This window comes from Papio anubis, chromosome 8 (genome assembly GCF_008728515.1).
Source record: "Papio anubis isolate 15944 chromosome 8, Panubis1.0, whole genome shotgun sequence".
Lineage (NCBI taxonomy): Eukaryota > Metazoa > Chordata > Mammalia > Primates > Cercopithecidae > Papio > Papio anubis.
The window spans coordinates 87,185,366-87,257,454 of record NC_044983.1 but is presented as its reverse complement, the minus strand read 5'-3'; the positions used below and the strand labels follow the sequence as shown (position 1 = coordinate 87,257,454).

Genomic DNA, 72,089 nt, shown 5'->3' with positions numbered 1-72,089 from the left:
GACTCTATTTCCAAATAATGTCACATTCACAGGTACCAGGGTAAGAACTTCAACATGTCTTTTGCAGGGCACAATTCAACGCATAACATTCCACTACTTACCATTTCTGTTGCTCTTTCTCCAATTCCTAGAAATCCAATTTTCCTCTGATAACATTTTCTTTCATCCTGAAAACCTTCTAGCATCTTTTGTATAGTAACAATACTGGTAAGAAGTTCTTTTAATTCCACTTAATGTGCAAATGTCTTTAATTTTACAGATATAGAAATATGAATTGACATTTTTTTATTTCTACACTTTTAAGACGTTTTACTATCTTATGGCCTCATGTTTTCTATCAATAAATCCTGGGGCATTTGGATTGCTTCTTTTTTCTCTACCTGCTTTTGAGATTTTCAAAATTCCTTTCTTTATTTTTGTTTTTTAGCAGTTTGACACTAGTGTGTTCATGTGTGATTTTCTTTGAACCCATCCTATCTGGGATTTGTTGAGTTTCTTAAATCTTTACATCTATACCTTTTAGTAAATCTGGGACAATTTCACCATGATTTTTCCAAATACATTTCTTGCCCCAATTTTTTTCTCCTTTTCACATGAAATCCCACTTATATTTAAATTATACCTTTTGATATTGTCCCAGATTCCATAGGCTTTGTATATTTTTTCAATCTTTTTCTCCATTCTTGGATAATTTCTATTTATTTTCAGTTTTACTCACTCTTCCCTCTGTCATTGTCTTTCTGTTATTGATCCCACACAGTGAGTTTTTCTAAATGAGATTTTTTTTGTTTTATAATTTCCACCTATCTGTATTTCAGTCTCCATTTCTCAGCTGTGTTCCTATCTTTTCATTGATTTTGATTAGTTTTCCATTACCTCACTGAGCATAGTTGTAAGAACTGCTTGTCTTATAGCTCTAATATTGGGATCATCTCAAGGTTTGATTTTTCTCTTGAAAATCCATCATATTCTTCTTTTCTTTCTCTTTTAAAGTTGCTTTTTTCTTTTGTTTTTTTTTTAATTTTTAAAATTTTAATTTTTGTGGGCACATAGTGGGTGTATATATTTATGGGATACATGAGATATTTTGATACAGGCATGTAATGCATAATAATCACATCAAATGGCTTATCCATCCCTTCAAGCACTTATCCTTTCTGTTATAAACAATCCAGTTAAAGTCTTTTAGTTATTTTAAAATATACAATTAAGTTATTGTTGATTATAGTTACCCTGTTGTGCTATCAGATACAAGGTCTTATTCATCTTTCTGTTATTTTTTCGTATCTATTAACCATCCCACCTCCACCCCACAATATCCTTTACAGTCTCTGGTACCATACTTCTATTTTCTAGCTTCATGAGTTCAATTGTTTTGATTTTTAGATCCCACAAATAAGTGAAAACATGTGATGTTTGTCTTTCTGTGCCTGGCTTATTTCACTTGATGTAATGATCTCTAGCTTCATCCATGTCGTTGCAAATGACAGAATCTTGCTCTTTTTTATGGCTTAATAGTACTCTATTGTGTAAAAGTACCACATTTTCTTTATCCACTCATCTGCTGATGGACACTTAGGTTGCTTTGAAATCTTGGCTATTGTGTGTAGTGCTGCAATAAAAATGTGGGTACAGATTTCTCTCTGACATCCTGATTTTCTTTCTTTGGAGTATATACCCAGCAGTGGGATTTCAGCATTGTATGGTAGCTCTATTTCTTGTTTTTTGAGGAACCTCCAAACTGTTCTTCATAATGGTTGTACCAATTTATATTCCCACCAACAGTGTGCAAATGGTTCCCTTTTCTCCACATCCTTGCCAGCATTTGTTATTGCCTGTCTTTTGGATAAGATGATATCTCACTGTAGTTTTGATTTACATTCCTCTAATGATCAATGATGTTGAGCACATCTTTTTTTCTCCTTCTTTCTCCTCTCTCTTTTTGTATGTCAATGGTAGCATAAATAACATTGTAATTGTTACACAGACCACAGAACCTATTATCAGTATCCGGAGAATGTTGAAATTTTTTGTTTGTTCTGTTAGATACTCAACCTGGAAGGGATAACCACAATCCTCTTTAAGATACTGGGAGCCATAGCAGTAATGAGTGAGAGACCATGGTGCTCATATGAGTGGCTGCAATGCCCCACAAAGAACTTTGGTACAAGTCATATATACATACCTTGTCCAATATGACAATGACTCCAAGGGAAGTCAATCTAAAGACAGATGTTGGAATGCCTGTTGGAATAGCAGCAACATCTGAAAGGAAAGGACTTTATGATCCATGAGCATATATAATCTGAGGACTGGCAGTGGGGTGGTGGGAATTTTCAGAAACTCAAAGTACCTATAGCAACATCTTATGACAAAGCCCAGTCAAACCTGATTTGTTACTGTTACCATGACTCATTAAAATATGTAAGCTGATGACATCTGATGAAACTTGGGTTGTTCCAGTGGTTGCATCGTATTCTCATTTTAATGTGATTTTAGTTCCATTACACCCTTTTAAATAGTTCATAACTTCACTGTCATGATTCTTACTTCAAATTTTCTTTAAATTCTTACTACAGGTGGCTGATAAAGATAACATTTATTTGACCAAGGCAGACTCATATATTTCGTTATAATTTATTAATCTATGCTGTATCTGTCCTAAAAATTAAATAATTGCATAATTCTGAAAAGTATTTGAATCTTCTAGGAGGACAAAAATCAGAAGAGGTCCATAGAGATAATTTCATTTAATCTCTAGCCTAAAGTAAGCCTTCCCAAGATAGTATCTGATATCCACCTGTCACTAAAGTGAAAAGCCAAGAGTCTCTTCTAAGAAGACTCCCAAGACCTTGCACCTTGATAAAGATGCCCTTTGTCTTTCCTCAGTACCTCCTAATTTATAATGTAATGATGATCACATTCTATGATAATAATTCCATTATCATTTTTTCCCCATTTTTTGTCCACTTTGGGAGAAAAACCATGTCTAATTGTTTTCCCTCTCATACTTAGCATAGTGCTTGGAATATAGAAGGTACTCAATAAATGACCATTGATTTAAAGACCACAGTTAATATCTGATTATTACCAGATAGTCTGTCAAATGGGAGAAAGCAAGAATCCATGGAAAGTCTTTTAAATTTAATGTAAGAATGGTAAAAATTTTCCTTTCTTTCTTTCTACTAGCATAAACAATAGTCAGTTTTATTTCTTACACTACTTCAGAAGTTATTAGGCCTTGTGAAAAGTTGGACTGATTTATCAGATCAGTGATTAATGGTCTAAATCAATAATTTCTATTTTTATGCAGAGTTCAATGAGTTCTGAGAGCATATAAGCCTTTAACTATTAATACAGGTATTACTCATATTTCTTAACTCATTTTTAAGAGGTGGAGGAAAGGAAAGAGAAAGTTTAAAGGGAAGGTATGCACCATGACTTGCCTTCATAAAAAGTTCATCCAAAGAAGAAGACATTTTATTGACAACTTCTTGGTTCTATCTTGTGAATAAAATCTGCATTTAGAGACAAAGGTAGGATACTGAAATTCCAAAGCAGATTTAGCTCTATATTGAGCAAATGAGTTCTATGGTATGCACAGCTGTGCAAGAACACCATGAGAGATGAATCATGTTCTTTATCTGGAGGAGTTTCCAATCTGTATAGAGACAACAAAGGCACATGAAGAGCTTGAAAAATACAAAAGACGACGTAAGTCAGGAATCAGTGGTGTAGTGTGACCCAAAGGTTTCTAATGAATTTATCCAAGAAAAAAAATTCTATGACCTCTGTTGTCCTGAGAGAGGTGAAATTTCAAGGGGTTGGTCACAGAGAGTGTTTATAGCAGAATGAGGTACAGTTCTGGCATATGACTGGACCTCTGCTGTGTCTGGTGCGTGGTTAAAGGCAGCTGTCATCACAGGCTCAGTGTTCCTGTAGGCTCTATGCAGCTCTCATCCACTGCTGAGCATGCTTCTCCTGGGGCAAGATTCAGTCTCAAACCTTGGAAAGATGCATTTATTTAGGGAAAGCACCCTAGTAGAGAGCATTTATGGTCTTTCTATTACCATTACTCTGTTGTTACTTTTAAAAGGGCATTTAGGAAGGAGTGAGGTCATTGAGCCACTTCCCTAAACAAGGAATAGGCTTATTTTAGAAATTTTTGTACCTTTTCATTTAGGCCTGAGTTTATGCTTTTCTGGCTCCTTTGATTTAAGTTCTTAAATAATCGAAAAGGAACCACTTAGGGGACACAGAGTGAGTTAATCTTCATCTGCATATTTGATACACACTTGCTTACTCTCTTCCCTTCACTCCCTTCTCCTTAGCTTTCTTAATCCTACTCAACTAAATCATCACATTACTGTAGTTCTTACTATCCCTGACTTAATAAGGTACATTGCATTGCACTCATGGTATTTAAAAATGTGATTAAAACATACTGTAGCAGATGTGGCAGAAGGAATAGTATTTCTAAGGCTGTTGGAAGACACTGGAAGTCTCCCAAAGAATTATTTAATAAATTCTGCTGCTCATGAAATGAGAACGAGATTATTACTGATGTATTCATTCAAAACAAAAAGCTAACAAGAGGAGGAAAAAAAGAGAAGATTATTTGGTTAGAGAAAAAAATGACAACAAAAAGAAAAGGATTTTAAGACATAATTTTAAAATGAGCTGATAGAGTCTAAAGAACATCTGGGTAGCCTACAGTAAACAGTTACACTCTGATTTTTAAAAAAAGCAAAATGAAAAAGATGGAAAGTTAAAAATGACTTTTCAAATAGCGACTGTTGGTGAGTGGATCAATGAGACCACTAGAGGAAACTGTGCAAAGGTTGCTTTTGTGTAAATAAGACAAATACTAGAGGTGTTAAAATTGTTTTGTTCCTAAAGTTCCCAAGGGAAGATCTTACTTAGTAAATAGTGAAGATATACAGAACCTTTAGGTTTTTAATAGCAATTCTGCTTGTGGTCAATTTGATTCTGGGTTCTTCTTCTAGCGAAACGATACAACACATGATACAACTTTTGGATATATAGAGTTTTACATGTTTTGGTATTTTCCCTTCCTATTGATTTTTTAACTTTTATTCAGGGATGGAAAGAATCCAGTTATTTGGTTCTTTCTTATAGTAGCAATTGCTTGGTTAAGATAAGAAATATTGGCTAAAATATTGGGAGTGATTTCAATAAGTAATAAAACAATTATACCATCTCTTTTTATTGGTATTTCTGAACTTTTAACATTCAAGGGTAATTATTCTAACAGTCATGAGAATAGTTTAGACAACATCTGCAGTTTTTGCCAACAAATTCTGACTATAATAAAGTTATTGGAATTATTCTTCTGATGGTTTTATGTATATTTTTGAAATTCTTTTTAATTCTCATTTGTATTCTTCTTATTCTCTATTATATCAGAGTTTTCAGATGTCCACTGAGGACTACTTCACATTATGTATTTGGCAAATGGGTAAAATGTTGATGTGTATGCTTTTGCATATCAGAATGCAAAGGCCTGTGTGGCCAGGTTGTCTGTTGTCTAGAAAACCGGGCTCCAGTTGATAGCCTAATCATTCTTCCGTGTCTCTTCTTCCTATAGATACATCACATGCACTCACATGTAGATATTCCTCATCCATTTCTTGTTTTAGTATCTTAAAAATATTGTTTTCTTTGACCATCCCTTGCATCTCTGGCCTGACAGAAAATGCAAACAAAACAAACAACAAACGAAATCCCACAAAACTCCAATAATCTTAAATTTGCCCACCTGGTCAAAACTTCCTCCCACTCATGTACACAATTTCTAGGCATGGCTTATATTGTAATATGTGTCTAATAAAGTTAAGATTGAAGAGGGCTCAGAAAAATGTTTATAAAACTTGCAGAAATATACAGATCTAGAACAAGTCAGTTGAGAATAGCTCTACAAAGTAAGAGGTACAACTTTAAAGAAAAAAACAGCCCCTTATTTGGATCAATAAAAACAGTGTATTTAGGCTGTTGGTCAGAGCTTCCATCCTCTTTGGGTGGGATGATGCAGTGGGTTTGGTGAAGAAACCTCATTCTATCTTTGCAAGAAATTTATAGGTAAAGTAGAGTAAAAGAGGGAATCTGAGTTAGTAGGAACCCTTTACAGACAATCTATATTTGATGCTAGATTTAAAAATGAAAACAATTCACTTACATGCACAAATCTTTATTCTAAGAAAGCTCATAGTGTACCAGGGAAAAGTTTTGCTGGCCTGGAACCCTAAATTGATCTCTCCCACTATACAGATCACTTCCAAATTGCTGGTCCATGGAGAAGTATCATCATTCGAAAATGATATAAACAAGATAAAAGCACAGGATCTATACAAAAATACTACAAGTAAAAATAAAGAAAAGAACAGGAAAACAAATAACAAAGAACATTCACGTGAAAAATGTTACTAAGAAGTGTATAAAAATTGAGACCAAACATATTGCCTTGACTTAAAAAAAACAAATAAAATATAAATCTTTTACAAGTATGATTTCAGAGTAGAAATCTGGGCCCATAGAAAAGATATAATGATGACCAAAGGAGATAAATAGAAAGAACTATAATTCATATTTGAAGGAGAACAAAATATACCATTCTAGTTACAAAGACCATTTTGTAAGTGGCACTGCTGAAACTAGGCACTGCTGAAAATGCAGTAGGTGGAGTAAAGTAAAGTATGTGGAGGATGGGATGGAGAAATTTATTCAAGATGAAGTGGCAATGAACAAAGGATTAAAAATAGAAATATACTGAGCACAAAGAAAATTCAGGACACAAAAGAAATAGGTGACTTTGAAGAAGAGAATAAAAAATAGAGAAGAAATATTTTAATATTGTATTTTATTTTCTATTGCTATATAATGACAAACTCCACAAATTTAGCAACTCGAAACAAGAGTCGTCTATTATCTTACAGTTTCTGCAGTTTAGAAATCCAGCCTTCGCAGCAACGTGGATCGAGACAGAGGCCATAATCCTCAGCGAACTAACACAGGACAGAAAACCAAATACTGTATGTTCTCGCTTATAAGTGGGAGCTAAACACTGAGCACACATGGACATAAACATGGGAACAATGGACTCTGTGGACCACTAGGGAAGGGAGAGAAGGAAGAGAACATGGATTGAAAAACTACCTGTTGTGTACTATGTTCACTACCTGGGTGCAGTATACCCATGTAACAAGCCTGCACACGTACCCCTGTATCTAAAATAAAAGCGAAGAAGGAGAAGGAGAAGAAGGAGAAGAAGGAGAGGAAGAAGAGGAAGAAGAAGAATAAGAGGAAGAAGGAGAAGAAGAAGGAGGAGAAGAGGAGGAGGGAAGAAGGGGAAGAAACAGGGGAAGGGGAAGGGGAAAGGGAAGGAGAAGGAGGAGAAAGAAATCCAGTGTGGTTCAGCTGGGCTCTCTGATTAGGGTTTCAGAAGTCTGAAATGAGAGATGACCAACTATGCTCTCATTTGAAGGATTTGGAGAAGAATCACCTTCTAAGCTGATTCAGATTGTTGGTTAAATTGCATTTGTTGAGTTGTCGGTCTGCTGTCCTTATTTTCTGCTGCTAGCTGTAGGTCACTGATATTGTTCAGTGGCTGCCTGCATTCTGTTCCTTGCCATGTGGCCTGTCTGTCCCCAAAGCCAGCAACGACCTACCAAATTCTTATGCTTCTATTCTCTCTGACTTTGTGTTCAGCCATCAACTGGAGAAGACTCTCTGCTTTTAAAAGGGCTTGAGAGATTGGATTTGGTCCACCCAAATAAGCTACTTATTGTAAGATCAACTGTGCCTTACAGAAAAACATAATCACAGGAAAGATAATTTCTCATTATCAAACGTTACCGAGCTTAAAGTGTGGAATATTTGGAATTATTTTTAGAATCCTGCCTACTGAAAGAATATAACTATAAAAAAATTCCTCCTGAATACTGAATGTTCTCAAAACAAAGAAATGATAAATGTTTGAGATGATACTGAATGTTCTCAAAGAAATGATAAGTGTTTGAGATGATAGATAGAATATTTGCCCTGATCTGATCACTATATATTATATGAAGTTTCACTATATACCCCATAAATATGTACAATTATTATATGTCAAATACAAAATTAAAAATAAATTTTAAAATTCTTCCAAGATAAAGGAAGAATTAAATCTGTAGTTTGACAGAGCACATTATCTTTAAAAATAGACACAGAATGATAAAGAATGAGAAAAAAATTATCTCTGCCTATAGCTAAAAGAAAGATCAACTCACCCAGAAGCGTAAAAATTCACATCAGCCCCAGACTTCTCCAGAGCGACATTAAATGCCAGAATGGAGTTTAGTATTGCCTGTGAAGTTCTCGGGGAAAGAAAGTGTAAATAAATAAAACTATATTTTTGCTTATGTATGCAAACCATATCCAACAAAACTACTATTTAAGCATAAACACAGATAAACATTTTAAAATATGACAGTAAATAAGTAATATACTTTCAGTTAAATTTCCTTGAAAAAAGTATTAGACAAGGGACTTTGACCAGCCAAGTAATGAACAGAGATACTCCAAAAAAGATCTTATATTCACATAATGTTAACTGTTACAGCAAATATACTCCCCCAAATGTCAATGACTTAACACATAAAAGTTATTTACTCCTGATATCATTGTCCACATTGTGACAGGAACTTCAGCTCCTTCCATGCTGTAGCACTGACTAACAAAGAGAGAGGGCAGAGGATCACGTGATGTTTAATGCCGAGGCCAGGAAATGACGTATGTCTCATTAGTTAGAACCTAACCTGGTGGCCTCAACCTAATACAAAGGAATACTGGTAGACATAATCTTCCTGTGTGTTCAAGAAGACAAAATGGAATTGATGCTCATCTAGCAATAGGACTAGATCCCAAAAATCTTCTCTTCTCATCACAATATATGTTTCAATCTTCTTCCCTCACAAAGAATATATCCATTCCCTAAGGAGGATAATCTCAAATTCCATCCATCCACTACACCCAGTTCAAAGTCAGGGTGATACATCATCTTCTTATCGTCTCATCAGGTTCAGTTGTGGCTCCTTGTGCTCTAAATACAAATAAAGAATTAAATTCTAAATTATTAAATAAAAATACAGACATCTAAATAGATAAAAATATATTTTAAGGACATATGTCATCTTCTTCCCTACACTGAGTACATAGTGGTGGTTGGGTCCCATCATGGCCTTCTGTTAAGACGTGGTGTGTGGAAGGGAGCCTCAACCTAAGTATGGAGTCTTGAACCACCTGTGCCTTACAGTTGGTCCAGTGATCATTTTCTCAGTGCCTTGTTAACATAATTGGGATGGATATCCTTAGAAGTAGGCAGTTCCTTCACATTGCTTCCAGGACTAGTGGAATAAGAGCTGCAATATCAGGAAAAAAAAAAGTTGAGGCCCCTGAAATGGCCCCTTTTCCACAGTCAATATGTTTAATAAAAATGCCATATTCTGAGTGTAATGGCTTCAAGACTCAACTAAAGCATTATCTTGGTGAGGATATCCTGCAGATCTGGGAAAAGCCCTTTAAGAATGTGGTGTATACACTGAAACAATAGTCATCATATGTTACTTCTGTGATTGTAGAATCCTGAAAACCTGACTGCAGAACATTAAGTGACTAAGTGACCAGAACTGCTTATCATGTCCCAGGTATTGTCAGGCCAACAAATCATAAGATAAAAGTGGGTACAGCAGCAATCCACTGCACAACAGAAATGGTACATTTGAGATTAAGCCCAAGCAGGCATGGAGGGCACACGTAAGTCACACACCCAGGAGTCCCTGAGAGTGTCTGAGTTATTGTAATAGAATCCTGCAGAATGTTCCTTCAGACCAAGGAATCCACTTTATGGTGAAGAAAATGCCACAATAGACACGTGATCAGATGATTCATCAGTCCTACTAAATACACATACATCATAAACCCTTATGCTGTCAACCTGATAAAACATTGCAATGACTTCATGAAGGCTCAGCTAAGGCGTAAGAATGGCCATGACACCCTGTGATTGGGGGTGCTGTCTTTCAAGATGTGTTATATATGTTGAAGCCACAGCTATTATATGATGGTGTACCTCTGATAAACAGAAAACATGGACCTGGAACCCAAGGGGAGGAAGTCAGAGTGGCCTCTGTCATTCAGTAGCCTTCATGGTGACTTTGTGCTTCATACCTCCCACAACTTTACTACTTACTAGACTAAAAATTCTTGTTCCTGGATGGATTCCTTCTACTAGGGACAAAGCAATGATTTTAGTAAACCTAAAGTTATAGCCACTGCATGGTCATTTTGAGACCCTCATGCCAGTTGATCAGCAAGCAGAGAAAGGACTTTGAGAATCAGGAACAGACAGGTGTGCCTCTAATAATGGCAGCAGGGTGGAGTATGTCTGGAACTCAGGAGATTCACTGAGACGTCTCTTGCTGTTTCCATATTTAGCAAAAACCATAAATGGCTAATTGCAGCAACTGTGACCTGACAAGGGCTTGACAATTAGGGGCTAAGACCCCTCAGGCATGATGGTCTGGGCTATGCAATTAGGCAAACAACCAAGACCAGTGGAAATGCATGCTGAAGGAGAAGGAATATATATAGAAGGAGTAGTGGGAAGCAACAAACTGTAATAACATGAGCTACAGTTTAACCCACTAGACTTTCTAAATTTTTATTAACTTGTTTGTTTTTGTTTTAGAAATTGTGACAAGCTATCTGTTTAAATAAAGAGGTACAAGGGATGGACTAAGCAGATAAGTTACTGCCTCATTCATATCCCTTGGACCTACCACTTTGGCATACTCCAGCCTGCTTCCAATCACCAATATATTTATTTCTGTGCCTAAAGGCTTTTTAGGCTTTTTCTAGAGCTGAAAAAGATGTTCTGCTTGAGTATGCAACAGTCTGGCAATGTCCAGGGCTCTACTACCCCTGAGCACAGCTGTCAACCAATGTTTGGAGGGCATTGGTATATCACTAACCTAACATCTTTACTTCTTGTGTGGTGTATTAAGACAGGATTCTTCAGAGAAACAGAACCATGCACACATATGCACGAGAAAGAGAGAGAGAAAGTGAAAGAGAGAGAGAGGAAGATTTTACAGAATTTGCTTATGTGATTGTAGGGGCTGACAAGTATTAAATTTGTAAGGCAGGTCAGCAGGCTGGAAGTTCAGGTAAGAGCTGATGTTGCAGTCTTGAATCTGAAATCTGCAGGACAGTCCAGTAGGTTGGAAATTCAGGCAGGTTTTCCATGCTGTAGTCTTCTGCTTTGGTGACTACTGATTGTAGACTTCACAGCAACATCTAGACTAGTGTTTAACTAGACACCTGGGCTCCATAGCCTAGCCAAGTTGACATAAAATGAGCCATCACACATGGCTTATGTTTTACACTATTTCACAGCATTTTCCCACAGGATTTAGTTATCCACTGTGGTGACTTAATAAACTATTGTCTTTCTTCTCTTCCTTTTATCACTAGACCACTCCAATAAGCCTCTCAATAATGGTATTTTCTGTACCTCCAAAACAAACTCTGTGCATTTGAATTCTTGGAGAATTATTTATTAAATTTTGAAATACTTGTAGGAGTCAGGCCTTTTGTAATAGAGAAGACACATAAATTATATAATTTATTGGATCCTTCTCACAAACTGTTATAGGTTTCAACTATTATGAATATTATTTTATAGGCAACTGAAGAGTCCTGTGAACACAGAGAATACTGGAGGCTCACCCAAGTTGGCAGGCGGGGAGATGGGGTGGGGGGGAATGTGAAAAACCACACATCTGATCCCATCTAGAGGTCCCCATGTTCCTCCCATGAGTCTGGGAAGGAAGTTTAGAAACTGGCAGATACTTTGATGTGGTTTTGAAGGAGCCCAGGCAGCAAATTGGCACCAGTATCCTGGCACTCCCAGCAATTCCCTGGCATCATGGGCTGGTGCTGACAGGGCTGCTGCAGGCTGTGTTGATGCTTACTTGAGACAAACAACAAAACCTTTATTTGTCTTGCTACCCTGGGGAGGGAAGGCAGGCTGGTGAGGCACTACCTCATTTCAATTTTCTTTTGTTTTGTCTTGAAACTAGGGTACTAAGTGTAGGATACAGAAAGGAATGGCAAAGAAATATGGGTTATAAACCAACTGACATGTTAAAACCATTTTTAAGAGTTAATGTGTCTAAATGCATAAATAAGTATGAGAGAACTCAGGTGCTGTGAAAATCAAGGTAAACAAATAGATAATGATGTTAAGGAAGTTAGGTCTTCCTGTTTTCTCATATTCCAATGTGATGACACTAGTGCAGAGACTTTGGTCAATGGGATCACCCTTTAGACAATGGGATCACCCTGACATACCCATTTATTTTCCTGTGTGTAGAAAAATGATGAACATTTATTTAACTCTAATTAAATACCACACATTGTGCTAAAGACCTTACCGTTGTTGACTCAGTTAAGCCTCTCGATACCCCTATAACATATATTATTTTATATCAATTTTACAGAAGAGAAAACTGAGGTTTATAAGTACTAGGAAAACTGGTGCAAAACTTATACTGCCTATTATTGGAATAGTCCGATTTGAACTCAGGTCCATCAAAGCTCTTAATTCCTTAGGACTTAATTGTGCATTTATGAATGAGAATATGATACAGCTACTGGGACTCCACTGGCCAAAGAGAAATAAGAAATCATCCAATATGGATAGTTTCTAAGCAAGGTATAACTCAGGCATTCGAAAGAGTTGAGCTCTCATGGGCAGGGATTTTTCTTTGGGAGTGAATTTAATCTTAACATTATGAAAGACCATATGGACCTCTGACAGTTGTATGCACTAAATCTACTAATCACAACCTCTGAGCATTTTATGCCAAAGCACTCCCTTTATCTGCACAACAGCACAAATTTTCAGTGACATTATTTTAGTTGATATTATGCATCTGAAAGAAGGGTTAATTCATCTTAAGTAGTTATTCTGCTTTGGGAGGCCGAGGCCAGTGGATCACGAGGTCAGGAGTTTGAGAACAGCCTGGCCAACATAGTGAAACCCTATCGCTACTAAAAATACAAAAAAATTAGCTGGGCGTTGTGGTAGGCACCTGAAATCCCAGCTACTTGGGAGGTTGAGGCAGGAGAATCGCTTGAACCCAGATCACACTACTGCACTCCAGTTCAGGCAACAGTACGAGATTCTGTCTCGGAAAAAAGTAGTTATTCTGGTACAATTTTGAACAATTCAAGGAAGAGGAAAATGGGGAAGTTGAACAGCTTTTCCCAGACAAGCCATAGTGAACCCTTTAGAATCAGACACCACCATTTGTTGTCAGCCATAACTAGGCCGCATTAAGTATTCTACATTTCATAATATGTGTGATCCTGTTCTTTTATCTAGGTAGCTATGAATTATTGTAGGTATAATCTAATCGACTGTTACAGAAATATGTATTTCTACCTTCATTTTCATTTTATTTATTTATTTATTTTTGAGACAGAGTTTCACTCTTCTTGCCCAGCCTGCAGTAAAATGGCGTGATCTTGGCTCACTGCAGGCTCTGCCTCCTGGGTTCAAGTGATTCTCCTGCCTCAGCCCCCCAAGTAGCAGTGATTACAGGCATGCACCACCACTCCTGGCTAATATTATATTTATAGTAGAGACAAGGTTTCACCATGTTGGTCAGACTGGTCTTGAACTCCTGACCTCAGGTGATCCACCCATCTTGGCCTCCCAAAGTGCTGGAATTACAGGCATGAGCCACCACGCCCAGTGAAATAGTGAAATACGTATTTCTACTTTTAAATCCTTCACTTAGCAACTGAAGAGACTCTCGATTGTTGTAAAAGAAAATCAAAAGAATAAACAGTGGGTTTTGCCAAAGGTATTCATGTGGAAAAATACTGTTCTACTTCTCCTGAATATTCTGTGTGTCTATGGCCAAGGCTAGTACTGAGCCAGCTTTAGGAAGCTTGGTGAGTCTCATGGCCTTCAGATCCATCCCTTGCCCCTGACTGCCCAGGAAGTGCAGGCCAGTTGTTTGGCTTCAGTGCACTGTTGGTGCCATATTTGTTTTGGTATCTCTGAGATAGTAACTACAGTGAATGTGGGAATAAATGTCAAGTTGTTAATATTTTTGTTTCAGCTCACATGCAAAGATCTTTTACAAGTGCTAATAGCTGTCAACCATTTACTCTTTATACAATTAGAATAAGAGTATTTTTTTTAATGAAAAAAAAAACTAGACAGGACACCATTCTTTTGTGGTGTATGGCTTATTTTATACAGTGCAAGGGAAATCAAGGAAATTGTGTTGGCCAGCAGTAAACAGAAAATAAATTATCACATCTTCGCAAAATAACCATTATCTGGAGCAAAAAGTTGTTTTGATCTGCTCCTATCCTAAATCTGCATAGCATTAACCATCAGAAATGCAAGGGACCCACAATACTTTTAAGTAGACATAAAACCCCTTTACAGTTAACTGATGTAATTTTTAATAAACTTTTTCTTTTGAAATGATTTCAAACTTACAGGAAGTTTAGAATAAAATGAAGTTCTGTTTACCCTTTTCTTAGAATCACCTAATGTTAACATTTTGCTATACTTACTATTTTTCTGTCTCCATCTCACACCCCCATTGTGTGTGTATGTGTGTATATGTATGTATATTTGTGTGTATCTGTATTTCTTTTCTGAACCATTTGAGAACAAGTTGAGAATATCACTCTCCTTTACTCTTAAATACTTCAGTGTATGCATCCTAAGAACAAGGAGATTTGTTTATATAATCTTAGCACATTGATGAAAATGGGGAAATTTAACATTAGTACAATACCATGATCAAATCTGAAGACCTTATTTTAAAAATGTCAATTGTCATAATATCCTTTATGGTGATTTTTTTTTTGTCTCAGGATCCAATCCCAGGGTGCTCATTGTATTTAGCTTTTGTGTTTTTTAATAGTGTATGCCATTTATTTTGTAGTCTGTTCCTCAATTTGCATTTGTCTGATGTTTCCCCATGAGTAGATTCCACGTTATGCATTTTGGGCTGAAATGACGCATAGATTATGTTGGGTCTTCCTCAGAGCCTCACATCAGTAGGCACTTTGTCCTGCTATCTACTAGGCTTCTCTACTGTAACATTGCTATTTTTCCTATGTTTGCAAACAACAAATATGACTTTTTAACAACAAGAGGCATTTTGTTTTAAAAGTTGTTTCTATTCTAGGGTAGATGTTGTAGAAATACAGAACAAAGCAACTTGAGCCAAGGACTGAGGAAAGTACCTAGGTTCTTCTCTTTGGGCTTTGAGAGATATAAAGTGAAATCTGTTTTTGTTCCTAGTAGAGATCAAGTAACTCAACACCTGTTTTCCTTACTAGGAGAAACACCTGATGAAATTTAAGTTTCCTCAAGAAAATGTCATTGTTTCCCATTTAAGTAAATCAGGAGTGTACCAACTTTGTTTTACAGTTGAGCAAGCCGGGAACAATTGGGTGGGGACCAAAGAACACAGTTGAAAACTTCCAATTTCTTATTTATTTCATTTCATTTGAATTGACATAGTAAAATACTGTAGGATGCATATGTCTGTCATTTTCTCTTCTAATTCCATTATGAAAGCAACTTCAATAGAGAATCACCCCCAGTAACCTTGAAATAAAGATTCTTATAAAGCAATAGAAGATACAAGAAACATTGGAAATCAGGACTGAGATTCCCAAATTTAATGGATTAATGTTTCTTCTATCATTTCAGAAGCATAATCAACAAGTATTTCCTAATAAACTCAGATAACATCAAATATCACATATTATTAATCCCAGTAGTATCAAAAAAGAAATAGTGTTTCATGTAAATGTCTCAGTCAACAGGATCTGTAGGCTCTATGAAGTCTCTATTCCATTAAGCTGTAATATGGTTTTACTGCTGGACACCACTGGCTAAAGTTATATGTTCTGAGGTTAAATCTTACTATTAAATGCTCAAATTGTTCCTCACTTTTGTCTTGTATCTTCAAAAACAAAACAAAACAAAACAAAAAACAAAAAACCGTACTGTTTGGGGGAATAGTTCTATCCAAAGGGAGCGGCATTTGTACTTTCCCATTTTCTTAGAGAATAATTTACAGTCTTTCTATAATCACCTTTTCTATGGTGACACTGGTTGAGAGGCCAATTTTCAGTCTTATGAAGTATTCTTACCCCAAAGCTTTTTACCTTAGATGGATATATTTCAAAGAAAAGTTTTATAAATGTAAAAGGAAATGTAATAAAAAGGTAAACAGTCAAAAATTAGAAATAGTGGGTATTTTTAAAGCATAAGAGAAGGACTGAAAAGCAATATTTTGAGACTGAAAAATAAAATTTTATGAGAGTTCTATTTTCCCTCTATGTGTATACGGGAGAGAGGAAAAGAGAAAGAGATCTTTGAAAATTTTTTATATCTATGTTTCAAAGTTATTCAGCTGAATAATTAAGATCTGGCTTGTCTTCCTTCTCCACTAGGACATGGTCATATTTAAGATTAATAACCTTTAGTGGATCCTTTAATGGTCTTTAAGAAAAATTGTTGTATAAGTAAGGAATTAGCATACATTAAACTAAAATATATAAGGTCATAATCTACTTACAGTTTTCAAGTTGTGTGGCATTTGCTCAGGATGGTGGGAACAAACAGAGCAAGGGGCACCTACTCCTGGGAATTTGAGACTGTTCACTAAACTTTATTCAAGCTTTAGGCACAAATCAATATCATCAGAGTTCAATGCCTGGATCAATGCAGTATAACATCCAGTGACAGCAATAATTACTAAGCACTTGCTGCTGATGTGAAAGGAAAGCAGAATCCATTTTATTTAGCATAAGCAGTTTTTGAACATTCACATTTGGGTTTAGTTACTTTGCAAAATGAACAAAAATTGAACAGCAGCAATATTATGCGGCTTACATTAAGCGTCAACATTCTGTGCTATAGTCTAAGTAATTTGTGAATTTCATTTATTTCTCTCTAATACTATATTCAAATTGCATTACCTTCCCAGGACTGTTAACATACTCTTGATGGATTGATTTTTTTTTTAAATTGCTATCACTTCCAAATAGACTCTCTTAGTGTTTTGTAGGCATTTCAATGAATCTTTCATCTTGATAACAATCTGTTTTAGATGAAATTACATTATGTCCTATGTTTACTCAAATCTGAAGAAGGGCTTTATCACAAAACTGGAAATTAGGGAGAAATAATCTCTCTCTTGAGAAGCAGATTAGTATTATGACCAGTGATAGGTACCCAGGGACATTTTAGTTCCTTCTATTATCTTAGCCTTGCTCATTGAGTCTTGAATTTTTTTTTGATTCAAACATATTCTTATATAAAACATACTCCCATAAGTAACATCTTGGAGAAAAAACAGTACATACCAGCCTGGTATGTCAGAGATAGTTACTCTTCCCACTATTACCTTGAAGAGGAATATCTAAATCGCCAAGGGCACTGGTATAAAAATGACATTCCAGATAGTCTGATATAAATGTTTCCTAAATTGTCTTTGAAAACTTAAATCATTAAATGATTAGTTTTGCTATTGTTTTTTAGTAAAGCTTGGGATATTATCAGAGGAATAACTACAAATATAAAGATTAGTCCATTCTAATCTTCAACCACAGTTGAGCTCACAACATTCATCAACCACAACTCTTGGCCTTAGTCAGCTCTCTTTTTTTCATTTCTTTGAAGAGGTTATATTGGCAGGACTTGATTAGATAGAGCTGATGCCCTGGTTTGTAGTTTAGGTGACTAAATAGAACCTGAAAAACAGAGAAATAGAGAAGCATGTTTAAAGTAAATGATGATGCATTACTTTGAACCTTGTTGAGTTTGAAGTTTCTATAGGATATTTAGGAGGAAATGTCTAGCAGGCAGTTGTACATGTCCACTCCTGTTGATTTATGTCAAGAACTGTCTTCTCTGGAAAACTTTCAATGATCTCCCAAGGTGAGTTGGTTACTCCTTTATTGTGCTCTCACAATATTTTGTTTCTCTATTATTGCTCTAATCACCCTGTATTATCTTTTCTGCTTATGGTTCTGCCTCCACCACTAGCTGTAAGGTTCCTGAAGGCAGATAATGTGTCCTGTTTATTTTTGAAATCTATAAAATCAAGTATAATGCTTAACACACAGTAGGCACCAAATACATTTGGCAAGTGAATACATGAACATTAAAGCTTCGAAGGTTTGTTTTTAAATTCTGTAGATGCAAAAAGGCCATTGCCACGACGACTCCAGGTCAGTTAAGAGATTCAAAGCACCTGACGTAGATAAGAATTATCATAAATCTCTGTACTCCTAGACTTTTATTTTTTCACCTAAAACACATTAATCTCAAGTGACAGAGCCACTTTCACATTAGCACTCATTTGCATGTAGCACTACTTGTGTTATCAAGGCCGCTGGCAACTAGCAAAAGTCATTTATGCCATTTGCAGCTTATGTTCAGAGGGGATTTTGAATCTTTGTAATCCATTTGGCTGTAGAAAGTTTTTATATTTCGAAAACTAAATTCTGAGAATAGCAAGAGCAGGAATAATATGGTTTGAAGCTAACAGGAAGCATTGGATAAAAATAAAGGTGACCATAGCCTTTTGGAAGATGAGAAAGTTGAAGGCAGAAAAGATCAGGGAGCTTAACCTGGGAGTTTTTAAAAGTTATTCTATAAAAGGATTGTGGAGAAGATAGACTCATAATAAATCTAGGGTGATTTATGTCTGGGGGAGCAGTGTGAATGGTTCTGTAAATCAGTGTTCCATCTGAAAACAGAAAGTGCACTAAAGGAGATTTTAATGAGGATTTCTTTACAACAGGTTGAGTGTGAATATAGCATTACCACAAGGGAAAATGCAGGAGCTTGGAGACAGGTACAACATTCCTAGGCCTGAAGAAATGAGCGAGAGGAGTCAGTTGCCTGAACTTGGAAGGATAGAGACCTTTAGTCAACGGGCATGCCCAGCCCAAGACAACATTGCAGACAGATAGCAAAAGGAACAAATATCCCACCCTTACTCTTCTTCCTTGTCCTCTGCCCCCGTCTCCTAATCATGTTCCCCATTGATGGTCTTCAACTCGAAGCCAGAAGTCAAAGGAACCCAGGTGATATGGTCCTTATAGGTCAGTTTTTTCCTGGCTGAGGACAGATGGAAAGGGTGCAGAGCAGATCTAGAAGGATAAAAGGAAAATAATCATTTATCACAGTGGACAGAAGCAAATGATAATCTCTACCATTTCCAATAAGTTGCCAACTTTATAAACATTTGTATTTACTTTGCTTTCTATTATAACACTTGTCTGCAAAATATACCTTTCTTGGCAGAAATTCAGCCCTCCGAGTTGTGAAAGGAAATTCAGTTCACCAAATCATGAACAAGTCATTTCATTAAGTCTTAGTCACAGATACCCCAACTTTCCAGAGTTGAGTGGTTCTCATTGCACTACCCCTGATGCCAAAGGATTGCTCAGGATATTTTATGGTGTGTGTTAAGCTGCAGCAGCAGTATGTTCCAACACTCTGGCTGAACTTACACTGAGTAAGCCTGGATTTAAAGTTCTGCGAGAGGCATATATGTAGGTGTTTCATAGCCACTGTCTTCCAGCAGTCACAACTGTGCAGAATTGGCAGTTGTTCCTCAGTTCTGGGGGATTCTTAGGATTGTTCTAGTGTAGCAGTTGGCTCTGATAAAGACATTTTCAAGGAAATGTGTAAACCATTCCCTTGTGAACACACATTGGGGTGGTTGACATGGGAAAGATTTACTAATTTGCTGATTGCTCTTGGACATTAGCCAGTTGCCAGATAGAACTCAACTGCTAAGTTCTTGTTTCAGTTTTTACCTGAAGGATTTGCAAAAATCTCTGCTTGTTTGATCCTACCTACATAATCCCATTATTCCAAATATAACTACCTGTAAATTTGGGATATCATATCTCATAGGATTGTTCTGGAGATTAAACACATTAATGCATGTGGCACACTTAGCAGAGTGCCTAAGAGGTAGCTATTTTTTATTTTATTAATTTAGTATTACTATTATTGTTATTAGCTAAATGCTAGTCTCATTACAGATCTGTTACCCATATCTCTTTATTTCAGAAATTCTCCCTTGACTTAGATAAGAAACCCCTGATTTATCCATCTTAGTCCTGCATATACCAGTATTTAACTCAGAAATTAAAGGCAGGCAGTCCATGAACTGGTACATGATTACTTGTGGCCAGGAGGCAGGATCATTATAGACCTGCATTTACTTCTCAGGTATCCAAAAGCTCAGTACTGACTATTCCAGAGCCCAAGTAGGTAAGAGACATTACATTCCAGAAAACATGGCTAAGCCTTAAATCCAGGGTGGTCAGGTACTTCCTGAATGACTGTTCCATCCAAGATGTACCTGGTTTCAGTTCATGGGTACATGGGGAAATGGGTGGCGGGATAGGAAGTGCAGAATCTTTCAGCCATTATTGTGCTGGAGCTGGAAATAAGATTGTGGTAATTTGGTTTTCCAGAGAAATGTGGGATGCTGGCACTTGCTAGTGAGGGACATGCGTGAGACAAAATTAAGGATTAGAGCCAGGCTTTGAGGATTAGGGAGCCAGTATCCTCATAGACCATTTGCCTAAGTCTTCTGCTGTCATGCTGGATACTACTGATGGAATTTTTTTTGGAGGGATGAGGTTGGGGCACTACTGTGCTCAAGAACATAGTCTTGTAATTCTTTTTTTTTTTTTTTAATTTATTTAATATTATTATACTTTAAGTTGTAGGGTACATGTGCATAACGTGCAGGTTTGTTACATATGTATACTTGTGCCATGTTGCTGTGCTGCACCCACCAACTCGTCATTTACATCAGGTATAACTCCCAATGCAATCCCTCCCCCCTCCCCCCTCCCCATGATAGGCCCCGGTGTGTGATGTTCCCCTTCCTGAGTCCAAGTAATCTCATTGTTCAGTTCCCACCTATGAGTGAGAACATGCGGTGTTTGGTTTTCTGTTCTTGTGATAGTTTGCTAAGAATGATAGTTTCCAGCTGCATCCATGTCCCTACAAAGGACACAAACTCATCCTTTTTTATGGCTGCATAGTATTCCATGGTGTATATGTGCCACATTTTCTTAATCCAATCTGTCACTGATGGACATTTGGGTTGATTCCAAGTCTTTGCTATTGTGAATAGTGCTGCAATAAACATACGTGTGCTTGTATCTTTATAGCAGCATAATTTATAATCCTTTGGGTATATACCCAGTAATGGGATGGCTGGGTCATATGGTACTGGAGGCCTGAACACAATGAGCTACTATACTTTGCGGCCACCCTCTCCTATATGCTAACCAGTGGAGCTGGACCCATGTCTTTGACCCATTGGTGGCATGAGGGGAACTTAAGCAATATTTTGGGTTTTAGGTTTTTTGTTTGTTTGTTTGTTTGGTAATTGTTGACTAATGTTTCCAACACTCAGATGTTCCCTAGGAAGAGCTTCTCAGTGTGAAAACTAATTGTTGCCTCTTCACAGTCATGAACAAACTCTTCCCTATCTTAGTAGGGTTACTAGATTCTTGCCTGCAGAATGAGTTATTGGAAAGAACAACATGGAGATGAAAAGGTATAGTTTCTATTTAGCAGTTATCTTCTCACCTCTTAAAATGTGTCTTTACTTAGATCCAAAGGCAGTCAAAATAGTGAAAATTGTTTTAAAATGTGACTAATTTTGTTCTAATATATGTATGCATGGATAAACATACATGCTGGTTCTTCTTGAGGTAACAATGAAAAATTATCTTTCCCTTGAGTTATTCTAATGCAATGAAAGGTGAAACTTTTACTGTTTGATGATGTAAATAGTCTTTTCAAATCACTCCCAGAGAAAAAGTTTATTAGCTCTTCATTGAGGCCTTTAAAGATTGCTAGTTTTCTTTGTTTATATCTCTCAGGGCATTAGCTTCTAACACGATGGTATTTTCTCTACCCTAGATATATAAAAAACTTTGAAGCATGGTGCATTCACGTTTTCACTCAAACATATATAAGATTTATCTGTATTTATTTGTTTCCATTTTTCCAAATAGATGGAAAGTCTATAGTTGTGAGAATAGGAAATGTGTGATTCTATTGAAGCACTCCTCACATTCCGCCTACTTTTTCTGTTTGGTTTTAGAAATAACTCATAATTTTATCTTAGCCAATAACATCCATATTAACTTCTGTATATTGTGGTTAGCTTAAAAGGATAATATTTAAGCTTATATTATTGAGTAATCAAGATGGGTTGGTACCATATTAGGAAAAATGGAGATAAATTTTTCAAACAGCTTCATGATATTCTGGACAGCAAAGTTGCCATCATTTGCTACGGCTGCCAAAGAGCTTTGTGGTGTTTTCTTTTACGGCCTCTTGGTTTTAAAAAATAAGAACTGAGTTTCAGAAAGGTGAAATGATTTTTTTTTATGGTCACAGAACTCGATAGTGGTTTTGGGAAGGGTGATTCACAATCTCCCAAGTTTTAGTTCACTGTTTCCTCTGCGTGACCATACCATTATCAGGAACTAAGGAGTTCTAGAACTTGAGTGGTGTTTACTAGGGAGGAAAAACCTTAAGGTTTAAGGTCTTTGAAATCAGAATAAATGAATGAAAATTTTCAGAATTTTGGAGGTTTGATTAAATTATTTGGTGATGATTGAAAATATAGGTCTATTATTATAATTGAGGACAAGAGAAAGAAAGCAATTGCAATTAATCTGAATATAATTAATTACTTTTTCTTGTGAGAAAGTGGTGTCTCTGTGGCTAGGTTGTAACTTCTTAAAAGAAAATCCGAGCGTGGTGGCTCACGCCTGTAATTCCAGCTCTTTGGGAGGTTGAGGCAGGCGGATCACTTGAGGTCAGGAGTTCAAGACCAGCCTCGCCAATATAGTGAAACCTCCTTTCTACTAAAAATACAAAAATTAGCCAGGTGTGGTGGTACATGCCTGTAATCCCAGCTACTCGGGAGGCTGAGGCAGGAGAATTGCTTGAACCCAGGAGGCAGAGGTTGCAGTGAGCCGAGATTGTGCCACTGCACTCCAGCCTGTGTGAAAGAGCGAGACTCTGTCTCAAAAGAAAAAAAGGAAGAAGGAGGGAAAGAAGAAAGGAAGGAAGGAAGGAAGGAAGGAAGGAAGGAAGAGGGAAGGACGGAAGGAGGGAAGGAGGGAGGAAGGAAATAACTATTTTATACTACTTGGCATCTTGTTAAGCACCCAGAAAAGTTCTATACATATTGTAGGGTGTGTACAAATATGTGATTGATGAATCAGGAAGAACTGAAAAGTAAAGAACTAATGTCAGTGTGCTTTGCCCAGTAAACAATCCACAGACTCCTATAACGGCTTTGGGAGGGTCCTGTCGATCTGAAGCCAAATAGCATTACTATATTCTGAGATGTATATGTGTGTATGTATGCGTGTGTAGGGGTGTGTGTGTGTGTGTGTGTGTGTTAAACTAACATTTATTGAGAGTTTACAAGATTCACCCTCTGTTAGGTATTAGAATTGTGTTATTTTATTTAATTCTTATTACACTCCTAAGAAATACATTCTAAAACAAACCGCCCCCCCCCCCAGAAAAAAAATGTGCATGGATATGCCCTGCTCTAGGAAAGAGACACAGATACCCATTACACCAACATGGTGAGAATCTGGCCTTACCAGAAAATCCAGAAGTTTCCTGCCTCTGCCCCAAATAAATTTGAAACAAATTGTCCAATTTATAATGATCTAAAATGTTACAAATGACAGGAAAGCTTTCAAACTTCTCTAAAATATAAAACCAATAAAGACATACATTTTTAAAAATTGACAAAATTATACATATTTGTCATGTACAGCGTGATGTTTTAGAATATATATACACATTGTAGAATGGCTAAATTGGGCTAACATATGTACTATCTCATATAGTTATCAATTTTGTGGTGAGAATGTAAAATCTACTCTCTTAGAATTTTTACAAATACAATATATTGTTATTAAGTGTAGTCATCATGCTGTACAGTAGATTTCTTGAATTTATTTCTCCTGTTTAACTGCAATTCTGCATCTTTTGACCTACATCTTCCCAACAACCTCTTTTGCCACTGTCTCAGCCTCTGCTAACTAGTGTTCTATTCTAGACTTCCATAAGTTCAACTTTTTAGTTAACAACATTAGAAAATAAGCTCACACATATACGAGTTGATGCAAATTCGGGAGTGATGGTAACTAAAAGAAACATGAGGTATGGTTTCTTAAGATCCTGAAAAAAGTCAAGCACACTGAGAAGAAATGTATGGCCCTTGACTGGTGCCTGTAAAACTCTTATCTTGAGCACCTCAGCAACTATAACAATAATAAAAGCAACCTAGACACTAAGGTCAGCTAGTTGGTTTTTAAAAATATGAGTGCCATACATAGCAAAGAAATTCAATTACAATAAAAATATTTATACCCAAACACATTCCACAGAAAATGTTTATTTAGTAAATGTGTTTTTCACTAAATGACCTCTCATATTACTGCATGGAACAAAATATGTGCAATTTTCTCTTAATGACATCAAAATGGGACCTAACCATCTGCCTCATAGGATTTTCTATCAGTCATTTTTTATAATGAATGAAAAGTAATTTAAATGTCCTATATGACAATGTTTATGATGTGGAAAGTAGTAGAATCTTTACATTCCGTGAATTTTGTCCACACATGTGAATGTCCTTGTTCACACATGTGCAGCCTAAAGTGGATGAAAGGATACTCTTGATGGCTTTTTCTTGCACTCCAATCTGCGTCTTGTTTGGTTAAGCACTATCAAAAATGCTCTTATTAAGAGTATTGAGAAACAGTTCTTTCTTTCACAAAAGAATCACCACATTCTTTTTTACCTGAAACTCATTCATCGCCATATGGACCAGAGCCCTGGGGACTTAACGAGCCTAGTGTAAAACAAACTTTGTACAAACAGTGTTACATAGCAAGATGGCATTTGCTCTAAGAGCATGGAATAAGAACCATGAATCAGAAAGCACATTGTTTTTTCGATTATTTCAAAAGAACAAATACCTAAAAGAAGAAACTATCCCCCTAGAATTAAGTGTTAAGCAACAAGCACCATGCTGGTCATAGCACACAGTAGGCCATCAGCAAATACATGTTGCATTGAATTTGTTGCCTGAACTAAGATAAATGTTGGTGAAATGTGAAGGCTAATTAAACAAGCTCACTTTTGAAATACGGCCTCTTAGTCTTTACACAAGTTCATAATTGACTTAGCAGAATCCAAAATTACTATTTTAAAAATAACAAAATTATATTCATTTATTTATATAAATAGTTTTTCAAACAGGAATGTGTCCATCAGCAGCAATATTAATCTGGATTTTATTAACTCAATGCCATGATTTCATTTTAACTCTCACCTCCACAACCAGTAATTAAGTACTTGGTGCTTTTCTCTATCTCTCTAGGCACTGGGATTTCCTTCAATACTGTAATGGCCCTGTGAACTCTCTAATGACTCATTGCCAATAGGGTCCATACAGTAACTTTAATTGCCTCCACATCTCCTTCTCTCTACAAAAATGGAATTCATAAACGCAGGTGTGGAAACATAATTAAGCACATAATGTTTTCCATCTCTTCCTAACAACTGCTTTACTTCATTCAAATTTCAGCTTGTAAAGCTTTACTCTCAATGGAGCAACCCACAGGAGAACCTCACAGATGCTAAAAACACATACGCACTATAAATTAATCTTTGCCACTTGAGAGCATTGAAGAAAAAGAAAAGAACTTACATAGTCCAATGTAATGTATTAGACATCTAGTGACATGGCTTTATGTTTAAGTTCATCTCAAAGTATACATACAGATACCAATTACCAACAGCAACAATGGAAAACTGATTCTTTCTGATTCATGTAGGCAAATAGTAAATAGAGTTTACTCTGTCGTTTGGGAAAATGGCCACGGTGTATTAAATAAATAGGACTGTATAACCAACCTATCTGAGAAATGATGCATTGTGAATTTTTATCCATCCTGTTATTTAGGCTGTGAAAAACATTCACATAAAATACCATATTTTACAAGATAGATCAATTTATAAAGCACTCTCATGTACTTTATTTTCCTTAGTACTTACTACAACCCGTAAAGTAAGGATTATCATAATACCATGCCTGAAATTTGAGATGACAGGTCTAGTATCATTCCCTTGTTGAGTCATGAGGTCATAAATTATTTATTCATTTATTTATACAATTAATACTTTTTGGGCATTAGAATTCATATCTTCTGATACTAGTATTTTAATGCTTCTGTACTGCATAGTCTCTCAACACTATGCTCTACGATGACTCTTAGGTCACAGTTTTTTCTTGACGTTCTGATGACAAAAGAGGATTGGTGATTCTATACCCACTTCTTAATATGGTTTTGAATATCTAATGAGGTTACAGAGTATGACAATAATAAACTCGTGATGGTTCAACAAATTGTATTATGCTTGTCAAATTTGAGTGAGAAAGCATGGCAGCAGAGGGAAATGTAAAGAGTGCAATTGGATCTGTGCAAATTTGCTTATATTTTCATAAGGTTGAGGTTTTCATTCCGACACTGCCACTTTCTTTGACCAACATGTGGCACAAAACCTCATAATCAGGGAACACCAACAGTTATCTGTCTATGTCCCACCTCTGTGGATGCTAAACTAAAAAAACTAAAGGCAGCCCTAGACACGTGCACTACTTTCTTGTCTCTCAATGTCGTAACTGCCATGATACCACGTGTGAGGCACCCCATGAGGCTGCCTGGGCATGTCTGAAAAAAACATTTTCAGTACTATTTCTAAACTACGGATAAATAAATGGCTTCAATCTTTAGAACTGTCAATCCAGCATATATACACACTCAAATTAACCAAGCAACCAAGAAGATATTTAAAAATAGTCTTGAAGAGTTCAGTGTTTATTCTCTGAGCAGGTTTTTCAAATTAGAAATTAACATTTAAGAGAAAACAAACAGAGGGTTGTGGCAAACCAGGGCTAAAAAAACCCACATTAGCACATGGTCATGTGGATTCTTTTTTCAGGAAAAGCATTCCAGATTCCACAGATTTTCAGTGGAAAAACAAAAACAGAATTCCCATCCATTTCCAAGTATGGCAAAGTGTGCACAAAACTTGTGTGTCTCTGCCCTGTTTCCTCAAAGCACAAATTGTTACCCTAATAGAGTACTCCCAGTGAACAGAGAGGACATTGGGGAAGGACCCAGAAATGTTTGATTCCAGCCTCACTACCACCAGTACCAACTCTAACAACTGGATCCTCAGTTGCCTCAAGTGTAAAATGGGATAATAAATAGTTCCTTCTCTGCTGACTTCATTGGCTTTTGGTGAAGATTAAATTAGGTAATATATGAAAGCCTCTAAGATGTAAAAAATATAAGGAAAATTTATTATCTTAATCTTATTTTTATTCAATTGCTTTTTCTCATATATTCTCTAGTATTATGTATGAACAATACCCAATGGTGTGTTGGTAAACCTGCTCTCAGGGGAAAACGTGCAGGTTCATGTTGTTTGCTGATTTTTGTGGTGTAAATATTCTCACCATGGCCAATTTTTAAGGCACCAATTCACAAAATTTCTGACTATTTCATGATTGGCTCTCGGGAGCCGATAGTGAACTGGCACCAGGACAGCAGTGGAACATCAAAGAATCTTTAACTAGACTAGAGGAAGTTTTGAGAAAAATCATTTTCTTTGGTCTTAACTTTTGCCTACTTTTTCCTTTTTTACAGTGGTTTTAGATTCTTGCTGTATCCCTGAAGTCTCTTTTTCTATCTCCCTTGTATACTAAATCAACTATGACTGCCTCCGGCTGTTATGAAAATTGAAAACTGGCTGAGTATTTATTTGTTTTGTGACAAATACTCAAATACTATAATATGAATATCAAATACTGTGACAGTTATTCTAACAATACAAAAAAATCTTGTTTCATAAACCACACTAGAGATTAAATAAAACAACTTTTAAAAATTTGGGCAAAATATTAATATCCATTAGAGAAGAAAGAAAATTCACGCACTATATACCTCGTTCTCCAATAGGTTGGAGGTAGTAGGATGAAAGTATAGTGGGATTTTTCATCAGAAGTTCTGTGTTTAAATCTTAATGTGGCCGCTGCTCAGTATTTCATCATGGACAAGTCTCCTAATTGATCTGATATTAGTTTTTATCTTCTATTTAGTGGAGACAACAGCATTAACCCATTCACCCTCCATATGAATTTGTTTTGGGGCTCAGAAGTATGTGGTAGTCTTTTGTAAAAATGAGGTACTAAACAAAATTAGTTACCACCACAGGGCAGTTGCTACTTACTACAAGAAGATAAATAAGCAAAGCTGTATTATTAGGTGAGATGAAGACCATAGAGTAGTGGGGATCGATCCGATCTAGGTTGTAAGTCAGAGTAAGTCTTCCTGCTGTAGTCACAACTAAGTCTTCCTGCTCTGGTCAAAACTAATCTAAGAGAGAACTAGACTTAGCTAGAGGATGAGATAGTTAAGGCATTTGGGCAGTAGGAGTGGTATGTACAAGGACTTTATAAAGACAAGACACGACAAGACACAGGGTGACTACAAAGGACTGAAAGATCATACACAAAGATCTTTGGCCCTGGCCCTGCCACTGTTATAATTAAATGTACACATATGCAGTCAGAAGGAAAAATAAAAGCAATCTTGTATCTGAAGATAACCACACTAAATACAAAACACCTTGTTTAACAAGTCCCCAAGATGAATAAAGCCTTGGACCTCTTCTTAAAAATTAAACAACTTTATCCCTGACTTATATAAGCTTAATATCTGTAGATATATAATGATTCTTGAAGATATAATTATCAAGTGAAGATATTCTTGGGTTTTTAGCAATGAATATAATAAATAGACTTTTAAAATAAAGAATAGTGAGTAGCACATGTAGAAATTATAAGTGAGTTTTTGAAAATAGTCTTCCTTCCATCATGCTGGTTAAATATCTCTCAATATGTTTTTGTGGTAGGTAAAAAGAAGTTCAGGTACTTTTGGAACTTGACAATCTATATATAAACAATTATTACTTGAAAAAGTTATATGGGACTAATGAAAAAAATCACACTCTAAAAAGTCTGGAGGAGTTTCTGAGACTCCTAAATATGACAGAGAATCTTACACTGAACATCTCTCTTGCTATAAAGGAAGACCTGGGATATTGAGAAGCAGATGGTTACTCCCAGTGATCTTGGGAACATTTGGATACCAAATGTTTGAGTAATACTGAGGTTCCCCAGAAAGGCATGAAGGAAAAAAAATCACATTTCTCATCCCCTGTTTGCAATGACGAACCATTCTACCTCTGTTAGTTGTAACTCTAAGCAGACTTATGTGATCTGAACTAAATACCCGAATTTTTCACTGCTTCCTCCAGCCACTTCCACACTACTGACCCTGGAGTAGATGACACGGTAGGCAAATGAAATTTTATATTATTAGGTGAGCTCTAGTTGCAAATCTCTATCTGATTCTTTTCCTAGTTAGCTGCCTGGATTAATCTCTGCCACTTACTCTGCAAATTACTAAATCTTACTAAACATAATTTTACTCTTCTATAAAATGGAAACATTATCTCTCTCTTTACAAGAATGCAAGATGTCAAAAAGAGAACCTGTTTCCTTTAAGATCTAGAGCTGAGTCTGCCCGAAGTCCCTCCTCCACATATTTTCTTCTCTAGACCTGAGTGTCGATCCATTCAAACTTTGAGTGTTTCCAGACAAGAAGGAGGCACCTCCATGACCTGTTCTACCCCATTAGCTACCCCAGAGATGGAGGGAAAAAAAAGTTACACGAGGAGAAGAATCAAGAACAAAGGATGATTTCTCTCCTTAGACCTACACAGAAGTGCACTACTTGACTTCCCAAGGATGACAGCATGCTCTTCCAGCTGGTATCTCCATTCCAACCATTTAAATGGAAGAAAAGATGGACAAAAAAAACCATATATATATACACACACAAAGGAAAAGAACATGAAAAGAGATTTTTATCTCTAGTTCTACATATAATCCTTTAATCCTCCCACTAAAGGCTCTACTCCCCCACATTAGTGCTCCATTGTAACATATCAAGGATTCCATTTAGTCTTTGGTCATTACAACCTCTCCTGAGATGGGGAATGGAGGGAAGATGAGAGAAGAGGAGACAGTCTTATGTTTCCCCAAGATTAAGTGAACAACAATCAGGAATCATTCTCAGTTTGTTTTAAATAAACATAAAAAGAAATACAAATTGACCAAAATCTTTTTCTCCTAAATAGACAACAATATGAAACAAATACCTGTAGTAATTTTATGTTAACTAAAATAATGATACTTGTTTGAATTTGCAATTAATGCTAGAAGTTGACTGAGAAACCAAAAGTAAAGGTATGGTTTTAAGTTTATTGAATACTTATCAATATGATCTAACACATTCAGAAACAGGCAAATGAAGGTTATTAGATACTTCATCGTTCAAACAAAAATAGATATATAAGAGGAGATGATACCCACATGTTAATATTAGACAGTTTATAAGACTCTCATGAGAGAGAACTATTCAAGACAAAATAAAAAAAGAAATAAAAAAGGGGGAAAAAGAGAACCAGCATTAGAATGAAAGACATATATTTTTATATTATGTAAATGCATCCTATAGTCATGTTTATAAAATATAGGTGACTATTTCACTCCTATATATGTATATTTGACCAGAAATTTAATAGTATCTTATAAATTACAGTGATATTGGGTGGGTAATAATAAGGCATCATAACTAACTGCATAACCTCATAGAAGGATTGAAGTTTTTAAACTATTCACAAATGTGCCAAAAAAAAAAAAAAAAGTAAATAAATAAAAGTAGCTTGTCTTGCTCAGGAAGCCCCATTCCCTATGTAGGGGAATGACACAGAATATACATTTGAGAGTCTCTTTCAGATTAACTCATTCTCATTGGGTTAATATTCTGTCAGTCTAGCCTTCAACTTGACTCTCTAAAAAGTTCTTTTTTCTCTTCCTTCTCTAGAGGATGTTCAGGGACTATGGACATTTTCATATGCTAATGACTTTTGGAGAGAGCCCCTGGCTCACGTCTTCTCCTCTGGCCAAGCAGAGTCTCCCACATGTTGTGTTGTGGTTGGCTGTATCTGCCTCTGAGCACCCCGCTGTGATGTTCACTGTAAGGCTGGTGTTCACTGGGTAAGGCTACATCCCTGCCACAGTTTTCACTGGAAAGATCTCTGCTTTCTGTGGCCATTGATCCCAACTCCAGGTCTCTTCAGTTCTACTAGTTCTCTTAGCATCTCCATAGATCATAGCCATTACCACCACAAACAAAGAATGTTGTTAGCAAAACAGCAAAGAGGCTAAATGTGGGTTTTAAGAGAAGAAGATAGATGCATATCTGGGCTCTCCCAATTTCAAGCTGTGTGAACTTGAGCTAGGATTGCCTCTTCTCTAAGAAGGGTTAATTCATTTATTCAACATACACTTAGTTAGTGCCTACTATATGCTAGGCATCTTGTTGAAAGTTGGGAACACTGAGGTGAAAAAGAGATACAGTACCTACTTTCACAGGGCTTAGAGTGCGATGAGGAAAGCCAGTGATCTCTCTCCTGGAAAAATATTAGAAACTTGGGATGGTAAGAGAACTGTTCTTATGGTCAAGATTGCCTCTCCAATACTCAACAGGGGAGACCTATGATCAATAAATGGAATCACAGTGCCTCAGTCCATCCATAACAAACACACCATAAACTGGATGGTTTATAAACAACAGAAATTTATTTCTCTCAGTTCTGGGGGCTGCAGCAGTAGACTCCATGTGTTGTGAGGGCCAGCTTTGTAGTTCATAGATAACCATTTTCTCACTGTAACATCACATGGCAGATGGGGAGAGCTCTGGTCACTTCAGCCCGCTTATAGGACTCTAATCTCATTCGTGAGTACTCCACTTTTGAATCACCTCCCAATACCATCATATTGGGGATTATGTTTCTACATATGATGTCTGGGAAGACATAAACATTCAGTCCATAGCACACAGTGAGGTTGTTTTGAACTTAATGACAGGAAGCTCTTTGACAATAAGTATAGTTGACCATTGAACAACACAGGTTTGAACTGTGTGGGTCCACTTGTATGTGAATTTTCTTCTGCTTCAGCTACCCCTAAGACAGCAAGATGAACCCCTCATCTTTCTCTTCCTCCTCAGTCTCCTCAACATGCAGATGACAAGGGTGAAGACCTTTATGATGACCCATTTCCACTTAGTGAATAATATATTTTCGCTCATGGTTTTCTTAATAACATTTTCTTTTCTAGCTTGCTTTATTGTAAGAATATAGTATATATTACATATAACCTACAAAATATGTGGTAGTCGATTGTTTATATTATCAATAAGAATTCTGGTCAACAGCAGGCTATTCATAGTTAAATTTGGAGGAGCCAAAACTTATACTTGGATATTCTTTTTTCTTTCTTTCTTTTCTTCTTCTTCTTTTTTTTTTCCTTGAGACAAGGTCTTGCTCTGTCACCCAGGCTGGAGTGGTGCAAGGGTGTGAACAAAATGGCTCACTGCAGTCTCAATCTCCTGGGCTCAACCAATCCTGCCACCTCAGCCTCCTGAGTAGCTGTGACTACAGGTGCACACCACCATGCCTGATTAATTTGTTTATTTTGTAATTTTTGTAGAGAAGGATTGCTTCAGGCAGAATCACAGTCATAGCTCACTGCAACCTCAAACTCCTGGGCTCAACTAGTTCTCTTGCCTCAGTCTCTCCAGTATGTGGGACCATAGGAGAGCTCAACTATGCCTTTATTTCTTTTTTAATTTTCTTTTTGTAGAGACACAGTCTTGCCCAGGCTGGCCTTGAACTTCTGGATTCAAGTGATCCTCTCACTTCGGCCTCCCAAAGTGCCAGGATTATAGGCATCAGTCACCATGCCCAACCTATACTTGGATTTTTTTTAAACTGTGCCTGGGGTTGGTGCCCCTAGTCCCTGAGTTCTTCAATGGTCAAATGTACTTATTAACTGCTGAACAGTGGGTCTCTTGAAATAGTAAGGTCACCTCTGGAAGTCTTCAGTAAGATGTGGCATGACTGTCAGGAGGCTACAGGTCTAATTCCTTCAGGGGATGGGAAGCTGGGGTAGTTAGTTTGCATCAAGCCTGGTTCTTTTTTTTTTTTTTTTTTTTTTTTGAGACGGAGTCTCGCTCTGTCGCCCAGGCTGGAGTGCAGTGGCCGGATCTCAGCTCACTGCAAGCTCCGCCTCCCGGGTTCACGCCATTCTCCTGCCTCAGCCTCCGGAGTAGCTGGGACTACAGGCGCCCGCCACCTCGCCTGGCTAGTTTTTTGTATTTTTTTAGTAGAGACGGGGTTTCACCGTGTTAGCCAGGATGGCCTTGATCTTGTGACTTCGTGATCCGCCTGTCTCGGCCTCCCAAAGTGCTGGGATTACAGGCTTGAGCCACCGCGCCCGGCCTTCAAGCCTGGTTCTTGTTATGATGGTGAGATGCCTCAACAGGGTGGTGGCATAATCAACAGGTGAGAACTTAATTATTAACATCATAGTTGACGTGCTAGTTTGCCAGGTACATCTGTACGTGCACATTGAGCCAATTCCTAATGAGTGTGTATGTTTCTCCCTGTGTTCTCTGTTGTCAAGTAAGAGTTAATGTAAATTTTTCCTCCTGCCATTGCCAATTTACTGTGCAGAGCTGAGGCTTGGGATGAAGAGGATGTTAGGAAAAAAATAAAAAAAAGAGCAACTGCCTTTGTGCTACTAGGCAGAGAAAAAGCAGGCCAGACCAGTCAGAGGCAGGCGAAGAGGTGAACCTGGGGACAAAGAACAGATGGAATGTGAGGAGGGCACAGAGAAACAGATTTGTGAGAAATGCAAACGGGGTGAAGTATATGCAAAGTTGGAAGAGTAAGGAGATGGTAGGGGAAGAAAATAAAAATAATGATGGAACCCTTAGATAAAATCAAAGGGAGATAATGAAAAGCAAAAAGAGGGAATGCAAAGCAAAGGAGGAACAAGCACAATTTGCTAAGCAACATTTTGGTTTTTATCAAGGGCCTTGTTCCCTAAGTAGCGAACAGAGCAAGAAGAGAATGTTTGTTGATGCAGGAGCCCTCCCTCCAAAATGTCACGGTGCAGGTTATTGCAGATGAGCGTCTCTGGCAGGTCTGTCCCTGGTTCACCACAGGGCCACGTCTCTCAGCTTGCTTAGGGAGAGGTGGACTGAGAACTTCCTTCAAGTCAAGCAAAATCTTTTTAGTACAAGCATAACTTTTTAATGAGTAATTTAATGAGTAAATATTCCTTAACCTCTGACTATTGTTCCAGGCCAGATAGCACATAAGTTTCTTCTTTTTTCTTTCTTTTTTTTTTTGAGATGGAATCTCGTTCTGTTGCCCAGGCTGGTGTGCAATGGCACAATCTTGGCTCACTGCAACCTCCTCTTCCTGGGTTCAAGCAATTCTCCTGCCTTAGCCTCCTGAGTAGTTGGGATTACAGGCACGTGCCACCATGCCCTGATAATTTTTGTATTTTTAGTAGAGATGGGGTGTCACCATGATGGTCAGGATGGTCTCGAAATCCTGACCTTGTGATCCGCCCACCTTGCCCTCCCAAAGTGCTGGAATAACAGGCATGAGCCACCTCAGTCAGCCACAAGTTTCTTAATGATAGTCATTGGGTTACACATACGTTCTGTTCAACTGAATGCAGCATAAAAAAATGCAACATAATGTTTATGGTTCTGCTGATAATAACAAGTATTGCTTGCTTTATCTAACAGGGGTAGCTCATTCATTATAAAGAAATTAAAGTAACTGATTTTCTGTATCTTGTGATTCTCACTAGCCCTTCTTTTGGTGGACCAGATGCAGACTGGTCTTCCTGGGCATCATTTCCAGATCTGGGAGATAGAAAACCAGAAAGAGCAGCTGTGGCCGTAAGCAGGAAGTGAAAAATAAATCTGATGGAATATTATCCTAGCCCAACTAGTAATTTTTTTAAACACTGAGATTTCTCTATTGTCATTCTTGTCTTTATAATTCATTATATGGCATTTTGTTCAGCATCTTGTGTTAAATCCCTTTGTTTTTCTTTAATCCTCATATTTCATATATGTCAGATTCTCTGACACATGGAGCTGTGATAAAAACTCATCAAAGCCCTTGTTATGCTGTATTTCTATGCACTGAGCTGTTGTCATCTGTTACTCTATAAGCAATCTCTCTCCATATCTCACTCCACCCCTCTCATTATCATTTATTTTTGACTCAATATCTAACACATTTTGTGTTTTGTTTTGTTTTTATTTTGAGGAAATAATCCTATCAGCTTATTCACAAAATCTATTAGTAAATCTTAAAGGAATATTAGGATGCACTTAGAGTTATATTTATTTTAAAGTTATCTTCATTCACAAATATCATTGACAACCTTAATATGTTGAAATAAGACAAATAAAAGTCTCTATGTTTTCTGAGTTTGGGGCCTAAAAAGTAAAACAACTTCATCCTGGGGCAAAGTAACTCATTTTTTTTAAGTTGCTCACAAAGTGGCTTGGCTGCTAGTTTTGGACTAAATGTGAACCTTCGGGGGTTGAAATTCATTTACTCCTGGCAAAATGTGACTTCCTGCTTCTAAGAATAAAGGCTTGAAAAGACTTATTAAAGGGAGGCTCCAAAAAGACTTCTTAAACTTCAAACAGGTCTTACAAAAGAACATTCTGATGAGTTAAGTGCACATGAATTAGAAGCATATGTATTAAATTTCCCTTAAAATACACATGGGTTTAGAAATTAAGGGGGGAGAAAAGACTCTTGGCAAAAATCTATTCTAGGTTTGGCTAAATCCAAACCATTTGAAAAGTAATTCTAAGGAATGGGACAAATGACAAATTAAAATTTTTAAACACTTTTGGGAATTGAGTATATTCTAATTTTTTAATGATTTAAGCTTACTTGAACAAGAAATACTGGATTTGTTTAAATCTCCCCTAAAATAAAGGGAAAACTGCATGGAAAGAGGATCCATTTTTTGAAAACTCCAAAACCTTGGGAAAAAGCTTGAAGATCTTGATGATTTTAAATCAAAGCCAGGCCTGTCTGGAGGAAAAAATGGTACTTAATTCAAGGGAATTGTGACTTTTGTCTTGTTTTCCTGCTCATGTCCTTTCAGGAAGAGCTAAAAACCCTTCCAGACTCCTATTTCTTCGTTTCTCATATAAATGATGTCATTTGTTCTTTCTCTTCCGAAGACACTGAAAATTCACTGGATGATGCTGTCAGCAGTGTGTGTAGAGAAAAAAAACAGTCGTGAATGCACTGTGCTTAAGCCAGGCAGTGTCACAGTCCTCATTTAAATGGAATGACAACACAACATGGATGATTTCAAAGTGATTGGTTCAGTTAATAGAGGTGGAGGAAATTTGAACCAGAATTACAATTTTAATAAATACTATTCCTATGTAAAGTTAGAGCCTGATATTTACAGTTTGTACTTGTATCTCGTTCTTGTGATACTCCTTTATAGTAGACACCAGGGCCTTGATATCTAAGTGAGTCATAGAACTATCTGGACATACAGAAGCATTTCCATGTGGCTATTACAGCAAGGGCATAAAACCAAGGTAAAAAGACCTAAAAGTGGCATGGACCTGTGAAAGCCATCTTAAAGGATGCTACAGTTCAGAGTACTTGGAGCCATAAAAATGTAGTGTTTTTCTTTTTGTTTTGTTTTTGGTGGGGTGGTAGGCAAAAAGTTGAACAATGACAAACAAGAAAGAGGGATAGGGAAGGTAAATATAATGTTAAAGGTCAATTTTATTCTATAAATATGTATTAAACGTGTTTGTTATAACAGATGTTAAACCCAGTATCTGATTAAAATGACAAATGAAAAACTATCTTGAATTTTAAAGTACTTGGCAACTACAGTGAAGGCAAACTTATATTCAGCTTATATTACTGTAGTTCAATTCTGTAAAACCCGGTGACTAAATACATGAGACTTGACTCAGAATGGATCCTAGGGACTAACACATGATCTGGATTCAAATACTGCATCTACCATTGGTACTACCTGTATGACCTTGAGCAATTTAAATAACCTCTTTGAGTCTCAGTTTCCATGTCTATAAAGTGGGGATGCCATTAACTTTCCTATGGATAGGGTGTGTATTAGTGTAGTGTCTAGAACTTCATACCCAGAACAGTGATTTATTTCATTAATATTGTAAATATAATATTCTGGAGGAATAGAGCAGACAGAGTGGGTGTGCTCTGCAGTGGAGGGAGGTGAAGAAATAAGTTCTTTTGAACTAAGCCATTGAATCAGCTTGTTTTTACCCTTAAACATAGTGGCTTAATATATATATAATATCTTATATATTTATGGATTGGTTATGTAGTGCTTCTAGTCTGGGCTTCATTAGCTGGGAATGGAGGTTTAGAATAACCTCACTGTTATGTCTGGGGCCTTAGCTAAGATGGGTAGCATAGATGAGGCAGCTGGAATGGGTGGATCCTCTCTCAAATAGTTTCTCCTCCTCCAACAAGCTAGTCTGGGGTCATGCACGTGGAGAAAGGATTTCCTGCAGCAAGAAAGGGAAAGTTTTAATGCACAAACCTGTATCAAGCTTTGTTTGTTGTCACATTTGTTATCGATCCATTGATCAAAGCAACTCACATAGCCAAGACCAGATTCAAGGAATGGAGAAATAGATTCAGCTCTTGATGGGAGGGATGGCAAGTTACACAGCAAAGATAGGTATGAATAAATTGAGACAGACCAATTACTGCAGCAGTCGGCCAAGACCTTAACAAGGTACTTAAACTTTTGTGTTCATAAGAATCACTAGAGTTACTGATTTACCAGACTGATCTCATTTTAATACTGGCAAAACTGATAAAGTCCTGGAAGAAGTTGTTATCATTACTTTTCACTATGGAATAAGCATTGAAGAGTGAGAAGAATAAATGCCAAATGAAGAATTCAGCTGAATCGGGAAGCTCCTTAATGCTTTCTTTAACTGCTTAGAGAGGCACGTGGATATAGTGGCAATAGTCAGCTTGCCAGTGTGGATCAAGGACCCCACTGGGTCTGGGGAGACCCAAACAATTCTAAGGCACTTGAATTCCCCTCCCCACACTCTGGGATAATTAACTAAAGCTGCAGATTCTGTCATTGCCACGCCTAACAACCTGTATGTAGTAATTATTAGGCATCCTATATGGACAGTCAGACTGCAGGTACGTATATGAGGCCAGCCCACTGGCATGAACAATCGCTTATCTGCTGCAACATAGTGATAGAGTGGAATCGATTATCACAAACCCAGAAACAGGTCTTCTAAAGGAGACTGTTAAATTGTGAAAAATTTCTGGACAAAATTAGCACTTTTTCCAAATTATTTTAATCAAGTGCTTTAGATTATTCTGACCATACTTGGAGAAACTCTGCCTTAAAGGATGGGTAGGTGTTTTCTGGGTAAGAAAGAAAGGACAGACATCCCACATGGAGAGACTAGGATAGAGCATGAACAAAGACAATGATAAAGATAGTGTGCGATGTGGCCCCAGGGTCATGGAGGGAAGGAGGCAAGGTGGATAAAGAAAAAATAAGGGTGAAAAGCGGACAGCAAGGAAGTTGAGAAAAAAAGCTAGATGGTGCACATTGATTTCTATTATGGAAGCTAGGCAGCCAGATTATCTCTGATTTCTGATACTTGTAGACGGAATAAAATTCGAGGCTAAAGCATTGACACTGCAAATAGGACAGCTGTGAATATATGGCCTGTTATAGACCAGACTTTTTGTATTAATTCAATAGCAAGAGCTAACTGTACTCTTTGGTGAGTTAGGAGTTTAGCTGCCCAATCTCTGCTGGAAGTCATACATTGAAGACCTTATACTTATTCACGTGTATAAACCCTAGGGTCTAATAAATGCTCTCAATCACTAAGAAACCATTCGTGTTTTGTTGTGAGTTGGACTGGAATAGATCAATAGTGCCCTAACATGTTCATTATGTTTAATATTTTATGCATAAATAAGACGATTGATCATCTAAACTGTATGGATGTGATTACTCATCTTAAGTTCTGCTCATGGCCTGCTTGTTTGCAAAAGGGCTTTGTTATTAAGAAACAGTAATGAAGTACTCTAGGTTTATTTTCAGCCATAAAGATAAGATCCATTCAATTCTCAAGAGTTTTGAAGATGCTGAAGGTAGTAAACTTATCCCTACTGGTCTATTATAAATGAATTTCTATGCCTAAGATTTTCTAATATAATAATGTCAATAACATTGTAATCCTAAGTGTTCACTTGTGGGTCTCTAAAAGACATAAACTAAATAGAGAAATAAATTAAACTTGAATTAAAACTGGTTGGTTTGACAATTTTTTCCATTCCACAGAAAGTTATTCAATATTATCTTAGTGGCATAAACCTGTGATATCTCTGTTTAATTTGGAAATATCTCCCCCAACATTCCTCTACCTCTAACTCCTGGGGTTTATCCTTAGGACTGCAGCATTCTTGACTCTGTGATAAGGCCATGTGATTATGGAAGGAATTTAAATGCCAGATCCAAAATTGAGCTTATAATCTTTCCTAAATTATATTTATTCCTGACTTCCATCATTCTGCTAACTGCTTCATATTCTCTCTAGTCACCCTAGTTGCTAAAGATGAAGATCTCATTAGCACCTTTCTCACTACCTTGTTCCCCAAAACGTTTCATGCCATGTGGTTCCTATCTCTGAAAGATTTGAGCATTTACCACCTTCTTTCAATTCTGTTGTCATTAGTCTACTTAAAGTTTTTATTTTCTCTCCTTTAGATTATTGCATTTAATAAATTCTATTAGTTGCGCTCATTGTGTCCTGTCTTTCCATCTAATCCATTCTGCATACTGAGTCATGCATTTATCCAGTAAACCTTTACTACATGCCAGCACTGTTCTAAACCCAGCAGATACAGCTGTGAACAACTGATACATACATCCCCACCTTCTTGGAGCTTACGTAAAATATATGGGCTGTGAGAGTAATAAGTGTGAAAGAGAAAAGTAAAACACACCAGAGGGAGACGTGAGAGGTTAGGAAAGAGGGCTAAGATTTTAAATAGAGTAATAGGAGAATGTCTCATTAGGAGATAAACTTTGAAGGGGGGGGGGGGGAAACAGAAAAAAAGAGGTATACGTTAGGGTAACTGTAATTGGTATAACATATAAATCCCCCAAAGTCATTGACTGAATGTTTTAAAATGTGTGGGTTTTGTTCACATAATAGTTTAATGCAGGAAAACTCATAGCCTTCCATGTGGTGATTCAGGATATAGTTTCTGCAGAGTTTTGACTCAACTGCCTGGAATTAGGCCACACTTTACACATTAAGGGTACAGTCCTTCACATGACTGTCCTCACTTCAGACATCAGCCGCAAGTATTGGGGTCCCCAAGATACCCTCATGTCTGACAAATTGGCTATCAATTTAGAGGTTCCTATTACCCCTTCAGGTTTGATAATTCACTAGAACAACTCACAGAACTCAGGAAAGTGTTATGTTTACAATTACAATTTTATTATAGCAAAAAGATAAAAATCTGAACTGGTGAAAAAGAGAGATGCAAATGGCAAGGTCTGTGAGGGTCCCAGCTCACCATAGTTTTTACTGGTGTTTCATTATGTAGGCATGATTGATTGAACCATTGGCAATGTTAGGCAACCTGCAGTGCTCCTTCCCTTCCCAGATGGATGTCACATGGCTCAAAGTTCCAACCCTCTAATCACATGATTGCTATTTCTGGCATGACCATTCCCAACTTGAGTCATGTCATCAGCATAAACTATGTAGAAACCTGCCACAAATAACTAAGACATCTGGTCACCCTGGAAATTCCAAGAGTTTAGAAGGTAACTCTAAGGAACTGAGGACAAAGGCAATGCAAATTCTTTATTAAAAGGGTGTCTTCCATAGTGTACAATCTGCCATCATCAACCTGTGACTTCCAAGGTTGCCACAGAAGAATAGAGGGAGGATCTCTTGCCCTGGGTGGGATCAGAAGTGACACACATCACTCTACTCATATTCGGTTAGTGGGAACTAGTCACACAGCCACAATAGATGCAAAGGGGGCTGGGAAGTGTAGTCTTTGGCTAATGGCAGAGTTGCACAAACAACTCTTACAGAAGAGGAGAAAGAATCTTTGGTGCAAGTTAGTTGTCGCTACTATACTTGCCATGCAACAGCCATTATTCGTTTAATTATTTTTCTCTGCATCTCCTCTCCAAAATCAGGGATTACTATTATACATATATCACGTCACATGATGTTATCCCACAGCTCGTGGATGATCTATTTTTCTTTTTGTTTATGTTTTTAAAATATTTTTTCTGTGTGTTTAATACTGCTATGTTTTCAAGTTCATTTTTTTTTTCCTGAAATGACTAACCTCCTTTTAATTCCATCTATATTTTATCTTAGATACTATAGTTTTCCATTTTAAAATTTCAATTTAAATATTTTAAAATATCTTCCAATCTCTACTTAACACATCCAATTTTTGCTCTTTTTGAACATATGCAATAGAGTTTTGATAAGACTTTTAAGGCCCTAGTCTGCTAATGCTTTTATCTATGTCCATTCTAGATCAGTTTTGATTAATATAGTTTTCTTTTCATCACAGAACATATTCTTTTGCCTCTTGCACTCTGATAATCTTACTTTGGAAGGCAGACATCGTATATTTTATTTTGTTGGTTGCTTAATACTACGTATTCCTATAAGAATCTTTAAGCTTTATTGTAGGATCCAGTTAAGTTACTTAGAATCAGATGGATCCTTTCAGGTCTTTCTTTTAAAGATTTGTTATGGAGGACTACAGCTGTATGTCATCTAGGCCTAATTAGTCCCCCACTATTGAAGAAAGATGGTTCTGAGTATTCTATTAAATGGCCCATGCATTTTTTCATTCTGGCTGTTGGCAACAGGCACTACTCCCAGCCTTGTGCATCTCTAGGTATTCCTCCTTCTAATTCTTCCAGGAGGTCTTTCCCTCTCCCTGGGTAGTTTGCTAACACGCATGTGCTGATCAGTAGTCTATTGAATACCCAAAGGGAACATTTACAGATCTCTAGGATTCTCTCTGTGTGCAGATCTCTATTTGTCAGTGCTCTGCTTGGCAGATGTTAGTCTCTTTGGTTTCCCTGAATTTTCAGCTCTGTCTCTTCAACTCAAGGAGTCTGCCAGGTTCCACATTGGTTCCCATACCCTATGCATGTCATGGAGGAAATTCTCTCAAGGCATGTGCGTCTTCTGCCATTTTCTAGGACAATTACAAGATTTAACTCTTGTTTACTGTTTCTCATCGAAACACGATAGATGTTTCATGATGTTCAACAGCTTTAAAATGGGTGTTTCATATTTTTGTCTAGTTTTAAAAAATTGTTTTAGGTGGGAGAGTAAACTATTTTCTATTATTTCATCTTGATCAGAAGTGGAAGTTGTCAGTGTGGTTTTGATTTATAATACATATTTTCTAGAGGGTAAGAATGTTTATGTTTAAGAGGAGTAGAGAATTGTAAAGTTTGCTAGGGTGATTAAGAGTTGTCTGTCTTCCAAAGGAATAAATTATTTGGAGAAAATGAATCACCCAATTTTGTTTTATCTCATTTCAGTATATCACTAAATTAATTCCTGAGTATACTTCAAATCTTACTTTTTCAATATATTAATTTTTTATTTGCTAGAATCATAACTACTTTACTGCATACCTGCTACCCGGTGTTCTTTTTCCCCTATGTAATTAAAAAAATTTTTGACACTTCATTCGTTTTGAAAAAATTACAAAGTGTGGCTTTAGTATTTTTTCTTTAAGTAATACTTTCATATGTTCTCATGTAACACTATTTCCTTGGGCAAGAGTCAAATAAGTAAGTAAACAAAAAGCAATCTAATATTTGCCTCGAAGCAACCATCCTTCCAATCACTTTACAGAGGCAGACCTCATGGCAGCAGCTTGGAAGAAGCTGACCTGCAAAGGTGTTTATGTAAGCATATCATTGCTTGGGCAAAGGCCATGCTAAGAACTGCTGTGTTCAGAGACTCAGAGAGTTAAGAGTATGAGAACATAGTCATTTGTGGATCTTAACCAAACTTCAAGGTGCTTTTTAGCTATGGTCTGGGGATTGTCACTTCAGCAACCTTATTAAAAGAAAGGCATTGTTTTTGCTTCATTTGCCATCTGGAGTAAAGCTCTACAGGCATTCTGACCAAGCAGGTCATCATCAGGGAGAGATATGAAACAAGAATTCACAGAAATTCTGGGAAAGGCCAATAATATACAGAAAAGCTGAATAGCAGTAAGTTAGGCTGGGATCAAAATTTATTGTGGAAAAAAACAAAAAATGCTAAAACTATGGAGACCGGATAAGCCAAAAAGAAAAATAAAAAAGGTTGGCAAGAGGCCCAGGATAACAGTTTAGAAAATGAAGTGGAGCTTGATCTCTAATCCCCAATCTTCAGACTCACTCAAGCCCACTGTAAAAGAAAAAGATGGGGGGAGCATAGATGACTGAAGAGCATCTCCTTTCTGGTGGGGGGGAAGAGTTAACCCATATTTTCTTTTTTCAAGGAACCATAATCTTTGTAGAGTCTATTATAGCACAAACCTTAGGGTTAGCAAGGAAGTTTTCTTCACCTCACCAAGGGGTTCATTTCTCACATTTTTGTTTTTGACTATTTACTACGACACTGCAGACGTGTTTGAGATCTTTTCCTTCTCAATCTCTGCCTCATTTCCATTCAACACTCTACAGTTTGCCTTCCCCCAGTGCATACAATTATCACCTCTCCATTCTAATTAGCTTCCAAGCTGACTATATTGTCACCCCTACTTTTATGTTATTGGCTCCATATATTTTGATCTCTTAATTGGCTTTTGATTCATCTCATTTTGCAAACTGTTGCCAAGTACTTTTTTTTTTTTTTTTTTTTTTTTGCTTTTTTATATACTTCCAGGGCTGCTTTACAGTATACTTTTTATTTTTTTAGTATGTCCTTTTTCAAATCTGGTTTCCAACTCAACATAGCTCAAATCTGCTCTTCCTGGCAATATATTAAATCTCTCTCTCTCTCTCTCTCACACACACACACACACACACACAAACTTTATTGAGGTTTTTTGTTTTTCTTTTCTTTTTTTTAGCTGTAATGGTGCACAACCCACTTGCCAGATCAATTTTTTAAGGGATTTATTATTTTTCCCTTGATATTCCTGGACTTTGTCAGTGATGACAATCATTTTATATGGAGGCTAGGAAACTTCTCCCTTGCAAATCACATTTGTGATAGTTTGTAATGTCTTTAAGACTGTAGGAGGTAGACATCTGAAAAGTGTGATTTTTTGACAGACTGTTTATGTACTAATGTGTAAAATTTCCCAAAAATCTGCTCTGCCATTTCTGTTGCCCGTGGGGTTGAGAAATCCAACAGCTCCGTATGTTGGTAGTTGTCTAATCACGTTGCACTGCTTGTCTACTCCCATTGACTGTCACTCAGCAAAATAGTCCATCAAAGTTTCTAAAAATGTAAAAATAGTTCTTTTCCTTATGATTTTTATAATGTTTTAAAGTTAAATTACTCCTGCCAGTTCATTGCACATAGCAAGGATTTATATTGACACATTTCAGTGTTTAAATAAAAAGTAAATATAGTAGTTAAAAGTGAGGAATAAATATGAAAATATAAAACGCTTAAAGCTTTACAATTGTGATAATAGCCGCTGCAGTCTTTAGTTTGTTATAGTTTTCATTTTGCTCTTAACTACCCAAATTCTGAGTTTAAGGGCCCTGATTAAAATGAAATGAGTGATTCTGTTTTAAGGTGCCATTAGAAGAAATTGCTTTTAACTCACTTGCATGGAGAGCATTATAAGCTATAGAAATCTATGTGAATCATTTGAAAATTGGGAAGTTTGGGTAAACAATAAACAGATGGCTTTCCTGCTTAAGGAACTAACTCAGTCAAGCCTGGTTAAGTATTCTATACCCCAATTGTCTCATCTTTAAAATGGATATAATGATAATATTTAGCTCATACGATTGTGGTGAACATTAGATGAGATGATACATGCTACAGTGACTGCCACATATAAAATACCCAGTAAATGCTGGTTTTAATTATTATTTGATGGAATTGATTGAATCAGATTACAGTTAAGCCTTCAGCAAGAACATTGTTTCTAGGACATTGTAGAAAGTGCTATATTAAGCTTTTTCAGCATTCATAGTAACCTTGAATTTTTGAGAACATGTGCATTTTGGTGTGAAGAGTGGCTGGATTGGATGAGAAAAGTGAGTTGTAGTCTCAGAACTTCCCTGAATCCACTTCATCAGACATTTGTAATCACATTAACATCTGGACCAGATAAATTGATCAGAGGAGGAAAGGCCAGGCAGAATCTTAGGATGGGTCACGAACTGGTCCAAGGGGACATGGCACTTCTTAATTGTATTTGATCAGTTACGGAAGAAAAAGAAGGAGACAGATGGCCTCAAGGGGTGATATAGCAACAGGGCAAATTGAGGGCTTCTGATGACAAATTTAATCTACCTACTATACCATATATGATTAATAATTCACTGTCATAGAATTTTTCTCCTGAATAGTTTTGTAGGTTAGAAAGAATTCATTGACAAAACTTCTTTATTCTAGGGGATCAAGCACTCATTTTTTTGAATGTCAAAAAATTTGGTAAATGTGTTACACCTATTGCCTCATTCTTAACAACAGTGAAACATATATTTAGATATAGAAGTTGTTTTTCAAAGTTGTATAACTGGTAAATAGGAGGGGTAGTATTTGAAGCCAGACTTGCCTGATTTGAGTGTGCCCATGCTTATAACCTGTACTTTTCCCAAGATGCTCCACTACTTCCCTTTCATAAGATTTCAATCTCCTAACTATTGGAAGTTGACTTGGTGCTGAAGCTGGTGAGCCTCTCATGATATGTCAGTTTTGGTTGAATGGGTAACCAAATAGTTATTACTGTATCATTTGCTTATCTACCTCATGGAACTAGAGGCCACTTTGGACACTTTTGGGTCCGACTTGCATTTGTGGTCCCAGTGGCCCATGGATTGATAGATATATTTAGAGGAATTTGGGGTATGTCATGATTTTTGAGTACCTGAGTGGTAGATTCTCTCTGCACGTCTCCTAGATGCTTTCAACTGATATTAGAGCTTTAATCTTAAATCAGTGGAGACTTAGTGATTCTTTTCCACCTTAGTAGAAAGCAGGAAAAAGCAAAGGCAGGGAGTGAGGAGGGGCTGCTGTGTGGCGTTGCAGTGCGGTGCCTCATGGTCTCACTTCTCTCACAGGACAGGGGAAGACTGTACAAAACCAACATTGACATGGCAGTCTCCCAGTGTAAGCCACCTCCCTGGAGGAAATACTCTTGATCTATTTGGTTGCTGTGGGATATGACTAATGTTCAGGTACACTGAACGAAGGAGAACCCTAAAAGAGCCACTGATAAGAACTATTGGGAACTGCTGAGACCAGAAGCCCCTAAGAACTGTAAACTGTATAAGCCAAAGCAGAAACCAGATCCTCTAATAGTAATAGTCACAGGCAGCTGCTGCCCCCACAAAGAAGCTGCAATTGCCCGTGCAGAAAGCAGCCTAGAGATGTCCAGTAGGAAGAGTCACTGGGAATTCACCAACAGTTTCATTGTTAAATTTCACCCATGGGAAAAGAAGATAGAGTATCTGACTGAGGAGGCCAAACTTGGCCTTCTTATCCACTGCAGAATCACTACCCTGGTAGGGCAGAGTGAATGGCCTTCAATGTTACTTACATTCAAGAGTGGTAGAGGGTATTGGCTGTATTTTATTATTATTATTGCTTCTGTGACAAATTACCACAAACCTAGTGGTTTAAATCAACAGGAGTTTATTGTCCGCAGGTTAGAGAGTTTGCAGTTCTGCAGGTTAGAAGTTTGACTTACTTGGGTATTACTGGCTAAAATTAAGGTGTTGGCAGAGCTGCATCCTTTCTGGAAGCTCTAGGGAAATTCTGTGTCCTTGCCTTTCCTAGCTTCTAGAATGTGCCCACTCCTGACACCCTTCCTCCACCTTCAGAGCCAACAGTGGTGAGTCAATTTCTTCTCCTATCTCATCACTTGATTTTTTTTTTTTTTTTTTTGAGATCGAGTCTTGCTCTGTCACTCAGGCTGGAGTGCAGTGGCGCAATCCCAACTCACTGCAACGTCCGCTTCCCGTGTTCAAGCAATTCTCCTGCCTCAGCCTCCTGAGTAGCTGGGATTACAGGCATTTTCCACCATGCCCAGCTAATTTTTGTATTTTTTAGTTGAGACAGCGTTTCACTACGTTGACCAGGCTGGTCTCGAACTCCTGACCTCAGGCAATCTACCCACCTCAGCCTCCCAAAGTGCTGGGATTACAAGCGTAAGCCACTGAACCTGGTCTCATCACTCTGATCTTCTGTAGCCATATCTTCCTCTGACTGACTCTCTGGCCTCCTTCTTTTACTTATAAGGACCCTTGTGATTACATTGGACCATCTGGATAACCCAGGATAATCTTCCCTGTTTAGGACTTGCTAATTAATGAACAACTTTAACTTCATTTGAAACCTTTATTCCCCTTTGACATTTAAGTTAACATATTCACAGGTTCAAGGGATTAGGATATAACCATCTTCGGGGGCAGGCGTTATTCTGCCCACCACACCAGTCTTTTCATATGGGTATCATTGAAGAGAGAAGAAATATCCACCAAGAAAACTGACAAAAGAACCAGAGATTCTGGCTGAATGCTCTAGACAATTATAGACATTTCCAATAATGACCTGTGCTAGATATGTTTTAGGCAATATAAGAAAACATGGCTCTACCCTCAGTAAGCCTGAAGGGAGAGGGTGAGAATAGATTCTAATCACAGAATCCTATAAAAGATGTAAAATTTCACTTGTGACAAATGTCACAATGATGAGATATGCGGTGTCTAAAAGAAGAATCAGTGACTCACTTAGAAAAGGCTTTTCTGAGGAAGTGTTGATTGAGCTTAGATGTAACAAGAGAGTTAAACTAGATGGAAAGCAAGCAAGGGAGAAAAACAATGATAACAGCCCTGGTCAAGGCATGCTCAGGGTTGAACAGAAAGAAGGATAGAGATTGTGAGGAGCATTGTATATGAGGAAACTAGAGAGAAAAGCAGGGTCAGACCGTGTGGGGCCTAGCAACCACATTCATTCCTTTAACCTTTATCCTATATCCTAAACTAGCAGATTGTCATGGGTGTGTGTTAAACACAAGCCTGAAATGGAGTATGTGTATGTGATTATTTTGACCTTTTGAAGATATCACTGTTGCTATAGTTTGAAGAATGGATTCGAAAGGGTATGTCAGCAGGAGGAAGCTGAATGAGTAAGCAAGGATCAGTTGGGAGGCTGTGGCATGTTGCTGGTAAGAGAAGTTGGCTGGTTTGGATTACGGTGGAGGCAGCATAAAAGGGAGGACAGAGGACATGTTGAGAGGTCTGTCCGTGGTGAAATCATCAGGACCAAAGGAAGGATTCAATATGGAGAGATGATGGAGAGTGACATGCTGAGTATGATCCTGGGTCTCATGGCTAAGGGATTTGGCCAGGTTGTTACTTGCTTGGGGCCTTCAGTTGTTGCTATTATTTCCAGAGCCTTGATACACCTAAGACTGCATCTGCCCACTTTCCCAGTCCATCATCTCTGTCTTGGAAGCTGTTTCTTGTTTTGGGCTCATGTTGAATTACCTCCTAGTCTTTATATTGGCCTCTGCTCACTCTGCTATGGATAACCACATTTAATCTTTCTTGATGACAAATTCTTGGGATTCCTACTGTTATTTTTTCTTTTTGCGGACCCAACCCAGAAGACTTCTGATACAAACAACATTTCTTCAATGGTGACAGAAGACGATCTTCTAGGCCTCACTTATTGCAATCTTGCCTCAAGTTTCTTTTGTTTTGAGTACCACATTCGAACTTTTCCAGTTTGCCCATATCTGTTCCTGCTATCTCTCTATGCTGTTTTTGGGGTTGAGGCCCCCTTGTCACTTGATTGGCTTCAAGGTTTCACAGTGTTCAGTATTACACTGCCTCCTTATTTTCCTTCTTCTTGTCCACGGACATGCTGGCCAGGATGATTTGCTTTTCCAATTGCCATTACAATCATTGCATCATTGCACATTGTGGTCTGGTGAAAGTCTCTAGTTTGACTATGACAATTTCTAGTCTAAATCTGTTTTTCCGTGGGCTGCAGTGATTTAAATTTTAACTGATATATCCTCAAAATAACTGATCAAGGACTTCCAATTAGCATTTTGCCTTCAAAGAACTTCAGATGTTTGTAAAAAAACAAAAACAAAACAACCAGATTCCTTCAGGACTATAACTGCATAAAATAATTTGTAGTAATAGTAATTGATAGCATTGACTGTGTCAATAACTTTACAGACATTTTTCCTTTTGCTTCACAACTCTGAGAAGATGTTATTATACCCATTTTGCAAAGGAGAAAACTGAAGCTCAGAGCAGTTAAAAATATGAAAGCTAAATATTATAACTTAGAGCAAGGCAAATCATTTTCCTAAAGTTACATAGCTCATAACTGATGGAGTGGATACCAAGGGTCTGTGTTTGTTAGCTGGGCTGCTTTCCCTTAGGCTATATGTATACCTTTTGGTAATATTGAGACTATTTGGTAGCCCTACCCTTGCTAAAGTCCTCAGGTCCTTTGGCACCAGAAAAATAGCTGCATGGGACCATGAACCTTAACGGGTTTAGTAGACAAGTTAAGTTGACACAAGTTTTGGTGCCCATTCTTTTAATACTGGAGCCAGTGGCTGTGCATGCAGCTGCTCCACCCAGAGCTTGGAAGTGGCTGTTGGTGCAGCCATTGCACCGGGGATCTTACTTCTTAGCTTTTATCCTCATAGTCCCTGCTTTCAGGCCTCTCCCCTTAGACCTACTCCCTCCATGGGCAGTTTTGACCAAGAGAGGCTCATGTATGGAACTGCTGAATGATCTTGGAGAAATACTCTTTCACTGATCCCAGCAGTCTTATTATTGTGCTTTGCATTTTGTTTAAATTGATTACTTCCCAGGTTTGTCCTCAGACCTGCTGAGTGAACATGTTTCCGATTACCTCCCCCAAGATTGATTAGTTGCACTTTTCTAAATGGAATCTAATTTTCCTCTTTTCTTTCTGTATTTGTAATCTCATTAGATCCATTTGTATTAATTCTTAGTCTCCTGGTGTGTGCAACAGCTTCCAAATTTGTAACATCTGCAAATTTTATTAGCATGCTGTGTGCTCTGTCTTTCAGATCATTAATGCTAACCATCAATAATCCAGATGTTAGAGAAGACAAGAGCTTTACGCCAACCCCTGTGGCCCTCCACAAGAGATCGCTCCACACCCTGAACACTGTCATTTATCATCAACTATTATTTATGACCATCCTGCCAAACTGACATTCATGTGATCACAGGTTTTGCAAATCTACTGGTCATTTAAAAGCAGAAATTCAAAGTTTTATTTCATATTTTAAGGTCAAGAATGTAGTTTTTGCATATTCTTGATTGTTCTATAGCAATTATTATTTAAAAATTTTAGCTCTGTGATAGTCTTCAAAGATATTAATAATAAGAAAGCATTTATGTAGCATTTTTTATTCCTAACCTTTCTTGTTATCATTAAAAGTCATTTTATAATTACTTGCTGATTTGGAACAAGTATATTATTTTTCAATGTAAAAAACCCACAAATACATAACATTTATTGAGCGTCAATGTGCAAAATATTGAGGTCCCTAAATTTAGATGAATGAGAGCTGGGATTTTATGAAATTTCAGTTGCATTCACTGGCAAGTTATCCCTTTATGGTTTTTATATTCATTTTCTTGCTTAAATTTCTCTGCAAAAGATACTTAGTGGTTTTAAAATACTTTATTAGGACAATTATTCAAGTGTGGGCATCATATTTATGATAACATTATTCATAGGTAATTATATTCCCTTTAATAAGATCTATTCTTAAATAATAACTTTAATCCTGTATTTGGGAAAACTCTTCCTTCTTGAAAATCCTATCCTGCCCTTTGTCTCTCTCTATTTCTCTCCTTTTTCCCATTCTTGCTGTCTTTCTATTTTATCTTACTTCTAGAACTAATCTTTTTTTTTTCTTCTTTTTGGTCTAATTCTGCTTAATTCTCGTGTCTACAGAAACCCACTGATTGCATTCATATTCATTACAAAAAAGTAATGCCATGTTCTGAAGGACTTTTACTCATAACTCATTAAAATGTTCATAACATTTTTCATATTGGAAGAGTCTTTAACAAATTTAAAATAGCAGGCAGTAATCAGAGCAAACTATTAATGCATTACTAATGGTTGTATTTTATATGGAAATAATCCCATTCTTCAAGTATGACTTTACATATTTTTAACTCATTCTCACACGAGGCCTTGGGGTAGAATACCTATAAGAATGACTAATTTCATTCTAAATGGGAGGAAAATTAAATTTTAAAAGTTCAGCTTATTTGTCCAAAGCCTTGCCGTGTGATATTTAAGAGGAAGCTAGAGACCTATAGTTGTGTGTGCTCATGAGTAAAGGCAATAGCTAAGATTCACTCTAATAAGGAAAATTTTTACCTTTTTCCCTAGGTCACAACTGACAACAAATACAGATATTGAAGTGAGAGTAAGATCAGGAACTAAATAATTTGGAAGTACATGTAATATAAACATTACTAGAACTGCCTATCAAAATGAGAATTGAGTTTTTTCACTTTTGGAAATAAACAATTCCAGGCTGCTGTATCTGCTCAAGCAATTAAATAAGGACCCACATTTCTGGTAACTTCCTGCTCTGTCATCTTTACTGAAAAAGTTTGCTACTCACAGTCACAAAACAATTGTTCTTTCTCTAAGCATCACATCTACATTTCAGACAGAAAAATGAAAGAGCACAAGGTAGAAAGAAGTATAGCTGAGGTTGTCATCTTTCATCAGGAAATCAGTGGCTTTTCCCAAAGCTTCACCCAGTAGACTTCTGTTTACATCTCCCTAGCTGAGGTGAATACATTGAACACACCCTGAACAAGATCTAGCTTTAGTTAATAAGGTAAGAGGGAGAATGGTTTGGGATGGCAAGAAGCAAAGTCTACCCCAAGGCGTATGGCATGCCAATCATGTATCGCTTATATGACCTCTGCCCCTGAGAATCATAGCAAACAAGGCACACCAATAGCTCCTTCTCTGAATGCTCCAGTCACTCATCTGTCCTAGTGAAGCATTGCCATGTCTTACATCATAGTCTTGGTGGTGTAGGCTTCTTACTGCACAGAATTTGAACTGGTTTTCTTGTCCTTCTAAATTAAAATTCTAGAGGAAGACCTCTTTTAATTGTGTGCATCAAATTAAATGGGATCAAGTTGGGTAGGAAAATAGTACAAAAGTCTTGAGCTGTGTCTCCTTGTTTATCCAGAAAGCCTTTAGGAACTCACAGGTTCAGGAAGCAGTAGTAGGCAGGGTTTAGGGGCATGAAACACTTGGGACTGAACACTGGTCTGTCATTTACTGTCTCTGGGGACTTTGGCAAGTTAATTAAACTCTATGAGCCTCTATTTTATTATATGTAAAGTATAATAGGGATAATAATTCTTACCTTAAAGGGTTGTCTGGGAATTGAAGGAGATAATGTATGTAGAGTTTGGCACAAAGTAACTGATCAATAAATGACAAGAAATGACAGCAGTGTTCCAGCCTACCACCATCTCAGAGGTCAGAGGGAGAGGAATAGGGAGTTTATGATTTCTCCTCACATCTGCATCTCCAACAGAGCATAGAAGTAAGTTCCAAGTCAGACTACTTATTACTTAATAATGTCTCATTTAAATTGAAGGCTGTCTATGGGCCAGGTGTCGCATTCATTATCTCCAATCCACAATAAGTTTAACCAAAGAAGAAACAGAGACTTTAGAAAACATTAAGAGCTGCTTAAATGCTCTTGAAAAGTTAGATTATCTTACCCTAGTCATAATTTAACAGTCTTGCCCAATCAAAGACATTTAGACTGAATGGACTGAGATTTCTCACTTCTTACCTAACAGTAGAAAATTATGAAGAGTTTATTGAAAGGAAAACAGTTTATGGATGAATGGCCTTCAATACTCATCCATTGCTTCTTATATCTTGAATATGCTAGTCTATTGAATTAATAGCCCAATATTAGCTGCAAACTCAGAAAAGGTGGAAAAATAAAATTTTATCTACTGCCTAAAGATGTTCTCTTTAATAAAATAAGCTATGTGTCAGCCACCATAGAAATTAATCTTATAGTTCACTCCTATAACCCCAGCTACTCAGGAGGCTGAAGCAGGAGGATCACTTGAGCACAAGAGGTGGAGGCTGCAGTGAGCTATGTTCTCACCATTACACTCCAGCCAGGGTGGCAGAGAGATTCTGTCACGAAAGAAAGAAAGAAAGGCAAGGGGCAAGGGGCAAGGGACAAGGGGCAAGGCAAGGCAAGGCAAGGCAAGGCAAGGCAAAAAATTGATCTCATAGAAGAAATGAAATGAGAGCTCTTTGGCCTTTGTGAGAAGTGAAGAGATGTGACCTCAGAGTGTTTTCATATTGTTTATAATACTGTGTAGCATTCTGCTCACTTGTTAGTCATCCCCCATGAGACTGTGAGATATTTAAGGTCAGGGATGGTATTTTATTTGAATCTTTGGCTTTTAGCACAGATCTTCCCATACTGTAGGTATTTAAGAAATGTTTAATTGAATGAATTCATAAGCAAAATATAATAATAAATAACAGCGACTAGTATTTCAATGAGAACAAAGTGGGCAATCTCTAAATAAGGCTTCATATTGAGTTCCTGGCATTACAATAGTTGAATTTTATGGAATTTTTATGAAACTCACAAAGTTCAGTGACTATAATTGAAGCATGCTCCATAGAGCCACTTATACTGAAGAGCCTCCCCATTTACATTCAAGAGCCTCCCCTCTTCTTTCTCCTTTATCAATCAACCCAGTCCATTGCAAATCATGCTTTCTTCATGAAGCTTTTCCTTTAACACTATTAAATTCTGATGTTCTCACCTGTTCTTGTGTGTGTTTGTTTGTGGGTGTAACTCGTAGATTGTATTCAGACCAGAAATATATTTTAATTTGGCTCCTCTTATTTTCTAATTGTTTCATGTGTCTTGTCTCATTCATTCATTCACTTCATAACCATTTATTGAATGAATTTATGTGCACACAGTGTTCTAGGTGCCTAGAGTATAGTGATGAAGAAATCAACTAAGAAAATTTCAAATGCAAAGTCAGGAAGTCATTTGTGGCTCTAGGCCGGGTGCGGTGGCTCATGCCTGTAATCCTAGCACTTTGGGAGGCCAAGGTGGGTGGACTGCCTGAGCCCAGGAGTTCGAGACCAGCCTGGGCAATATTGTGAGACCCAGTCTCTACTAAAAGCACAAAATATTGGCTGCGTATGGTTATGCACACCTGTAATCCCAGCTACTTGGGAGGCTGAGGCACAAGAATCACTTGAACCCAGGATGCGGAGGTTGCAGTGAGCTGAGATTGTGCTACTGCATTCCAGCCTGGGCGACTGTGAGACTCTGTCTCAAAAAAAAAGAAAAAAAAAAAAAGGGGGGTTCTAATATGCTATGCCTGAACCCACAAGTATGCTGCAGCTGTTTTGTTGGATTGAACCACATCATTACCTAAGAAAGCATATACCAAAGAGTAGGCACAGGACTCCAGAGAGGACTCTGCTCTTTCACACACATTACTTATTTATAGGCCTGTACTTGGCACTATATGTTCAAAGTCAAAGGCCTTGGGACTCATTCTCATTTGGGAATGCCCCAGATAATTGTAATTTGCTCTAGATCTTTCAAGGGGGTAGGAGTTATCCTAATTAGACATTTGAGGAAGATGACTAAATGTGATGATACCTATACAATTCATGATGGGTATGAAAATGTAGATATTCATGCCCTTTTTTCGCATTTCTGACCAATACGCATAGTTGACATTTCTTTGTAGAGTGGTTACAGGGGACTATGCAATTTAAATTTTCATGCAGCTTCTAGCAAACCAGAAAATCTGGAACTGATATAGTTGGGAACACATGCTCCATCACAAAGTTCAAGTATATGCACCAGATGCAGCCCCTCAAAACTGGGGTTTTCACTTTTCTTCTAACCAGCATGAGATACATAAGTATTGGGAGCCTTCCTAACACACTGACATACAGCAAAAAATAGTATCCCATGGGACTTAATTGCTAGACTCTCATTTAATATAACAAGAAGTAAGATAACACATTGAGAAAACCATAAAGTTCACAGGATACGGGGCCTAATATAAACATCTCGAGGGTAAATTGTTTTTTCATGTTTGGTCCTGGAGCTAATGGGTAGCCATAAGTCTGTGAGAGTGCATCAAGATTTGTACGCAAAGTGAAACAATTTGCCAAGTCCAAGAATCAAGTGTAAAGAAAATTTTCACTTGGGGCTTACAATAAAGAGTCAAGCAGGAAGTTGAAAAATAATTATTTTAAAAAAGCATTTAGAGAGTGAAAACACTGCAATTAGTATGGATACCTTCATAAGATTAAAAAGTTAAACTTTCCATTTGCTGTTTATGGAATGGTCTTTAAAGTTCAATAGATACTTTAAAAATTAATGTCATTGTAATTTACATCTTGATGTTAAGTTATTTCTGAAGCTAACCAAGTCTAGTTTATTGAATCCTTTTTACATGGAACCTACACAAATGTTCTGATAAATGGGAAATAAATGTGATAATTAATAATTCTGAGTAAGTTGAATTTTGTAAATTGAATCACAGTTTACTAGTTTTAGGAAATTTTTTAATCAAAATAAATCTCGAATATACTTACCACTGCTTTCACATTCTTTGTAGTGTCAGAATCTGTGCAGTGAAAAGGACACATGCAAATAGGTATCAGATGGTCAGGTGAACGCCATTGCTCCCAATTGTGGTTTTGAACTCTTTCTTGTGACTGTGTCAGGGCTAATTCGGTTTCTATATTTGAGAATAGCCAGACCCTGCTTATGGTTACTGTTTAGGATACAACATTCCCAAATTACCGTTACATGCAACATGCATCAGGCATTATTCCCGGATTCCCTAAACTAAAATCAGGCAAGTCTGTGTGTATCTGAGGCTGGATTATATAAAAATTAGTTTTATGACTCTGATTAGTATTCATTAGTGCTAACCTTGTCTAATTAAAAACCAAATATGAAAATCATTTCTAACAAGTATGATACTTTACAACTATTAGTTAACCAATTTTTTCTCTATCATAAGATAGAACTAAAATTAAACCTGTCTGGTTAATACTTTCTTTATGTGACTAATGGTAATAGAGAAATTTAATATTCTCAGCAGGTATAATATTCATTTCTCATGATACTATGTCTTGCCATTCCAAAGTAATTAATAACCACAAGTATTTTAATTTGGGTATATTTTACTTTATAAAGCAAAGATCCAGTTTTAGCCTACATGTTCATGCACATAAAACTATAAACAACACTTGAATCCTTATTTAAACTGTGATTATTATTCACTGTGAAATGTTTAACATGTTTTCCTGTTTTGAATTAGTGGAGACCAACCTTTGATTACAGGAAAAATATGATTTCATGAGTTCCACTCATGAAATTGATTTGCCTTCTAAATAAATTGCTCAGCAAAAGTCTAGTATTTTCAACAAAACATGACTCAGAACTTTAGGGAAAATGGATATTCTGTACCAGAACATCCTATTAACATCTTTACACTGACAGCAAATAAGTTATTGTCATGCTATTAGTAAAAACATCTGCTTAAAATATACATGGATTTTCTTGTTTTAAAAGTTAGTTAGCGTGTATGTCATATAGTGAGAGTAGTGTCATAAAATTATTCAAAATTTAGAAATAGGCAAATGAGGTTACTGAGTATTCTTTCATTGCAGTACTTGGCTTGACTTTCTCTTGACTGGGCAATTTTCAGCATGAAGAACAGAGATTAACTTGTAGAGTCTTTGTTTTTTCAGTTGACATGCAAATAAGGTCTGTCCAGTGAGAACTACCTCAAATGTTGCAGTGTTTGGCCTTGTTGGGCACTAATCAGTTTTATATCTAACTTTGCAAGCATATTTAAAAATTTCCTTGTTAAATTGCCTGTATCTACTATCTTCTAAAAAAAAATTTGACCAGCTTTAACATCTTACTAGTTCCCTTATTAATTTCTAAATTAAATCAATCTTTGATGTGTTTATTTTACAGCTGCTTGGTGTCATGATTTTACATTAAAAAAAATTATACTTTAACAACCAGCAAACACAATGACTAAGAACAGAGACAGGAGAGCTCTCATATCCCTTTTGTTATTTCCCTTTCATGGGAGTTTGTCTTTATTTCCAAGCTCTTATTCTATTTATAACTCTAGGTTATTTTTTTCTTATTTCCAACTTGCATGTGATGGAATCAGAAAGGATTCACTTTCCCAAAATAATTTTTAGGATTTTATCTGCAAAGTGCTTTTATCTCTCTCTCTTTTTTTTTTCCTGTAAAAATTAAGATCAACCAAATGACTTTTGACCACTGAGACCTGGCAGGGCACTTGAGCATGCAGGAGCATTGGTAGGGATTCTTCAGTCCAAAGTGGGCAGTAAGTCAGCTTCTGGAAAATAGCTGAATCCCTGACTTATTTTTCATTTTAAATATCCTTATAGCTCTAATTTGAGTAATTCTGATTTCACTAAACCCAGAGCATTTACATGAAAATTGTATCTTAAGCAGGAGGAGAGCCAGGTCAGGTGAATGTCAGGTATCAAGAAGTCAAGTAAACAAAGGAAGTAGCTGAGCTGAGGTTGATGAATCATGTATGGAATGGAGCCTTCAGCTAAGCACTCCATTCCTAAACTTAACAGCTGGGGTACGTTTGTTATCCCTAAGATTCTCCTTTATCTAAGACTCTGGAACTAGTCTTTTCTCTAGTCTTGGGCATAGACAGAAGGAGCTCTGGGTGGGTGGTACAGTGATTTAGGGTTCAGTAGGATTGGCTGCTGCTTCTAACAAGAAACTGGTACCCTATTCTCTGGAAATTGGGCCCTTGCTTAATCTTCTAATCCTTCTGTGATTGCTTTAAGTCTTAAGTCCTTCTTTTTTTGTTTTTTGTTTTTGAGGTGGAGTTTCACTCCTGTTGCCCAGGCTGCAGTGCAATAGCGCAATCTTGGCTCACCGCAACCTCTGCCTCCCGGGTTCAAGCAATTCTCCTGCTTCAGCCTCCCGAGTAGCTGGGGTTACAGGCATGCGCCACCATGCCCTGTTAATTTTGTATTTTTAGTAGAGATAGGGTTTCTCCATGTTGGTCAGGCTGGTCTCAAACTCCCGACCTCAGGTGATCTGCCCGCCTTGGCCTCCCAAAGTGCTGGGATTACAGGCATGAGCCATCGCGCCTGGCCATGTCCTTCCTTCTTATATGCTATCTCTGTGGTGGCAGGTTTCTACCCTACACTCTGGTTCTCCAGTGACTTATTTTTTTCTCTTAGTCTTCCCTGTATTTTAGCTGGTGAATTATCTGAGGAGCAAATATCCAACATCTCTTGCTCTTACTGACTGCATCCTGTCCCTGAAGTTCAGGCTTCACATTAGTCTTTGAGTTTTGATACTGGCCATCTGCTATCCTGTCCTTTTTCTTTTGGTTTTGGAAATTCATTGGTTGTATTACCCTAGCCTTCTATATTCTTTATCCACTTGGATTTTCGACTAAGTTTGTGACATGTTCTGATGGTGATATCCCTTCTTTATCTGATTTTGTGACCTGTAATTGAACTCCTATTCATGTATGCCTGTCCTATCCTAAAAGCCAAACTTGTTTGAACTTTCAGAGCTGTCATTTTTGAAGAATTTTATCTTCTCCATTCTCCAGTATCAATTATGACACTTTCCCAAGAAATAGGAATGGACAATGATATTTTTTGTATTTGCTGCTTCTCCTGGTATGATGCATGAGTGGATATGTAGTGAAAAGAGTCCTCACTCTTGAGTCACAATTTGTGGCCCATGGAACTCCAAATAGTCTATTGGCAAACCCTTCTAGCATTTAATTTCACAATATAGAAATACCTATAGTTTAAATTCTGGTACAACAATATTTTCCTTGTAACATGCTTTATCACAGGTTTATTAGATGTGTTGCTCTCTTCCAAAGTCCTCTTACCCAAAAAGTTGGAGTGAGGAGCTCAGGCAATCCACTGCTTTGATAAACTCATCTATGTGCTTTAAAACACTGAAAACCAGGGATGTAAGAGTAGTCATTCTATATTTCTTTTATCAAATAAAAAACTGGAACTACTTCTATGTGCATTGCAACTAAGAGTTTATCAAGGTGTTCCTGAATTTTGTTCCTGAATCTTGCCTCTGGTCTCTTTGCCTAACGTATTTTTGGTAGATATAATGATAATAAATTAATAGCTACTATTTAATGAGCCAGATATTAAAGCACAAAATTAATACACATAATAACATTTAATTCTCAGGAAAACTTCTTTTTAAAATAAAAAGCAAATTCTGAAAGAAGTGGGACTGCTTCCTCACAGTCACAGAAGCCAGAAGGTGGGAGCATGTGTCCACATTCTCTCCACTATGCCAGACCACCTGCTTGCATGCATGTCTCATGCAGAAGCCTGTTAATAGTTTTCATATGGGTGAAGTTTCCGGGAGGGTGGAATTAACTTCCTCATTTTTACACTTCACAACTTCTCGTTTTTGTACCTCATAGAAACACAGGGGTCAGGAAAATAAGAAGCCATTCCCATGTCTTCACTTAGGAATAAGTATCAATAATCTAAAGAGATAAAAGTAACCTTCTGTCTAAAGACTATTAAGACTTTCCAGTATGTTCTAAACCATTTTTTCCAGAAAATATCTTTATTATATTTCACTTGAGAAATTTCAAGGCTTGAGACCTTAATAGCAATAGCAACAGCAGCAATACATGTACTATGGCTACTATAAACCCAGCCTTCTTTTAAGGCTTTTACAAAATTAAATCACAGCTGGGCACAGTGAGCTCATGTCTGTAATCCCAACACTTTGGGAGGCTTAGGTGGGAGGATCACTTGAGCCCAGGAGTTCAAAAACAGCCTGAGCAACATAGTGAGACCCCATCTCTGCAAAAAATACAAAATTAGCTGGTATGGTGGTATGTTCTGGTACTCTCAACTTCTTAGGAGGCTGAGGCAGGAGGATTGCTTGAACCCATGAGTTTGAGGCTGCAGTAAGCCATGATCATGCTACTGCACTCTAGCCTGGGCTACAGAGTAAGACTCTACCAAAAAAAAAAAAAAAAAAAAAAAGATCCCATAGCCCTCATACCCTCAACAACCTGGAGAGGTTGGTACCATTATTGACTTTGTTTTATATATTAGAAAACGGAAGCAGAGATAGTAGATAATGTGCCTAAAATCATACTGATCTGAGCAGTTTGCTTTCTCTCTTTTATAAGTTTCCTTAGAAATAAGAATGGGCAGCATCTCTGTCTTAGGAATATTCATCTTTGGAGTAACATGGCAGCTCCTTACTATATTACTGTGAATTTGGTGACCACGTAAAATCTTTTTTAAAAAATGTATTTTAATCTCATGACTTTATGAGACTGAAAATGCTACCTTATCTAACTGAATGGCTGAAAAGTGATATAATGCACGATTCAGTCTGTCTGAAAAACAAAAGATGTATAACCAATCACTTCTCTGTCTGCATCTATCACAGTGGTGCTGACCTCCATCCCCTTCCCCCATCTTGTTCATCTTTTATTCCCATTTCCTGAATGTGTCCTCTCCACCCCCACCCTAAAGAGCATCTCTGGTGTCCAGAAGGCCTTATGAATTATCTTCAACTGGACAGACTTAGTTCTAAGGTCCATTAATACTTTGAATATTGGCTAATATGTTTGTCTGATCTTACATTTGAATGCATTTCCCTAATATTGAATTCCCAAATTGTTTTAAATTCTCCATTAGGATCATTTGGGGTATTTAAAAATGTATGAAGGTTTGATGCCTCTTGATGTGAACCTGTCAGTCACTGCTGATGACTGCAGTCAGAGACTCAGGTGATGAGGATCTGAGTTGCTGCTGGGCTTAAGTGGAGCACTGTAGTCTTCAGTGACCTGAGTAATATCTTAACATGCCTCTAATTCAATGCTTTTATCAGCTAATTCAGTTTCCTATCTAGATTGTATTGTTTTCTTCCAGTACAGTAGATAGCTGGGATAAAATGGAGAAGCAGGATGAGACAAAGCATTTCTAAGCATAACTCTATCAGCTTCTGAAATGTGCACTAGAAATGAGCTCGACCCCTAAAATGAACCCTTTTCAAGAGGCATTTGAAAAAAATAAAGATAAATTATTGAGATAAAACTTTAAAAACGCCAAACCTCAGCATCATACAATATACCCAGGTACAAAGGTGCCCATGTACCCCCCGAATCTGAAAGAAAAGTTGACATTTAAAAAACTAATAAAAATAAATAAATCCAGAATTTAGTATTTTAGAAAACATCCAGATGTTTAGAAAACATCCAGAAAACATCAAACATCTTGTTGAGTTTTAAAAAACTCAACAAGAATCGAGGTGGTAGTGGTTCAGAAGAGTTTGGAAGTCTGTTCTGAAAATAAAATGATGAGCCATGCTGGGCTGCAAGCTACTTCACTCTTCTTTTGAATTATAGCCATGGAGAAGCAGACTGGACCAACCCAACAAACTGTGACATTTGTAAAATTTTCTTTAAAGAGAAAAGAAAAAAATATATAGGTCTTTATTTCCACTGCAGTATGAGACCAAAATCTTTCAGAGCCATTTACTACTCCCAAAATAAAGCAATCCCATTGGTAGCAATTCGTTGCTCACACTTGCTGAGATAAGTTTACCAATGCAGGGTGTTTGGATTATATTGAAGTTTGAGGTATTTGTTTGGGGAAAAAAATGGTTCCAATACATGGTCTAAGACTTCAACCTATGCAGACCAAATGAATATTGTTTGTAACACTGTTACAATCATGTACACTTCTGTACGTCTAGAATTAACTGTATCACGTTTTAACATCTATCAGTTATTTAACATTAATATTCCAAGTTGGCATTATTTAAATTAACTCAGGATGGTTCCAATAGTTGCCATTTTTATGACATATGTCTCTAAACATATATTTGTCAGTTAATATTTTGAAGCTGAGAAATCATCCAGCCACTATATATTTCTCATTTGAGCATAATGATTTTGAATTACTTTAAAATCAAATGATAAACGGGAATAATTAAACCAAAGCATTAAAATAATCGTGGGCAAAATACTTTTTTGTATTATTGTTTTTTCACCCTCAAGAAATATCTCTCAACCTGACAGGAAAACGGAGGATAGATTGGCTCAAGGCTCGGAGGAATTCAGCAAGGTTAGGCAGGAAAGGATTCCATGATTCTTGAGCCTATGCTGGTGCTCTGACCAGTGAAGGACACCCCTCCCTACGGCTCTCATTTTAAAGAGAGATACTTCAGTGGGCACAATACAGCTCTCAGCCATGGGTTCAGGGTATTATACGCCACAGCAGGACTCCTTTTCATCCTGCAGGGAAATAGGTTTCCATTATAACTCTCAACTCTCGGCAAGAACACAGTTAAGGACTGAATTAAGCTATTGCCCACAATTGCAAAAAATTGGATGCAATGTCTTTTCGTTCCTTTTGAAGATATAATGACAATACATAAGGCTTACTTGAAGTGGAACAAATGTACTCAGCAGGCTGATTGGAGCATAAATCTGTCTGTGACAACTGTAATAGAGTTACGCAGGCTACTGCTTGTTAATCAAGAGTTTAAGTCTTAGGCTGAATAACCAAATTCTGTTGATTTTTGTTTTTTGAAGATCACATCGAAATTTAGTTTTCTACCACAGATTTGACACAGCTCATCTCCTGTTTCTTTTTATCTCTCCTCATGTTTGCTCATCTTTAATGTAAATGTACCTTATGGATTGTTGAACTTTCTAGAGACTCCTGCTGTGTTGATTAATCGCTAATGAATGCTAATGAAGGAGTGAGGTGAATCTACACTATGATGTATTTAAGGGATGATTGATTAGATTTAGCACTGGCTGTCAGGAGAGTACTTACCACCAGAACAACAAGTCCATAAATATGCACGGAGTGGCTGACAGTCTCCCTCTGTGATGCTCTCTGGCCTTTCAAGTCAAGTTCCTGGGTTCATTGCGTCAGATAAGAACAAACCTTTTAGCTTTTGTAACCAAAATACATTTTCTTATTAAGAAATATGGTAATTCAGCTAATGGGATTTAATGAAAAATTCCTAATCAGTGCATATTTAATTGTTAAAATATTTGATGGAGTTTTTAAAAGATAAAATGAATTCCTAGTGAAAACAGTCTCTACCAAATACCTTTGGAACCCTTGTACTTAAATAGCAAATTAACTTTACAAACATAATAATGTGTAGCAGTTGCTTAATAAATATTGTTATACTGGTTCATTTAAGAAAAGTACTATTGTCCTAAAATCAAATTCTATGACAAATGAATTTGACACTAAAAGTGAATTTCTATTTTTTCCCCCAGTCATGATCCTTATGCTTTTAGAACTTTCTTACATTTCTGGAACTTTTAAAATCTACTTGGTGAAAAAAGTACTTTCTTGAGTTTCTTTTCCCTCTTGCTGAAAATGTAACTATCTGACAGGTTCATCCTGACTACTGCTCATATACACTCAGTCTATCAAGACAGGGAAATTGCAATAGAGAAAAAGTGTAATGGAGGGCCCACTAAATGGAAGAACAAACTTTCATTATTACTCAAATCAGCCTCCCTGAAAATTTGGTGTTTTAAAGATGGTTTTTTTCAGCCTCCCTGAAAAATTGGTGTTTTAAAGATGGTTTGGAAGGTAGAGGCTAGGGAATGGGTGCTGCTGATTGGTTGAGGATACAATCATAGGGGTATAGAAAATGGTCCTTGTGCACTCAGTCTGATTCCAGGTAGGGCCACAGGACTGGTTGAGTCTTGTCTTGAGTCCCAGGGGAATCATTTGGTCCTCAGTAATGCAAAAGTCTGAAAAGGCACCTTAAAAGGCCACTCTTAGTTTCTATAATAATGATGTTACAGAAATAATTGGGGAAGTTACAAATCTAGTGACTTCTGGAAAAATGGCTGTTGTTTATGCCTACATCTAATCAAAATTCAGGCTCCCCTCAACATTCTAAACATGTGGTCTTTTATTAGTTTATCAAGGCAATCTAGTTTTTAGAAGGGCTATTGTTATTTAAACTATAAACTACATTTCTCCTAAAGTTAGCTAGGCCCTCACCCAGGAATGATGAAGGGCAATTTGGAGTTTTAGGGAAGATGAAGTTTGTTAGGTCAGATCTCTTTCACTGTCATAATTTTCTCACTGTTAGAACTTTTGCAAAGGCAGTTTCAAAACAACCCTGAGACAAACAAAAATGAATTGAGGGTTCAGAAATGGAATCTTGAAGGGAATAAATAAATTATAACATCCCCTTTTCCTGCCTACTTTCTGAATTATTTCAAAGATAAGATAGAAACATATCAGATAGCCTTTATTGCTCATAAAGCTGATACTGGATAATGTTATTTAGGTTTATGGCAATAGTAGGCTTTATAATATTAGGTTGGTGCAAAAGCAATTGTGGTTTTTGCCTATATGTATACACACACACACGTGTATATATGTATCATAAATATATATCTCATATATATATATATATATATTTTTTTTTTTTTTGAGATGGAGTTTCGCTCTTGGTGCCCAGGCTGGAGTGCGATGGCGCAATCTCAGCTCACTGCAACCTCCGCCTCCCAGGTTCAAGTGATTCTCCTGCCTCAGCCTCCTGAGTAGCTGGGATTACAGGTATGCACCACCACGCCCAGCTAATTTTGTATTTTTAGTAGAGACAGGGTTTCTTCATGTTGGTCAGGCTGGTATCGAATTCCTGACCTCAGGTGATCCGCCTGCCTCGGCCTCCCAAAGTGCTGGGATTACAGGCATGAGCCACCGCACCCAGCCAGTTTTTGCCATTTGTTTATGGGAAAAACTGCAATTATTTTGCACCAACCTAATATAAATTACTAGACATAGTCTTCCAGGCACAGGTAGCATTGACAACTCTTGGTCTTCTCCAACAGGAGTCTTCTCTGTGTTTCTAACAGGAGTCTTCTCTGTGTTTCTAACAGGATAAAGAATTGTAGGAGAAAACTTGCTTCCTGTAGGCAGCTATTGCCCAAAGAAAAAGTGGGCAGCAAAGGTTGAGACATGCAATCCTGATTAATCTCTCAAACATACTAATCAAGTATGTCATATCTTCTACCCAAGGGAGATGACTGGGAGGTACCAAAATAAACAGGAGAATGAAGCTCCCTCCACATGGAAGGGATTATTAGGAGGATATTTACAGGAAGACCATTACCCCAAATCAAGGAAAAATTGACATAATCTACCTCAAGCCAGCTGTAAACTAAACATAAAATTCTGGCCAGGCACGGTGGCTCATGCCTATAATCCCAGCACTTTGGGAGGCTTAGGTGGGTGGATCACGAGGTCAGGAGATCAAGACCATCCTGGCTAACATGGTGAAACCCCATCTCTACTAAAAATACAAAAAATAAATAAATTAGCTGGGCGTGCTGGCAGGTGCCTGTGGTCCCTGCTACTTGGGAGGCTGAGACAGGACAATGGCATGAACCCGGGAGGCGGAGCTTGCAGTGAGCCGAGATTGCGCCACTGCACTCCAGCCTAGTGACACAGCAAGACTCTGTCAAAAAAAAAAAAAAAAAAAAAAAAAAAAATTCTAAGCCCACCAATCAACAGAATCTACCCCTTCTCTGGGAAAAGGGGATTCCAAAGAAAACCTGAAAAACTAGTTCAGGCCATGATGGGAAGAGGGTTTTGGACATGCCTCATTCTACCCTCCTCCCTTTGGTTTTAGGCACAACAGATCACCATTAACATTAAAACAGAGATCTTAAGACCCACAAAACAGACACTTTGTAGCTATCTGATGCCAAATTCCAACCTGACTTTAATATAGCATCACTTGACAGATAGCAGCCCATGAAAGAAATTCAAGTATTTTTACCCCAAAATATATTCCTTTGACATATTTTTAAATGGTCCTGTAAAGCTGTCCCTTGTGGGGAATATCTTCATTCTGTAGAGAATCCCCTCCCCTTTTCAGGATAGATTTAACTAGGAGCCTCGAACATTTTAATGCCTGATAAAGAGGCATTTACCACCCATTCTACATAACAAGAACCTTGGTCTCCACAACCCCTTATCTTAACCCTGACACTCCTTTCTATTAATTCTGGTTCTTTAAATAATAACTCTATCAACTAATGACCAGTCAGAAAACTTTTGAATCTACCAATGACCTTTAAGACCCCCAATTTGAGTAGCCCCACTTTTCTGGACCAAATCGCTGCATATCTTTCATGTATTGTGTCTCCCTACAACACAAAACCAAGCTGTAACCCAACCACTTTAGGCATATGTTCTTGGAACCTCTTGAGACTGTGCCTTGGGCCTTGATCACTCATATTTGGCTCAGAATGAACCGCTTTAAATATTTTACAGAGTTCTACTCTTTTTGTCAGCACAATTAAAACACACTTTTTAAAAAAGAGAAAATCTTCAAATATTACCATGACCGGAGAAAAGATTATCACGAAGAGTGATACCATGGACCACCAATATTAAGAATGATAATCTCAGGTGCATACATACCAGAGTTCAGAAATCTATAAACTAGAATGTTCCTGGAAATACATGTCAGGTAAAGACCAAAACAGGGAGGAGGGGAAAAGATGACACTTAAAATTTATGGACAAGTGTTATCTACATGAGGTTAAGATATGTAGATTTCTAACTCATAAGGTATAACATATGGATTCAAACATCTAGATAATTGCTTTTTTTCTTTTCATTTAGCTATTTTGGTTTTGTATTGTTATACTATCAAATACTATAGAAGACATTAATATTGTTTATTAATAACTAGAGATTATGCAATTTAGAGCTGCATCCTATTTTGATGATTAGATTTAGTCAGTTCTACAATCAAATGTTTCTAAAAGTTTTACCTAGGGCACAACTGTAATTTTCTTTTAATCCTGTAGGAGTAATTACATATTCTGTATTTAGTTGGTCAATCACGTTGCTTGAAAAGAAATAGCATATAAATTTTAGCTAATTCACTTTACAACATTTTTGCATTAATTTGCAAAGTTTATAGTGTCAACTAATAGAACTGGGCTATCGTTTGATACAACGAAGATTTGTAAAATACTAATCATTTTACATTTAGGTCTGTTTTAAAACCTATATTCTAAGCAATCTCTATTTCTGTTATTTTCTTTCTTGAGAAGGTCTTTCATATGGCATGTTTTGCTTTTCCATCTGTTATCTAACACTTTTATTCACAGAGTATGGCTATTTCTCTACAGCACCATGGGGGCGTGGAAATGTAATTGCCACAACATTAGCATTATGTTATAGATGATCATTTGGATGATGATGCGGTATTTATTTTTCAGATTAGTGACTGAATTTCCTTTACCGAATGATTTTAAGATCAGATAGTCACTGCCTTAAGATAAGTCATTATAAATAAATATCCCTATTTTATATAATTGATCAAATTTTTCATGCATGTATGTATGTCTGATATCTTTTCTCATATAAACATGTGTCTATTTTTTCACTTTTTCTTGGAGTACTTGCAGAGTAGGGTAACCCTGATGTATACTTCTCTGGATCTTATCTAACTTGTTTAGTATGGTGTTCTACTACACACTTGGATCCTCATTCTTCACAAATGGGGAACAGAAATTTAATGACTTTATGGTTTAAAGTTTAGTGCCTTGTCCATTGTCTTAAAAATTAGCATTATAAGGAGGTAGAATACATCCATTTGAAAACTGTCTTAGGAGTTATTTAATGGACCATCTTCTGAAAGGACTTTTAATTGATTGGAAAAGAATGATTAGGGTGCACAATAAATGAAGCAGTAGAAGAGATAATGGAAAGACTGTATGCTACAGTTTAATAAAAGCTTAAAACCTAAATTTCCCACCCTCCCCGAATAATAATAACTACTGGAAAGGATAAGGAGTTCTGTTAATCCTATCTGCTGGTTTTCTCAATAAGAACAAGGACAAACAGTTGTGTTAATCAAACTCAAAAGGAATTCCACTATCTTGTTTTTTTAAGCGTTTTTCCTCAACGATATTTTTTCGTCTTGTCAAAGATATACCCAAATGTGGTTTATCACTGGGTACCCATGGACATCTAGATGGCAACAATAGACACTGGGGACTGTGGGGAGGAAAAGAACTGAGGGGACAATGGTTGAAAAAGTAACTGTTGGCTGACTACTATGCTCACTTCCTGGGTGATGGGTTCAATCATACTGCAAACCTCAGCATCAAGAAGCATACTCATGGAACAAACCTGCACATGTGTCTGAATCTAAAATAAAAGTTGAAATTATAAAAAAAAAGGGGGGTGATCAAGCATTTTAACAAAATTATTTTCTGTGCAAACTAGAAATAGAATAACCCATGGAGTATTCCATCTTTGTTAAGCTTTTAGGACCAATTTGAGAAATATTTAAATGTTTTTTGATTTCCACGTTTTATTGTGGTATAACATATATAATCTAGAACTTGCCATTTTAACCATTTTTGAGTGTTCAGTGCTGTGGCTTTAAATACATTCACAGCATTATGTAATCATCACCACCATTCATTTCTAGGGTTTTTTCATCACTTCAAAGTGAAACTCCACACCCATTAAAGAATAATCCTTCCTTCCTCCCTCCAGCTCCCGGTAACTTCTGTTTTACTTTGTGTCTATGAATTTGACTACTGTAGGTACCTGATATAAGTTGTGTTATGCAATATTTGTCCTTTTGCGTCTGACTGATTTTACTTAGCATAATATCTTCAAGTTCATCCATGTTGTATCATGTATCAGAATTTCATTCCTTTTTAAGGCTAAATAATAGTCCATTATAATATGCATATACCCCATTTTGTTTATTTATTTGTCTATCATTGAACATTTGTGTTGTTTTGACATTTTGGCTATTGTGGATAATTCTGCTATGAACATGGGTATAAAAATTTAATCCCTTTTAAAATAACTTTTGCTCTATCGATTCTTCTTCACCTAAGACATCTCATAAAATGCTTCTTTTGGATTTTTCTCCCTGTACAATTAGTATATATTTCCCTCTGGTTTCATCTTTACCCTTTTGTCCAGACCCTCTTCCCCCAATAAAAAACCCCTTGTTGCCCCTGAATTGAAAAGTATGGAAGGATATATCACACACAGACAGGATATGGAATTTTGTTAGCAGCAAAACTTGGATAACAAGTTTATCTCCTCATTATCCCACATATCCCATTCTAGGGTGCTACTGTCCCAGACTCCTCATTAGCACCTCATTATTATGCTCCTCCACATATCACGCCTATTTTTAAGTTTCTCCAAAAAGCCCTGCTAATAAAATGTCATGATGTGAATTCTCAAGAACTTGTAATGCCATAGCATTGGAAATGTGTCTGAGATCTCTTAGAAAACGAATAGTTCAGCAATTAGGGGCCTGTAATGCCAGGTGGAACAAATAAACTGTAGTCAAGGAAAAATGACCAATGAATGCACATTAAATTTATTTTCTTCCTTAGCTGCTTGTTAATCCCTAATTGCTAGCAGACAGGTAGGAGGATAAATTTTACAGCTATTGTCCTGGCAGAATATAATTTGAATGCCCAATTAATTATTAGTCTGTCATGATGTTTAATTGAGATAAAGTGGCTCTTTAGTAAACTGTTGCTTTCCTGGCATACAGCCAAAAATTGTTTACACAAAAAAGATACACAATTCTGTGGACCCAAGGTCTAGTAATACCCTTCACCTCTACTGCTCTTTTACCCATCCCCCACTCCAAATGTAGAACTAAAAACATATCTGAAGATCTCTGAATGGTTTCAATAATAGCATCTCTAGAGACCAGGCAGGAGGATACGAATACAACTAGATGCACAGAGCTTTCTCCCCTCCTTTCTAAATGTGACATAACCTGAGAAAGACAATACTGGATCCTACCCAGAACAATTCTTCTAGAGTTGGTAATGGTGGATTTATAAAGAAAGGCCATCCAAAATTTCCGGGCAACTGTATTTTCTGAGAAGTTGCTGCAACATTCTTCTATTAATACTGTCAAAGGCCTGCATTAGATCAGAAAGAGCCACGTACCACAGATGGCACTTTTCACATGCCTTTTCCTGGAGCTTATGGAGAGTAAAGATCAAGTTGGCGGCAACACTTCCTCCTCTGCAACCATGCGGGCTCTCTGGTAAAAGTGCATTTTAGCACATGAGGAAGCAGCCAGTTGAGAAAGATTCTTGCCAGAGCAGTATCAAGTGTAGATTGACAGGAGATCTCCCAAGCTATTTTCACACTCCAATCTGCCACCTTTGTCTTGTGTAGAGGCATTATAATTACAGCTCTGAATTCATTTGGCAGGATTTTATATCCCAAGAGACACAAATAATTGTTAAAGGCCTTGGAATCAAAAGGAAATATGCCATACAGGTGGTAATCTGGTGTAACCCCTCTGATTTCAGGTAGGTCAATGACTACCACATGGAAGATTGCTCTTTTGTATCCACTTTTTAGATGATCCCTGTCCCACTCCTACTGGAAACTGGGTAACCTATGGAACAAATTCTGGTCATTAAAGATAAGAAAATATAATTTTCTTTATATCCTTCAAGATGTTTCAATACAGCTTGTAAACCTATAGTTCAGATCATTTGCTATAGGAGAAAACCTGAAATGCTTTTCAGTCACTGTTCCTAAAAGAATCATGACAAGAATGATTCCAGTTCTTTTTCACTTTCTTTGGTCACTTCTATCAATTGTAATTAATGAAAATAATCTACTACTACTACTACCACTAATAGCTTACATTTAGCAAGTTTTATTATACCAAGTTTTATGGTAAGCACTTTACTTGCATTTTCTCATTTTAAGCTACACAAAACCCTAGGGAGTCCCTGAAGATCAGAGGGTTAAAAGCTGCCCAAGGTCATAAGCACTAAGTGGCCAAGCAGAATTCGATGTAAGTAGCTTGAGTCCAAATCACACCCTCTTAACCACTATGATTTACTGCTGATTAATAGCATAATATTTCCCATAAACTAAACATCTTACAACTATTACAACAGTCTACGACATTTTTCTTTTGTGAAAGTGCTCCAATGTCTACTGGACATTTCAGTCTTGTTCTACCATACATATGTTTCCTTCCATTGAACCTGTGTGTTATTTTCTTTTATTTATTTCATTTTTGCTTCTCTATGTTCTTATTGTCACCTAGGCAACTTTCTAAAGAAACCAAATATTTCGTATTTTACTATTTTCTATCTCAAATGGATTCTAATGTGAATAGAATACCTAGAATTTCTGTTTACAGAATATAAATAATGTTAGGAGGATACATTTATGAATTTATAAATACTACTTTATATTTATTCTATTTGAAATGCATCCATTTTTGTGAAATATTTTTCTATTTTATAAGCAAACTTGAATTAATGTGTTATTTCCACAAATAAAAGTTGCAGAGTTTCTCAAAATTTTTTAAGTGACTGGGGGAAATAATATATAAT

General features: G+C 37.0%; 1 long non-coding RNA gene across 2 annotated transcripts; it reads right to left on the bottom strand.

The window, feature by feature from the left end:
* Window positions 1-17,650: 17,650 nt before the first annotated feature.
* Window positions 17,651-65,108, bottom strand: LOC103886957. Of its 2 annotated transcripts, XR_002523886.2 has the most exons (3): window positions 63,502-65,108; window positions 19,111-19,269; window positions 17,651-17,862 (listed from the first exon to the last, which is right to left on the bottom strand). It is a non-coding gene; the product is annotated as an uncharacterized LOC103886957 (long non-coding RNA). The 2 variants fall into 2 exon arrangements; XR_002523885.2 differs by lacking the exon at window positions 17,651-17,862 and having other exon boundaries at window positions 18,878-19,269.
* Between the last annotated feature and the right edge of the window lie 6,981 nt (window positions 65,109-72,089).